At 31.7% G+C, this 57,224-nt stretch overlaps 3 protein-coding genes and 1 long non-coding RNA gene across 5 annotated transcripts; 3 read left to right on the top strand and 1 right to left on the bottom strand.

Annotated features, from left to right (window-relative positions):
- Positions 1 to 53: 53 nt before the first annotated feature.
- On the top strand, positions 54 to 5,179 carry LOC132737146 (glutamate receptor U1-like; the record flags this gene model as incomplete). The annotated part of the gene is given in 7 exon segments (XM_060724400.1): positions 54 to 150; positions 804 to 981; positions 1,475 to 1,633; positions 2,251 to 2,471; positions 3,218 to 3,353; positions 3,862 to 3,994; positions 4,257 to 5,179. Coding segments are annotated over 7 exon segments (1,234 nt in total), but the record flags the coding sequence as incomplete, so codon positions are not given.
- Positions 5,180 to 11,080: 5,901 nt separating this feature from the next.
- LOC132737145 (tripartite motif-containing protein 5-like) lies at positions 11,081 to 12,315 on the bottom strand. The gene has a single exon (XM_060724399.1). The coding sequence runs from the start codon at positions 12,083 to 12,085 to the stop codon at positions 11,111 to 11,113; it is 975 nt and encodes a 324-aa protein (XP_060580382.1). The 5' UTR covers positions 12,086 to 12,315; the 3' UTR covers positions 11,081 to 11,110.
- A 5,121-nt stretch (positions 12,316 to 17,436) lies between these two features.
- LOC132737144 (phospholipase A and acyltransferase 3-like) lies at positions 17,437 to 25,068 on the top strand. 2 transcript variants are annotated; one of them, XM_060724398.1, is made up of 5 exons: positions 17,437 to 17,515; positions 22,177 to 22,299; positions 23,863 to 24,028; positions 24,283 to 24,412; positions 24,732 to 25,068. In XM_060724398.1, the coding sequence occupies exons 2-5, from the start codon at positions 22,197 to 22,199 to the stop codon at positions 24,888 to 24,890; spliced, it is 558 nt and encodes a 185-aa protein (XP_060580381.1). In that variant the 5' UTR covers positions 17,437 to 17,515; positions 22,177 to 22,196; the 3' UTR covers positions 24,891 to 25,068. The 2 variants fall into 2 exon arrangements, with proteins under 2 accessions (XP_060580381.1, XP_060580380.1); XM_060724397.1 differs by lacking the exon at positions 17,437 to 17,515 and having other exon boundaries at positions 22,078 to 22,299.
- An 18,317-nt stretch (positions 25,069 to 43,385) lies between these two features.
- Positions 43,386 to 46,212, top strand: LOC132737143 (uncharacterized). Its single transcript, XR_009626686.1, has 4 exons — positions 43,386 to 43,523; positions 45,036 to 45,194; positions 45,420 to 45,549; positions 45,754 to 46,212. It is a non-coding gene; the product is annotated as an uncharacterized LOC132737143 (long non-coding RNA).
- The last annotated feature ends 11,012 nt before the right edge of the window (positions 46,213 to 57,224 follow it).

The raw sequence follows: 57,224 nt of genomic DNA, 5'->3' as shown, positions 1-57,224 counted from the left end.
AAAAATGCACATAAGATAAGGACAACAAGTATACTAATTACGAAATAAAACAGGTATACTTTGACTGAACCTGAAGACAGAAATTGGGGAACTTTTACTGACGAAGCTAAGACAACGTTCAATGGATTGGTCGGACAATTGCAAAGGAAGGTATGCCTGAAATGTTTTCAATATCAAACAACGTTATTTTATTCATTAATCTAATTTGATTTTTTCAACGTTTGCGGTCATAAAAACTCTAGGAAATGTTGTTGTTGTGTTGTTGTTTTTGTTTGTCTGATAACTCTTAAAATTGTCCTATCTTATCGATAATGATTTGATTTTTCACCAATATGGATAACATTTAGTTAAGATTGGGTCTTAATAAAACGTTCTTTCCTACGTACAATTGTTATATATGGATACTAGAGAGGATTAAGATAGTGAGAGTGATAAGCAGTGTTTGTTGCTGGATAGTACCTGTTTGTTGTCTTTTTTAAGTGTAAAACTATCCATTCTTCTGGTTAGAATTGCATTCGTGAGTTTAACATTAGTTTAACTTAAGCATGTATGTGTTATGTTTTCATACAAATTTCCGTATAAAATTTGTAGCCTTTAAAATATTTTTTATTTGACCCAACAATAAAATTGAAAATTCAGTCAGATTGTTTTTTTGTTACATATGATGCTTATAAAGGTCATGTAATTAAAAACAGCCAGCAACATATATATGTTTTCATATGGATGCAAATGATTTAAACCGATTCTGATATATCTTTTGTGTAAATATGTAATATTAATGCATGATAACCATTAATCAACAGGAAGTTGACATTGTGGCGGCACCCATTACCCGACAAGCGCAAAGAAGCCCTGCTATGGATTTCAGCTATTCCTATTTTTATGAATATACAACTGTTCTAATTAAGAAACCCGACGTTAACGCAGGAAAATGGAAAACATTGATAGATCCATTACGTTGGGAAGTGTTGGGGACAGTAGGTTGGTCCGATTTATCTATTCTCACTCCAATATTGATATGCTTGAGTGGCAACGTAAACTGAAAATGTTATCCATTAATTGATCTATCGGCTCAAAGATTTAATGTTGTGTTCAGTTTATGTAATTTGTGATCATATTTTTTGAATACCGCACACACCTTGATTTTTTGTCTTTTGCATTGTTTTACCATGAGCTTATCGTAAGATAATTTCGAGAAAGAGTCTCGGACCACATTTATTCTAACTTCTGAAGCAATACAATGCTTTGTTTCATTTAATATCTTCCGATCTCTGAATGTCAAAAGTTCACGTTAAAAATCCATATATTAACCGTACCAACCCATTTTTGGAGCTGTAAACATATTTTTCTTTACATTTGAAATTGGTAACATATTTGAACAAAACAAACTGATACACGTTCATGTTGTGTCAGTATAGTGAAACATCCTTTTATTACTGGATCATACACGTTTTTTTTGTTTTTGTTTTTTCAGGGTCATTATTGATTACTGTCACATTTCTAGTGTATATACTAGAGAAAAATAACCCATTCTATAGCAATCCACAAAACGCGCAAATGAGAATAGCTCAAGGCGGTCTTCACGAAATACATAGTTCATTCTGGTATGTGTTCGGAGCATTACTTTGTCAAGGTAATGTATATTTCTTTTTTTTAAAGTTAGGTATGCATGCTCGTCTTTGTTAATGCACGATCTAAGGTGTTATTTTCCGAGATTCTTTATGTCGCCTCTACATTTGTCGCCTCTACAAAGTAGTAGCGACGTATAGGCATCACGTCTCCGTAGTCGGTCCGCCCATCTGTCCGTCGGTCACAAAATTTGTCAGGACCATTTCTCAAAAACTACCTGTGCAGTATCATCCAAACTTTACAGGAATGACTAAGTTAATGTACCAAGTCTAGTTGTACAGATCGTCGACATTTTCCGGTTCAATGATTGTTCTCAGATTTATAGCCCTTTTTATTTTTAAAGTTTCGGACTACTCCTCTTATACTACTAATGCAATACAGTTTACACATCTACAGTCAAATCTGTAATGAGCAAACGTAAATTGATGGCATACCATTTTAAATACTTTTTAGAACATTTCATAGTAAGTTGGAAATATAACATTTTTTTTGTCGTGGGCGATATTTTACACATTTTAACCCTTTTTCATACAATCTTTATATAAATAGTATTCTGTAACTTGCTTGTCGTGGTTGATGCTTAGATATATAGCAGACGAATTAAGACTCATTTTTTTACAGGTGGTGTTCATCTCCCATTGTCAACTTCCGGTAGAACATTGATAAGTTGTTGGTGGTTAACTTGTATAATCATTGTGGGAACATACTGCGGCAACCTTATTGCATTCCTCACGATAACAAAAGAACAGCCTCCTTTCAACACAATAGCGGAGATGCTTGAACTCAAAGGCACTTACAAATGGGGAACAGTTGGTGGCACTAACTGGGAAATGGTATTTCCGGTAAGTTGAATAATTTAGTTAACACAGGAATATTATACCATTTTCACCATAGTTACTTTTAGTATCAATAAGATTTGTTTATTTAAATTGACTCTTTGTATAATCACGGAACTTGATATAGTTACGTCATCAATAAAAGATGAAACATCTGATTTTTAGAAAAAAAATTCTGTGTAAGAATTTCCAAATGCCTTATAAAGTTAAGCTTAAATAATTCACACAAATCTAATAAACTACGCAAAGAAGTCTGTTTTTTTTCAGTGTTGCTCTGTCGAATTGATTCAGAAAAAGTTCCATTCATTCTTGTGCTGAACTTTTTCGAAAAGTAGCAATAAAATTATTCAATAAATCCCTTACCCTTCCCAGATCCTTAGATGCGCTTTCACCTTTAGAACAATTTTCAAAAGGATAACCCCAGTAATTTTACCAAAAACTGATAATTTCTTAAAATGATCATAAGTAATGAAGCAACAAATCAACAACAAACAAACTATTCTACATTTTCATATTTTTACCTGTCTCCCTCTAAAAGACAGATTAAAGAACACATATCATTTTTTTTAGTTTTCGTCGCCCATGCAAAATTTTATATTTTATTTGCTTTATTTCCCTTTTTTATTAAAGAAACATAGCAAAATTATATTGAATAGATTTGTTTAAGAATTTGAATAATGGTTTTGCATAAAGATAAATAATACAATAATAAAATTAAATAACAAAAAATAAATTTAAAATTCAATTTGCAGACCTCGAGCAATCCTACATTCAAAGAAGTTGGCGAAGCATTTCTTGAATTCAACAAAGCAGACCCTACTATTCTACATCAAGTTCCAGAGTTCCATATAAACCGTGTACTTAACGACAATAACTATGCCTGGATAGGTTTGCTTTGACAATATTATTAATTCATGTTTACCGGTTTTGATAAAGTTTTCGTCTTGCAATAATATCATTGTGTATTTATTTAATTAATAAACAAAGAAAGCAAATTTTTACAATCTCTGATTAAACTTTAGTTGTAACAATATAAAAAATCAGTTAGACTTGACATGAATCATAGAATAGCATTGTATAAAAACGTGTTGTTTTCAGTGGTGTTCTATTAAAAACACATAGAAAAACAAAATCATTAATCTGCATTTTATTTATATTTTCGCTGTCAGTTGATTTCTATTTAGTTTCATAATAATGGTGAATCTCTTCCAGAAATCTAAATATTACTACCTGAGTATTAAGTGTCTTCTCATTGATATTATGGCTTGCCCCTGTCGGGGGTTTAATCCCGCGACTATGCAACAATCTGTAGAATATATCGTAAGCTTTCAGCATTGCCACTAGATAAAATTAAAATTATTATATAAGTTGACGATGACGAGTTTTATTATTTTAGGTGACAAAACCTACATGGAAATTTACATGGCTAGAGAATGCAGCCTTCTTTCGATAAAGGAAGAGTTTATGCCGATGATCTATGTTTTTGGCTTTACGAAGAATTCGCCACATACCGCCATTTTCTCAGAACAGTAAGATACTGGAAATACAATTTGCATTTTTAAGACTCTTTTCTGTCACGTTCATTTAAGCTGTATAAAGAATACGTTGAGAGATGTTTCCATTTTTGTCAAACATTGTAATATCTTATATCATATACGAGTTTTTCACCACTTAGTTATTCACACTTATGCTAATTATTAACATTATTGATATTGAACGAAGAATATGTATGTGCATTAGCCGATGGCATTTTATACAATACACTTAATACTTAATAATGTTTTCCTTTAGAATGCTGAAAATACACGAAGGTGGATTGTTCCAAATTTGGAAAAGGAAATGGTGGCCCAAATCAAATTTTTGCGAGGGAAATCAAATTCCAGAAGCAAAGCCTATTTCTTTAATGGATGTGCAAAGTGCCTTTTATGTATGTGTCATCGGAATTTTCGTAGGTTTTGTTGCCTTTACTATCGAACTTGTTGTGCATAAATATAGACCACATACTACATCAACCAATGTAGCATCAAATGAAGATTTACCCAACTCGAGTGATAATGGCAAAACTAATCCAAAGTCAGAGGAAGCTGTAGGTGATAAGTGATTCGTCGATCTGGTTTTATTTTCAGTATTAGAAATCTTGCTCAATCAATACAAAAACCCAATTTCGGAAAAAATTTATGTGTAACTTATATGCTCATTCTTAAATGGTATAATCTGCTGTTGTAAAGTATGATTATGGAGTTATTTTTTGTTAAATATCAAGGTCAAATTGAGCAAAAAAAATAAATTTGAATAATTATCTAGAGCGGTTAGTCTTTTGTTTTGAAGTTTATTCCTTCATTACTTCAATTATGTTTTTCTTTGTGAGTTTTTGTTTGTTTGTTTCTTGCTTTGCTTTTAAGAATACGAGTACTTTTTGTGCAAACACGGTTAGTGATTCGAACCGAACATTCCATGATTTAGTTCTTTACAGATAGCCGTATTGCTGATTATAGATAATGTGTAGGCTCAAGAAGCTTAGAAAGGTGCATGCTTACAATAAACTACATTAAATGTTAAATGGCCATCCGATATCAATGGTTTCAGACTTATTCGTAGACGATCAAGCCATGACGGAAATATAATATGAATGCCTATTCAAGTGAGAATGAGCAAGTTCAATGATATAAATTAAACAGTGACAGAGTGTCTGTTGTGAACACGTCATGTATGACTTATACAGTTGAGTTCACACTAAACTTCCCACCCTTGTGCACTTCTAGTGCACTAGAGCTGAACTAGAAGTGCACACCGTGTGCACTTCTAGTGCACTAGACCATATGAACAAGCTGGCCAGGGAAGGTGACAACTAAATGGTTTATTGGATAATTGCATATCAAGTGACAGGGGGCATCATTTGTTAAGCTGCTGTTAGAAAAAAAAACTTTGGGAATATATGGTCTATTCATGAATATTAATAAGTAAATTTTAAAATCAGTAGTTTTAACATTTTTAGGTGATATCATGTTAAAGCTTAAAATTTTTTTTTAATTTATTGTAACATATTTTTATTAACTAGTATTTAACTGTAGGTGTAAAATAACACCCCTTAAAATTAAATTTATAGAATTAATAAAGTTAAATTTAAATATGCTCCATAATGGATAATTAAATAAGTGTTTTTAATTTTTAATTTTTCAAGTGTACAAATGGGAAAATCATTCTGGCCCAAATAATTTAGTTTGTAACAACATAAACTTTTTTTCCATAAGCTCAAATAAATCAAGGAAAAGTTTATATTTAAGCTAAAGTGTTATTCTTATAATATATAACTTACAGACAATTCCTCATGTACAATATTAAAAGAGAATATTAATACATTGATGCTAAAACAATCAATATACTGTGAAAATTTAGTATTCAACTGTGTAATGCTTGCATATGTTTTAAAGATATAAAAAAATTAAAATATTATCCATAAAATAAATAAATTTGATAACTTTATTCATGATTTCAATATTAAAAATAATGTATAAAAGGAATACTTTTATTGAAGAGGAAAATCACAAGTCATGCTGTGTATTGGTATTTTCTGAGAGGAACTAACAGTTTTCGTTATACCACTCTCCTGCTGATAAGAGGGCCTCAGGGTAAATGACAAAGAACAGTCAATTTTGCAGATTATAAGTATGCATTGAAATTCCGTGGTTTTCTCAAAATGCATGTTAGACATAAGCCTGGAATGCCTTGGCACTCAGGCTTGTTAGTCATATAGATAAATGACCATAATTTTTGTATAATCAAATATACAAAAAAAATCATAACGGCATAAATGCGTATAGATATTATTGTCTCTAAAGCAGAATTTTCTATATTTATCCAAATTTCTTGCCATTCTGCATAATCGTATATAACTTAAGAGGCAATTCCTCATGTTCAAGATTGAAAGAAGATATTAATTCATTGATATTAAAACAATCTATACACTGTGATAGTATGTTTTGCAACCATGAATTGCTTGCATACTTTTTAAAGATATAAATAATTAAAAGTTTTCCATGAAATTATTAAATTGATAACTTTATTCAAGATTTCTATATTAAAAATTTAATGTATAAAGGGAATGCTTTTATACAAGAAAAAAGTCTCAAGTCATGCTGTGTATTGGTATTTTTCTGAGAGCAACTGTTTTCATTATACTGGTCTCCTGCGGTCGTCTCCTGCTGACAACAGGGCCTCAGGGTAAATAACAAAAATGCAGATGTATGCAATAGTTATTTAAAATTTCCTGTTTTTTTTTCCCCAAAGATACATGTAAGACATATATAAATGACTATAATTTTTGTTATAAATAATCAAATATGAAAAGTAATCTTAATGGCATAAACGAGTGTTACATATTATTGTCATTATTGTCTTTGAAGTGGAATTTTCTAATCTTTTCATAAAAAAACTGGTTTAAAAGTGTTAACCATTTTAGAAAGACCTCATATCAATATTTATCCACATTTCTTGCAATTCTACAAATAATAAATCTGCAGCATCTTTTAGGTTTTGAATTGGTGAATGTTAATTTTTTCTATTATAGATTTGACAAATTTGCCTTAGTGTCAGTATAAACACATTTATAGAAGATAATTTATTTTAAAGAAAATATTTAAATATATGATTATAAAACTTTTTCAACTTCCTTTCTACATTAATGCAGATCTGGTTATTTTTTTTTTTTTTTTTAAATAAAATATCACACATGGGCAGAAAACAGTTACAGAAGATTAAAGTGTCAAAAGTCATGCTGTGTATTGGTGTTTTAATATAGTACCCTGCTGATAATAGAGCCCCTCAGGGTAAATAACAAAAGGCAGATGATAAATATAAGTAGCAATGTAAATTCTGTATTCTCTGGATGTTGGTGCAAATAAATTTCATATCAAGTAGTACAAAAAGAAAACTGAATTATTTTTGCATTTTATAATAAACTATTTTCAGAATAATATATATTAACTATATTAATCTTAGGTAAATCTCAGTTTGAGAAGGTAAGAGAGATTATAAATGGGATAAAATTGACAAAATCTAGGCCAATTATAAACATATTAATTCTTTAATGTATTAAAGGCTATTAATGCTTGAAATCATTACCTCTAACTAAAGCAACCATAAGTTAAAATCAAAAATAACTTATTGGTATAATTCCCCCCCCCCCCACCAAAAAAAACAACAACAAAAAAAACAAATCAAAAATGACTGAATTTTGTTTAATTAGCATTTCAATGTTTCACATTTCTTTACCAGATTATATTAAGATAGAATCAAATTAAATATCAATTAATTTTTTTTTATTTATGCACTTATCAACATTAAAGAAATAATTATTTATATGTATATACTAACAATTAAGTTTTAAAGTACAAAATCAGTAAAACTAATGACTTTGAAAAAATATTTTTTTAATATTTTATGCCATATTTTACAAAATCTAATATTCTCAACTTCAAAGTTATTATGAAAAGCTATTAAACAGATATTTATATTTATCTTTCTTTTTGTAAAAGTCAAATTGCTATTCATTGAAATAAAAGGTAACTGCTTAATCCATATTATAGGTCTGGTGCACTACAAAGTGCACTAATGAAGTGCACTAGTAGTGCACTACTAGTGCACTTTGAAGTGCACTAGTAGTGCACCTCTAGTGCACTCCTAGTGCACTTTGTGTAACCTTTAGTGTGAACTCAACTGTACTTACATTATGAAATTCGGAACATTAGCTTTACATTTAAAAATACAGCTTAATAAATACAAATTTGCCAACAATATTTATTATTCATCGTTGAGCTAACAAAACAAAAATGAAAACAACGAAGGGAATGGTTTTTTTTTCACTGCCATAGGCGTAAATTACACTATATATAAATTATTAAGCATATATCCTTGAATTTTACATTACAATTGCGATAAGTACATAGTCACCTGCTTCTGTATTTGTTTCGTATCGGAGACTTTCAATGTTTTTATAACACAACTTCTGTAATGTTCAATATACATACGATATGCATATATTTTCAATATACTCTTGACGTATTAATGTATCTATTCATAGAACATATAACTTCCCTTGCGCAAAAAAGAAATAAAGGCATGTTGATGAATGTACTTTTTACGAATGGAATTAATTAATCTTTAGTTTGGGTGGAAATTTCAATAAAATAATGTAACTTTAAAAAAAGAAAAACATTAATCATTGAACATTTCTTTTTTGGCAATTATTTGTTCATAAATAAGCTCAATTGGACTGAGCTGGTCTTGTTGATTTGTTTTCTATTTCTTTCTACCGTGCCTACTTAATTTCTTTTCTCGGTGATTAGTATGAACAGTATGAACAGTGAATATAACATTTGCTTAACATGTTACCAGTTAAATTAGAAATGGTAACAATATTCAACAAGCACGATAAACATAATTTAAATTAAAATAGTCAAGCAATCCACTAAAGGATAATTTACTACTGTTGAGCTTCAAGTATACCTGAATTACATGGGATAAGTATGTCAATAGTAACATTTTGCTAGTCTGTTACGAAGGTTATGCCGAACTATTATGAGATCAGCGTCAACGTTGTCACCGTCGTCGCGCAAGAACAGTATTTTAGAATTTATGCTCATTTTAAACTTTATATATACTTTTTTGTCATAATTGTCTGACAATAAGGGAGTTTTTGACATAAGGACTAGTTTTAAACTACGGTCATGATTTTTAAAGCAATATGTAAATGACATAGACAACGTTTTTACGCATGATCAAATTTTAGCATGCTTTCACTTTATTTAAACTTGGTACACTGCAGACAGTTTCACTATCCATTATATTTTATACATGAACAAGAAAACATTGTCTTTACAATTGAAGAAAATGTAAATAAAAAGTTAAAATTTGTCATGACTTGTATATTTATTGACAACTCGCAAAATAAATATTGTCATTTCGTAGTTATTAATGCATATTATCCAAACTCATGTAAATCTCGAGCCAAATAACTGTACACTGATACATTATATACTAATGTTCTTGCGTATCTTTACTTTGTGAGTCTTTTATCCGGAGGTCACAGTCCGTCATTTAGGATCATTTTATTTCGAACGTGTTTTTTTTGCACCGTATATATTATCAAAGATGTTATACTTCCGATCATTGAGGATCGTTCAGGACGACCTTATTGTTATGTTTACATGTTATTATGAGGTGTTTTTAGTTTCCTTCTAGATAACCCTTTTCAACCCAGATGGTTCCAATATTCCTACCTAAATACTTACCCGAAGGATATGTTGCCTGCTTTTATTTTTATTGATTTATTTTTCTGACGTCTTGTATGTGATACGCAAACTTTATATCCTCAGATCCCCTATCAAAGTTCCATTTTATTTATTTTTGCTCAGTGCTTTTTGTTATCTCGTTTATGGCAATTCTCATGGAATGAAACTAACGTATCACATTGAAAATACCATAATAACTGCCGTATGAACACAGCCACAGCTGCGAGTGTTTCTAATTTTGAAAATATATTATTACCGTTACAAAATTTTGAATTTTGCTTCAGCCGGTGATAGGGGCCTGGAATTTACATTGCACTTTCCAGTACCGTCAATGATCAGTCTTAGTCAATCCAAGCATATTTTGTCGTTTTCGGCGGTCTTTAGGGATTCCGTTTTTTTTTCTATTTTTTACATTCATGATTCAAATCGGGCTTTAAATTGTTCAAGGTACGTTCAGGACTTGGTGTTAATAATTTTATTGAGAGAATCTTGAATGTGTTTTACAAAAGAGCATTGTCAATATTAACGTTAAGTTTTGTACCAAAGAAACAATAAACGCCGTTTTTATGTCTTTTTTTGTCGCAATGTGTTATATTTTTGAGAACGGAAGTGCGAAATGTGTGTGTTCAAAACAGATTAAAAAAAAAGACGTGAGCAATACAAAATCCTAACAGTTCATGAAAGCTCTCAAAAAAAAAAAAAAAACATTCTAACCATGTAAGGTAAATGTTAAATATCCATTAATGACAGTTCTTTTTACAAATTACCAAATAAAATACTTAAAGCACACTTAAAATGTTTCGTTTCCATAACGTTTATTAAAAATTCGCTTCTTCCAATGTGTAACGCAATAGTGTGATCAATCTTTCAAACGTTATTCTTTTTGAATAAATAAAGACTTTGATGCTTTAAAGTTGACAAAGTCACTGTTTTATAGAAAAAGTTTTGCTTCTGATAGGTGGCAATACGTTTGTTTTAACTCAAAACTCTCCTGCTTTCAACTTCAACATCAGGGAGGACAGTTGAGTATCATTTTTGTGTTGTTTTCGACAATTTCAGACCTTTTCCGAACATCTTTTGTCAGTCGTGGGCCTACTCGTTCGTACTACAGAGCTCGTGGTTTCAAAACTGTATTTTCCTGTGTCGAATTCGCAGTGCGTACTGGATGACCTTGTTTGGGGCATGTAATGAATATCGAATTTTTTCCGACGAGATCTGTTTATTTTCTTCCATTATCCAATAGACGTGTAGACTGCATCTTTGCTGTTTTGGGCGATTATAAATCGCATTCTGGAGCTTGTATGTATTCAACTTTCAAAACTCATGTGAATATCTTGGACATATTTAGATGATATGTCAAGTTGCTGTTGTATGCCAATATGTGCCATATTGTCGGATAACTGTTCCAGCTTGTTGATGATATGATGTCCTTGGTCGCGTGTCAGATGGTTTTCTTAAGCTAACGTTATTATCATGACTTTCAACAGTTGATTTTTTCTTTCGTAAGCGATTCTTTTTTTGCTCAACAGATGCTTGATGTCTGGAATAACTTTTCTCTAGGTCATCTATAACTGCATCAATATCCTTTTGTTGTTCCTGTCGCCTCTTTTTTAACTCCAACGAACATTGTAAGATTGCATAGATATCCGATGCATTTTTGGTATCTTTCTTAAATTTTTCGATGTCATTTGCACGGTTTTGTTGAAGTTTTGCTAGCCTTAATTTTGCAGTTTGTATGCTAATTATTAAATCATGTTTTTCAATATCCGATTCCTGTTTGCATTGTTCATTTCTACGTAATAAGCTTGCAACATTTCCGATCTGTTCTTCTGTTTCGCTGTCATGTAATTCAATGTCATACTGTACAAGGTCAAGGTATTTGGGTGTATACTCCTCAACACTCTGAACATTTCTACATTCTTTGTGTTCAGTTCGAAGACAATCCCCACATATCAACGATGAATGATTTACGCAAACGTGTTCATTGATTTTGTTTATGTGCAATTTACAATATTCATCTTCAGGTTTTAACTTGCTAATTACTTCATGAACAATTATGTTTTTCGGAAAACATGTTTCCCAACTCTCGCGATCATTTACTCTTTCCGAAAAGAACTGTGTATCTTTATCTATATTTGTTCTGCAGTACGGGCATGTAATATCACTTTCATGATTCGATAAACTCACAGCAACTAAATCTAAAATACATTTCAGGCAAAACATATGCTGGCATGAACCAATCACACGCGGATCTTTTAAGGTTTGTAGACATATCCCACAGTTAAGATCATCCAGCCTAACACTGGTAAAAACAAGCCGCCCTTCTGCCATTTCAAGTCGCTTCAATCGTTGTGTTGCTGTCCGTAATCACTTATTGAATAAGAAAATCCGTTCGATTACAAGGATACTCTACCAGATTTTAATTCTTTTTCTTTCCAAGGAATCTAAAACAGATGGTAGAAAACATTGATATTAGAAAATGTTTTTTCTCTATAATTTCCATGTTCTGAAAAAAGATTTCAAAGCATACGTACCGTCACAATATTATTGGTGTTAATGTGTTTGAGGCCTTAGGCGTTACGGCTGTTTTGTTGTGATAAAGTTTTTTTTAATCAACTGTTTGTTTAATAGGGGTTATACTACATGCACGATCGTAACGATTGAACAACTGTTTTATAAAGTAATGCAACACTTCCTACCCATTAATTTTGTGTAAATATCCTGTTTCCTTTTTTATTTAGTCTATTAATAAAACTCTTAAAAACACAGACATACATATCATTACAGTAACATGGTTTTGACACTTGCATACACTAGCTGTGGTCAAATATTGTTTTATACGCATTATGGTTTGTCACCGTAAACTGAGAAGCACGTTTGTAGGAGAAAAGCGTTCAAAAAATATAAGGAATTAGTTTGAAATGGCGTGTGTTATTTTTAACAATACATTTGTTGACTTCTGACCTTTGAAACATTACTTACATATCTTTCTTTTATGTTTGGCGGCAGTTAGAAACACTCCTTCGGATGATAACGTCGGTCGTAATGCACGGTTTATATATCTTAAATACTTTGTACACCTTTGCTAATGAGTTTAAACGCAAAAATCGGTAATCTGCCTTTTAAAATTCAAATCGCATTCTATAAATGAATACTAATTAATCTAAAGCAAAATGGCATTGTTGAGAAGAGGTCACACACCTGAAACATTATAGTTGTATTATAATATAATTTTTGGTCGCCTTTTTATAATAGGTATCTTATCGAACCGATCTGTTTTGTGCGCTGTAGAAACACGATTCGGTTCTACTCGACTTGACGCATTGACACTTAAACGAAACACGCAATGTTTATCATTGATATCTGTGACAAAAAAGAAAGAATGATTACCAATGTTTAACCATTAAAAAGGGTATCTAAATATTGTAAATTGCCTTTTTCAATTGATGAGTTATTAATAGCATTACATAAGCTTCCTGTTACACAGCTTGAACCCTGAATGAAAGTAAATACATACATGTATAATCATTTTTGTAAAGAAAATTCTAAACATTTCTGTTTGTTCGTTTAATTTTACCCTACTGATGTTTGACAGAATAGCTGTATTTGATTATATGTCTTGTCGCCCAAAAATCTTTATGCAAAAGTACAATATGTATATTTCAATTTAAACATTATTCATCATTAAGTATACATGTAGGTTAGTGTTCATCAGTGAGCACTTACAAAATTAAATTGGTCTAAAGCGGCGCAGAAAATATTGTTTCGATTTATTACATCAGGAAAGGTGTTTAAAGAAAGTTAAGAGACAGGAACTGTTAAACCTCCAAAAAAGGTTGTTTGTTTATATAGATCGATTGGTTACTTTATTTCATGAGCAACTGAAAAGAAAAAAAACCTATATAAAGATTTTTAAATGCACATTTGTTCATTTTACATGTTTATGTCATTAACATGTTTATTTTATGTACATGTATATGCTTACTTGTTACACATTGTAATTATTATTTCATGAAAGAAATCAGACAACACGAATCGAATGTTTTAGCTTGATTTTTGATGATCACTTCTCTCTAAATTTCAAATCTTTTCCCTATTATTCCTGAAGGAAAAAGTCAATCTGAAGGGATAAGTCACTCTGAAAAGAGAATTCATTTCTCCCTAAGATTAAATAAGACTTCCTATAAATTAATATCTTCTTTAGTACATATTTACTTTATTATTGTAAATGTTCCGATTATTCAATCAATGATTGATCAAAAAGGGTTGCCCGATTAATTCCGATGATTGATTTTGATTTTTGTCCGATTAAGAAACCCTACGAAACAGAAAAATATAACTTTGGCTTACTTCAGATATAACAAACTTATATTGGTTTGTATTGGAGTGAAATAAACATTTTATTTTTGTTCTAGGCAGCTGGCGATCGTAAACATTCCAACACAACAGAATCTGACGATGGTCTTTTTTTATTCAAGGACATTTACAAAAATACAGATCTATAAATATTCATTTCTCATTTTAACATTTAATGTGTACAATGACAAAATGGTCAGGATATGATAGTTGCACAGTAATTTAAAGAAGGAAAAGAACACCATATCGTGATATTTTGGGAAAATTTAGTCTGAAAGAGATAAAACAGGCAGGATATACTTTACCTCGATGCAGGGGATTCATACACCTATCGTAACACTGATTTTGACGATGAACTCCCATATTAAGAATAATTGTATTTTCACCAAAATTATTTTTTTCACACTTTTTTTCAAGATAAAATTGTGTTGTTCTTTGAATTATTTAATTTATTAAAAATATATTTTTGTTTGGGTTTTTACGTCATATCGACGCAATAAATTGCGACGTTCAAGCTTTACTGATGGAGGAATATCTCAGTTGCTCGTTCGTGCATTATTTCAGGCAAGAACGAGCACCTGAGTAGAACCATCGACGTTCTGTAAGCAAGCTGGATAACTTCATCACATGAAAGAATCGAAAGTCCCTGTCGGATTTCGAACCCGCAGTGGTAAGGGGCAAATGATTTGAGGTCAACGACCTTAACACCCCGGCCACGGACGCCCCTATTTATTTAACATATACTATATATATTCATATTGCTACACTTGTTAGGTACTAGCCAAAATAAAATGAAAATTAATTCCAATACTGATTTAAATAATAACATTTTATGAGTTATTTTCGATACTTGCTTTAAGTTTTCATAGTTGAAAAGAGATCGTTAAACAAAGAACGAAGATGCGCGTGAGTATAATGTAGCTACCTACAAATGCAAGCGCCTTGCTACAAAGCGTATATACGGAGAGACAGGAGGTAGTCGTTTCAAAATTTCAACAAAACTATATATCTGCCTTATCAAAATATCATTATGTATACGCAATGAAAGGCAATTGATATATATGTATCACTAAAAGAATAACTTAAAAGGTAATAAAAATCAAATTAACCACCGAAGTTTTAAATGTTTAACATAAAAGCTGACAATATGCCATATCATCTGAATTTCATCAATTGCGTTTCAATTAAAAATAACGTGCATGCGTGCATAATTTAGCACATGTCATAAAATAAACAATTTATCTTTAAATGGTAAGCAAATCGTTCGTATTTTTTCATTTTGATCAATGATAAATTTTTTCACGTAAGTATTGCATTTAAGTAGATGACGATTAAAACCAGATTTTCCTATCTCTAAATCATTTGTGTTTATAGTTCATCAAACCAAACCGTCGTTTCAATATATGATAATACGATTACATCTGAATTGAAAGGTTTTCCCGTTATGTCATTATATCCTGAAATTTGTTTGAATGGTTAATGCATTCAGTTGGAGAAATAAAATGTCATTTGATACTTTAGCTTACTAGATAATAGTTTTTCTGCTGCTCTGTTTTTGTTTATATGATTTATTTACATAAGCATTCAGACTGATCAAAAGCAGGCACGGATGCAACAGTATAAACACCGTGACTATATATGACTTTTATATTATATTAATTTTACAATAATTTTTCATGTTCATTAATTTTGACTGAACAAATGCTTACAGTTATCGTATTTTAAACGTCCAATTTAAAATATAAATTATTCCATTTAAAGGCAATTACAATTTAGATCAGGTAAATTTATCTTCAAACTGAAAGAATGGTCTGATAAGTTTTGTATCAGTATCATTTCAAATTCATCAATTCACGATATCAATTTCATGAATTCACGATTTCGCCGTTTGAACTCCGCGATTTTAGGTTCGTGATTTCAATATTGCAGCTGATAAATTTTAATTCATACAGTAAATTCGGGAATTTCAAAAGTTGAAATCGTGAATTTGTGAATTCTTTATGTTGGAATCGTAAATTTATGAAGTTAAAAATTGTTAATTCGTTCAGATGATTTCGAGTATTCAAAAAGTTTAAATGTCATCGCCGGTCGTTCGTTAAATTAAATGGAGGTGAACTTTTTTATTTTCAGACCAATTTATTTCAAGGTCAATATTGTTGCTGCTCATGACTGGCATGCTTATTAGTACACATGTTTGTGCATGTTCTTATAATGAACTAAAGGAGGACGCCACAAATGTATTGTCTATATCAAAGCATAAAATAATTGTGTTAAACACGCGCTTTAATTATTATGTTATTTATCAACGAAATATAAATATATTTGTTATAAGGTCATATGCGTCAAACATTTAAATATTGTTTATATAATCAATTCAGAATTAGATTTTTTTTCTATTTTCTTTCAAAATTGTTTAACTTAAAATGAGGGTTATTATGCCGTATTGATTTAAATAAAATGATCATTGATAAAATTAATATTTATATTGTAATGTTACAATGTGTTTAGTCAAGAAAAAACAACTTTACCACGTCAGACTAGATATTGTAACAAAGCATGGAATGTGTCGATATAATGCTTTCATATTTTGATTTTGTCTTGCTTTGTACTCTTCTTATCGTATTTATGTTTTTTATTTATATTCTTTTTATTTACCTCATACGATAAGGGAATTCGTATTAAGAGGTAAACTTTTAAAGATAGTTTTGCATTTCTCGGCAAGAAGAATACAAATGAGCATGTTCCCTTTGTCTTGTTTTATTTGCAATTATTATGTTATTACCAAATAAAAAAATAGAATAAGAATGAAAGAAATACTAAAATTAAATGAATATGATTCTGCGAACTGTACATAAAATGTCAGATAGATTCGAGCTATGTTTCCTTTATAAATAAGTTAAAATATTGTACAAATAATAGTGTGTCACTACAATATTGATCATAAATTTCAATATTCTTTCTTTATTAACTTATAAAATGGGAACGTTTCTGTGTATCTTAGGCAAAGCATGTAATGTCGCCAGAGTACGTTAGGTAACATTGTCAATTATCTGCTGAAAAACATAAACAGACAAGTAAGAACACATTTCAATAGTCTCGTTAAACTCTATCAAGTCACCGACTTTCAAATCACTTATTGTAATCGCTCATTGGGACGAAACATATCTCTTGGCTAACCTACGTTTTTAAACAAACAAAATGAATGCCATATTCTTTAAAGTAATTCTATACTTTACAATTCTATAGAAAAAGTTTGGAAAGTATTGAACTTATTGAAGGTTAAATTTTCAAGGTGAAATATAATATGTGTTTGACAAGGACAAATATAGCAGCGCCTCGATCGAAGAAATTATTTCTTTATCATTCATTTCATTTCATTATTTAGAGTAAGGAGCATATTTCACGGTAAGTGTTGAAAAAGTTTAGATTTTTTTAAAATTAAAACAGTTCTAAAAATGAAATATATGTTTTTTGTTATGTCAATTTTAGTTTTCACAAGTAGTGTGAACTGATAGATCACTGCTAAACAAAAGCTCGTACAAATAAGTTATAAGGATTGTGCAGCAACGACAAGCAACGGTTAAGGATAACAGGGCTCGGTCATAAGGATTGTACCGGAACGTCTAAGAACGGTTTAGGATAAAAATACTCGGTTAAATTGAATGCGCAGCAACGACATAAAATGGTTTAAGATAAAAAAAGATTATGGAAGATAGGTTATAAGGACTGTACAGAAAAGACATACAACGTTTAAAGCTGAACAAACGCGGTTATAATATTTTGCAGATACGACAACAGTTTAGGATAAAAACCGCTCAGTTGTAAAGATTATGCAGCAACGACATACAACATAAAAACATTATAAGGCCAGATGTATTACAAATTTTACCTTTAGCCCAACATGTAAACCTTCTATTTATTTTCGCCTTGTTTGTTTGTCTGCAATTAAAACACATTAAATTAGATATTGTGAGACGTCTACGTAAACATCTATTTTGGTCTATAAAGAATTTTTGTGAACCTTTGGACACACCATCGTACCATTCTTGAGCGGTTAAAAATATTCAATTTTGTTGTTTTGTACCTTCCATAGATATTCTGTTTTCCCTATTTTACACTTTGTCCAATTTTTTTATACTTCACAACAGCAGGTGTCAAGTGCTGTGTGGCAGCTGCAAAATGTCGCCCTGTACTTCAATTCAGTGTTGTTTTATTTTTATGTTCCTTGGGTTCATTGGTTCCAACATTTTTAATGATGAAAATTGAGTACCGCTCAAGCCAGTGCTAGGGGCGTGTGTGTTGTTACCTTTTTTCATAATCCCGCGTGTCTGTACAGACTCAATCAAACTGAGTCTGGAATTTTCTTGTAATTTTGTAATGATTAATGCTTCAGGGGATCACACAAAGGGAGACTAAGCATTAATGTCATATTTTCCTAACATAAGTACACAGATATTTATTTGATCTGCAACATAAGTCTCTAATAAGTATAAGACTTGTTGCATCTATTTGGCCTGACCAATAAATAACCAGGTTTTTAACGGGAGGGCGGACGTCAACTTTGGTTTCCGCTCAATAACTTATGTATGGTTTTGCCTATTGACACCAAACTTTGTGTTTGTGTTTGGTATTGCTACCCAGATGTCTGTGATCAAGGCCAAGGTCACTCTTACTTAAAATAGAAATTCATTTTCCGCTCAATAAGTTAAGTTTGCTTAGACCTATTGACACCAAACTTGGTGTATAGGAAGCTATATCAAGAGACAGCTTGGGATTGCTACCCAGGTTTCTGTGATCAAAGTCAAGGTCACTGTTACTAAAAAATTGTTTCCGCTCAATATATTTAGTTTACTTAGGCCTATTGACACCAAACTTAGTGTATTGGAAGCTTATATCAAGACATAGCTTGGGATTGCTAGCAAGGTTTGAAAAAAGAGCTACAGTTTCCGGTCAATAAGATAAATTTGCTAAGTAAGCCTAATAACACCAAACTTGGTGTATGAGTAGCTTATATCAAAAGGCATCTAGGGATTGCTACCCAAGGTCATGGTCACTGTTGCTAAAATGGAAATTAAGTTTTCGCTCAATAACATAAGTTTGCTAAGGCCTATTGACATCAAACTTGGTGTATAGGTAGCTTATAACAAGAGGCAGCTTGAGATTGTTACTCAGGTGTATATGATCAAGGTCAAGTCACTGTAACTAAAAGTAAAAATTCAGTTTCCGCTCAATAACTTTAGTTTGCTTAGGCCTATTGACATCCAACTTGGTGTATAGGTAGCTTATAACAAGAAACAGCTTGAGATTGTTACTCAGGTGTATGTGATCAAGGTCAAGTCACTGTTACTAAAATTATAAATTAAGTTTCCGCTCACTAACTTCAGTTTGCTTTGACCTATTGACACAAAACTTAGTATGTGGGTAGCTTATATCAAGAAACTACTTTGGCAGGCGGGCGTCAACTGTTGCTAAAAATAGAAATTACGTCTCCGCCTAATAACTTGAGTTTGCTTAGACCTATTGACACCAAATTTAGTATGTGGGTAGTTTATATCACGAGGCAACTTGGGATTGCTACCAAGGTGTCTGGAACAAGGTCACTATTCATTTAAAAAAAGAAAATCAGTTTCCACATAATAACTAGTTTGCTGTGACCTACTGACACCAAACTTGTTGTGTGGGCAGCTTATATTAAGATGCAGATTGGTATTGCTAATTAAGTATATGGGAGCAAGGTAAAGGTTCAGTACACTTTGACCTTCGATACTTAACTTAACATGTGTGTAGCTTTCATGAAAATACAGCCTGGCATTGATACTGAGGTATCTGGTATATTTTTATTTTGAACTAGTGAACCCAATTTTCTGTGTTGGTACACAAAAAGAAAACAGCATCATTTTTTCTCCACTGCCATATTTCATTATTTATTCCTGTGACATCAATTCTTGGTGGTTGCAAACGTTGTTTTCGTCGCATTGCGGCGCTTCTTGTTTCTCAATATATATTGTTTTAAAGTAAATTTAACACGAGGCTTACATAAAGGAGAATGGCCGAGTATATAACATACCCGAAAAATGATAAAGACGAGGCCCCTTTGGCCTAGTTTTCAATATGTCTCGGGAATCGACAAATACATAGACTTTCTGCTGCTTAGAATATACCAACATATCAAATTATTTAATTGATCAAAATAATTGATAAAGAAAGTGATCATTACTTGAAATTTATTCACTAGACTTGTGAAATAATATAACACGATTTTAGTTATGGCATGTATCTCATAAGATGGTTATTTAAGCGTTTAACCCCAGCTACGTCATTAAATGAAAATGTTTTAAAAAGTTAACTTGAACATAGATTACTCCGAAGATTACCAAATATTTCTCACTTAGTCAAAGTACACACAAACAATCAATATAATGACCATAGATCAAAATTGTGAACATATTTTGGATTCACGTGATGAGGCGTGGGCGTTAACTATAAACCTGTTCTTAGATATATGCAATGACGAGTCACTGCGCGAAACAACTTCCACCATTCCTAGTGAAGCTCCTACTCTTGTGAAGAACTAATTTCTTCTGTCTTAAGCATTGAAGAGCCATCTACTCTTCAGGAAAATGATCCCTCAAGGAGACACCATATGTTTCAGGAGAAAACCGTTTTTGAAAGCTTCTGAGGCAAGTCGATTGTTTGAAGTAGAAGTAGATGAGCAATTAAGTTTTTAAGTGACAGCATATAGATCGAATACAGTGGGAAGCAGTAAAAGACTAAACGATGGCCAAAAGAGAAAGTTGGGTGAAAGTTTGCAAGGACTGCGTTGTAAAAGGCTTGAATTAGAAACACGTCTAAAAGTGTGTTATCTTAAATATAATTCGGACGGCAATATTTCTTCCACAGTCAATATCCTTTGAAAACATAAAATGAGTCAATATGTGATATCATAAACTAAATAGATTTGTAAATAATCTGTTATTTTGAATGTTTCTGTAGGTAAATCCTACATAAAAGTATTACTGTACAGTTACCTACCTACCTAAAACTACTCAATAACATATGCTTGTTTTGTTTAATGTATTCTCGGCAAAAAAGCATGTTATATTAATTTATATTGCCCGTTGAATACTATACTGCTATAATCTGAATATAATTAGGTAAAAACTAAATTGGATAAATCAAATAAACATCGTTACTACATTTCTTGTCATAAATGACGTATCTTACGTTACACAAACACTCACATTTCTGTCATTTAAATGGATAGCTTTTGTTATAAAAGCGTCCCTACCTGAAAATTAATGGGCAATTTTTAAATTTAAAATCCCCTAGGTGTATTTTAAAGAAGCAAAACTGAAACTTTTTCTTTAAATATATGTTCGGATTTTTTCACAGTGTTAAGGCGTTGGAATTTAGTGTAACTAGTCTTGCGCAGCAGTGAAATACCCACTGCGTACTGCAAAATAGTTGTTAACTTCCTATAGAAGATACAAATGTAAGAAAACATCAAGTAGGAAAAGTTTCTCTATATAAAGACCAGTGACACCACCGGAGACAGGAGAGGGTTGATTATTAGACATCCCGTCTGTGTCATCCTTACAGGCGCTTGAGATTTATCTTGTTAACGTTTTGATGATACAGACTTCAATATATTGTTTTTACATCTATTTTTTTATTTTATTCCTTTTTAATTGCACTTTTTTCCTATAACCGCTTGAAACTACCATATGTCCATGAAGAAGTAAACATGTAGTTTATATGGCAAAAAAACTATACAACTTTGATTAACCAATCAAGTACTTGCCATTTTGGATAAAGGAAATGAAATCAATAATGAGCACATTTACAAATAACGCATACAATCAAACAAACTAAAGATTTTACCGATTTAACTTTGAAAGAAGATCTTTCTAGCTATTCAAACTAGCCTTGTCAAATGAATATTGAGTTACCTCTTTTAAATGATTGTGCTGATAAATAAGTTCATAATTTTACATCATTTCGGTAAAAAATTGACTTGTACAGATTGACTTTAAAGTGTTTGAAATTTATTTTGTTTAAACATATAGGTGAGGTTACTGATCAGAAGATGGCATTTTTGTTTGGAACAGAGATTTCAATAAGTGATTTAGAAGAGGGTGACTTGATAGAATTTTACCGGTCGATTTATTGTCATTGGGCTGTATATATTGGTAAATATATATTTTATACAGAAATACGTAAAATCTATATTATTGTTTCTTTTTTTATAATGCACTGGTATGTTTGTCATACGTAGCAGTAATAATGTTATGTTTGAAACGCTCAGATAAATGTTCTTGTATTTAGATTATTATCGGTATCTCTAAACATAATATGAAATTGATATTAATGCTTTTATAGGAACAATAAATTTTAGGAAAAAAAGGAAAGTATTTATTATACTCAACTCCCTTAATTAATTGCTTTTGCAGTATTGATAATGTACGGATAGATGTATTCTATTATTGTTAGCTCGTCGTTTCCTAAAAAAGCTACAAGATTGTGAAATAGTATTAAACATCTTTCAAGAAACTGTCGGAAAAAAATAGAGAATCGTTCCTGGGGAACAAGATGGTACTGAATTAAAATTCATTATTTCACTTCACCAATTTATACTTAGAAATCACATTTAATTAAAGGTGACGTACACAATCAACATAAAATTTGATTTTAATTACATAATAACCGTGAAGATTTTTTAAACTCCCCGAAGGGTGAGCATGTAGTCGCCGTTTTGTCCGTCCGTCCGCCCCTTTTTTGTCCAGGACATTAGTCTGAAACAACTAAAGTAGCAACACGAAACTTTGTATGTTGATAGATCTCATTGAGTAAATGTGCAGTGCACAAAAACTGTTACACCGTTTTTGCCTTATTTTGGTGTTATTGCCCTTCGTTTATTTTATACACTTTGAACTTACTTTGTTAGGGACATATCTGTAATACTATAAGAGATATCAACATGAACATTTCTAGGTAGATAGGTTATATTTGGCAGTAGCGCAGTGCAAAAGAACCCTAACTCTGCTTTGCCTAATTTTTGAGTAATTGTCCTTTGCTGATTTGATTCACTTTGATTGGGGCATTGCTGTTAGACCATGAGAGGTATCAACAAGATTTGAAGGTAGAACGATCTTATTAAATAAAAATACAGTGCAAAAGAACAGTCATACTGTTTTCCTCAATTTTGAAGTCATTACCCTTTGTTCATTGTGACACATTCAACTTTTCTTCATAGCTCTAAAGTATAAGAGATATGAACAGGAAACTCTGTAGGTAGATAGGTCTCATTGGGTAGATGCGCTGCGCAAAAGAATCATAACTATGCCTTGCCTATTATTTGGAGTTATTGGGCTTCGTTATTCTATTTTCTCTTTGATCTTTGTTCCGGACGTAACTCTGAAAGTGTAAGAGATATCAACATGAAACTATGTAGGTAGATAAATCTCATTACTTAGATATGCAATGCAAATAACCGTTACTTTGTCGTGCCTTTTTTGAGTTATTGCCCTTTTTCAATTTTACACCGAACAATGTCCGGGACACTACTATGAAACTACAAGAAGTATCAACAAGAAACTTTGAAGGTAGATAGATCTCATTGAGTAGAAGTGCAGTGCAAAGAACAGTAACTTTGCATTGCTAATCTGAAACTACAAAAGGTATACTTTTCTGTGTCAAAAACCTACTCGGGGTGCATCACTCAGTATCATGCAATTTTCAATATCTGTTTCAAGGTAATGGAAATGTCATTCATTTGCTATCGAATCCTAATGATATTACGGGAAAAAGTAATAACAAAGACAACAAAGGTGGTGGAGGGAATGTTCAAATAGACGACATAAGAAGCGTCGCAGGAGATTCAAAGACTTATAGACACAATGACCTTGACAAACAAATGACGTAAGCATTTTTGTATTGAACATATTTTTATACCATTCACAGTCTACATTTTAAAAAAAGAAAGGGGAAACTCACTTTTAATTATCTTTTAGAAATTTTCTACCTTCAAATACACTTTTTTAAACGGATAAAAAGTTATTGTTAACCAGGATGGTATTATGATAAATTATATAAAAATTATAGAAATTAATTTAGGGTGATTAAGGTTCAACATTTCATTTAATTAAAAAATGTTTATATTGTTTTACATTTAGGCCTTTTAGTAAAACAGAAATCGTTAGGCGCGCAAGGATGAAAGTTGGCAAGCATAAATATGGTTTAATAACCTACAACTGCGAGCACTTTGCTACTGAGTGTAGATATGGAGAGGCTAGGAGTCTACAGGTTTAGTTGGATTTCATTTAAATTCTTTAAATACCAGCATAACAAATGGATTAACGTTAATAAAATAAATCATAATGTATTAGCTGAAAATAATTACAGCTTTTGGTGTTGTTCTGAATGAGAATAAGAAACTTTATTTAAAAATATATATTCTATACACATAGCCACACCGTTCGGTTATATTATTATGATATTATTTCTTTTGTAATGACAGTGACATCAGTATTTTAGAGTAAACAATATAATAATGATGTAACTGTAATAAATTTCATTGTCAATTTGGTCACATGAACCTTTTCAATATTTTTATACCTTGCAGGTCGAAAAGTATTTGTACAGGTTTGGAAAACCTGTCTATCGAGAAATTCAACAAAAAGGTTTGTCTGGAATCCTTACATTACCCGCAATACCAGCAAAGCAGATATATTATACGATGTTCGACAACAGCTGCAATCGTGCTTTGGTGAAGTTAAACTAAAACAATTGCCTAAGATAATGAGAAAAAAACTCTTATTATATGATATATATAGTAATAAAATAAAAGTATATTGAAATTCATTTTCAGCACCGTATTGTAACACTATGGTTTGCACAATGTTGTCAAAGTATTCATAAACGAAACATAGCTTGCAGAAAATAAAAGTAGTTTTAACTTGTGTTATGTTTATCTTAAACAGGGTCTAAGGTATTGAAAAATATAAATCGATATTCCTCTGTTCCATTCTATTAGGATCCTACATATTGTATTAGTACGCAAAATTATGTATTATAGTTTGTCGTCGTTATCCTTGACGTCCTATGACGTTGTCGTCATTTCCTGTAAACAAGTATACCTGATAAAGACTTTTAAGTCGAAACGTTGTGGGTTTTGTTTTACAAAACAAAACATTTTAAAATTGAAACTTGAGTTGATTTCTAAACTCAAACTTACACTTCTAATCTATCTGCCATTGTATATACCTTTTGTGGAATCACATTCATTAAATTATAGCATGTATGTTGATACAAATCGTTATGGCTCTATAATCGTATATGGTAAATATATGAAAATTGTAAACAAAACAAGGCCATTCATGCAGATTAACAAAACAAGAGATGTTCTCATTGTATTTCACTGATTTATGAGAAGTCTTTCTCAATTGTATTTTGGTACAGATTTACCATACTGGTAATTTGATTCATCTTGTCAGACGTTTATTCTAATCGTTCCTACATTGTAACATTTTAATAAACACGCAATGTTGATCAGTTACGTTTTTATCAAAGTAAATATATAGTCAAGTCAATAGGTCAACTTTAAAATATCCATTTTCAATACAACGTATGATGGTTGAATAGAAAGAAATAAGAAAATATTTAATCTGCTCCTTGCAAGGGCGATAGTATTACGGGACCATACGATAGTCATTCCGTCTGAACGTTATATCTATAACAATGCTACGCAATATGTATTACATTGTCGCACGGTATGGGTTGCTTGCACACGTTATAGTATACGTGGCCACGCGATTTGAATGAAGTAAACGTTCGCACGTAAAAATATTGTGACCTCACCTCATGACTTTTGAGCGCGTACATAAAACCTATGGCGTGGCCATGTAATACTGTCCCTATGTGATATCTACCGATCATGTTATTTCCATTGCGTGTGCATTAGGTAAATAAATTACTGACTATATCCTATTTGTACGACCGTTACAATATAACAAATAAACGCCTTATCATATATCTATCCTGATATATATTTATGGTATTTCTATTTTAGATATATGTTTATATGATATATATTCAGATAAATGTTTATAACATATCTATCAAGATATATGATTTTGATATATATATCCGGATATATGTTAATGATCTATTTATCCGAAAAAATGTTTATGATATATCTATCCAGATATATGTTTATGATATATCTATCACGATATATGTTTCTGATATATCTATCACGATATATGTTTATGATATATCTATCACGATATATGTTTATGATATATATATCCAGATATATGTTTATGATATATCTATCCAGATATATGTTTATGATATATCTATCCAGATATATGTTTATGATATATCTATCCAGATATATGTTTATGATATATCCAGATATATATGTTTATGATATATCTATCCAGATATATGTTTATGATATATCTATCCAGATATATGTTTATGATATATCTATCCAGATATATATGTTTATGATATATCTATCCAGATATATGTTTATGATATATCTATCCAGATATGTGTTTATGATATATCTATCACGATATATGTTTATGATATATTTATCCAGATGTATGTATATGATATATCTATCACGATATATGTTTATGATATATTTATCCAGATGTATGTATATGATATATCTATCCGGATATATGTCTATGATATATCTATCACGATATATGTTTATGATATATTTATCCAGATGTATGTATATGATATATCTATCCGGATATATGTCTATGATATATCTATCACGATATATGTTTATGATATATTTATCCAGATGTATGTATATAATATATCAATCCGGATATGTGATTTTGATATATTTATACTGGTATATTTTCATATATTATGTATCCTGATATATATATCTTTTTCATTTTAATATCTTGGTCAAACCACATCCATTTTTGTATCGTGCTATTGAAAGAAAGCAACAATATAGAGTCATAAAGTGAAGTGTTAATGTTCTTAGAATAATATTGTACATGATTTCTGCATATATAAATATTTCCTTTTAGAAAAATGAGCTTTGGAGATAGTATGTGTTTTACTTGGACAGATAAATAACAGATTGAATATAAACACGCATATATGTGTAATGACTTTTTAAATACGGAAACCAATCATAGTATTATTATGGTCCTCGTTGTTATATTAAAAGCATGCGTGCGCATAAAATAATACTTGCTGCATTATGCTCTTGATGTCATATTTTCGATTAAAGTATCATTACTTTTCTATGATAATGTGTATAAATTTGAATTACATTTGATTGTACAGCGTTTGCATAGTCGTTGAATGTCTGACGTCATCTTGTTTACTGATGCTTAATGTGGTATTTCAATGCAAAACATACTAAAGAATTTCAGATATAATAACAACATCTAACATAAATGTACATCATTGTCTCTAAAACAAGTAAATGAAACAGAATAACTTCCTACATCTGTGAAAATGTGTTAAATCTGATACATTTCTTTACAAAAAGTTCAGAGATATCGATACAGTTTTTATTTTATCATAACTCATTTCTGAAACATTGCAAAGAGGAATAACACAATTACACATATACAATGGTTTGGATTGGTATTGTATATAAATTCAAGCATTACTTGTTTGAAACGTTTTCTTTTCTATGGAAATAACTTTAATTTTGTTAAAAATAGCATTATAATTATAGCGTATGTTTGACCCGGTTATCTATCCATTGACATAGACAATTAATTTCGTGGCGCTCCCCATATAAGAACATTGAAGTTCGCATAAATTTGTAATAATAAACATGACGGTCATGTGCAACAACAATATTGACCAAATATTGACGTTTGAACAAAAAAACCTTGAAGGTTCATTCTATTTAACAAACAACCGATGATGACATCTCAACTTTTCAAATACTTGAGTTCATCTTAAGGAATTTACAACTTCAACTTCATGAATTCGCGATTCCAACATACAAAAAATTCACATATTCACGATTTCAACATTACGAATTGTCGATTTATATTTTGCGAATGCGAAATTTTTGGTTTGAACTTCCATGAGTTCAAATTTATTAATTTACGTTTTGAAGATGCAATATTGAACTCACGAACCTGAAATCGCGAAGTTTAAACGGAAATTCATTCATGATGAATTTGTAGAGGTGAAATCGTGGCATGAAGTTGATATTGTGAATTCATGAAGTTGAAATTATGAATGCATTAAGTTGAAATGTATCTACCGGTCTTTCGTGGATTTTTGCTCTAATTATTGGTACTGATAAGGAAGAGCAAGAGAGTTAAACTGCAAATGAAGTCGTAAGTAGGTACAGTTATCACAAAAGACCGGTAGGGCCATTTCAACATCATGATTTCCCAATTTAATCTTCATAGTTCACAATCGGGAATTCATGAAGTTAAAATGCTCCCCACCGGTCTTCCGTACGTTACAGCAACAAACATTTATAGCAAGGAAAAAATATAAGCTGTCTTACACATGCACGCCTATCATATTCAGACCTATACAGACGTTTCCTTTATAAAATGAAAATGCTTTCAGTTTGATTTTTTATCCTGAAAACTTGCTTTAATTGACATTCTCTTATCAAATGTTCAATAGGTTTTATCTCCATTGAACAAAAATTGTACACACAATTTGAATTTTAAAAGATATTTATTTGTTCGGGAAATATGGAATATTGGTTTTAAATGTAGATATATGAGGTCATATTAGATAACGATTTCTTATTCATTTTATTTTCATTAAAATGCTTTTCCATCTATTGGATGTATTTGAATTTTCAATAGTTTTGTATTGATTGGAAGTTGTGTTTTTTCCCATTAGAACATCTTTTTATTCCGATTGAGAAAATGCATTGAAATATTTTCTGTAAGGTTCTTTGGTATAGCTGAGAAAAAAATTGATGATATTTTAATGATATTGTAAAAAATGTTGTGTATAATGATATAGATGTTTTTGCTGTTTTAAATTTATTAAAGGCCTTTTGTTCAAAAATCAAAGAGTTGGTCTAAATAATGCAGGGTCTGTTTAAGGCCATACACTCCATTAAATTGTATTTTTGTTGGACACATAATTTAATCTCAGAAGTGTTTAATATGATATATTATCCAACTTCATTTTGATCTAATATATGCGCAACTATTAAATATTTATTTTATTCCGAGTTTTGAAACATCTTCTAAACTGAGATTACATTTAAAAGTTAATTTCGTAAATCAGCGAAATGGTCATATCATACTCTCAAAAATGCAGGCCAGTTACTATTACTTTCATTTGAAATCAAACACTTTACCCAGCGAGCTTTAAAAGAGATAAAAAAAATGATTTTATTTCTGTTATTTTTAATCGTCCTTAATAGTTTATATTAGTTTCATGCTTATTTTCGTTTGTTGTACATCTTGTTGACATATATTTAAGATTAATACATGTATATTGATCAGGAGTGTTTGAAACAACTTTAAAAAGTTATTAATAATAAGTTAGTCCAATTGTCATAACTACTGTGATTTTTTCGCATTTTTTTAAGTTCATTTTTTTCTCTCTTTAATGTAATAACATATAAAAACCTATGTTTAATTTATGTAATTTATTTATACCTCTACCGGACACACACTATCAACAGGAGGATAATGAAAATATTAATATGGAAATGACGTCCTCGTAAGGAAAAACAAGGGAGAACACTTATGACGCATGTAATAGGAACAGGAAAGACGATTAAAAGTTATGTGAAAAGCTGCTGATGAATGTTCAGATTTTTCTAATCTAGGGAGAGATCCAGACCTTTCTTTTGATAGTAAATCTGTTGCATATAAGTTTGTTTGCCTTTCATACCGACATCATTATTGCACCTCAATAAAATAGAGAAAAACAGAATCCCTTTGGAAACCCCAACAAGTCAAAATTAAAAATGCTGCAGGCTCGGATTGATTGACCCTGCTCGTGGACGGTACTGGAAAGTGCAAATAACAGTCCACGCGCCCTAGCACCGGCTTAATCAGTATTCAACATTAGACATAGAAATGGTGAAAATTTGAATTTAGAAGCATTAACAGATGTGTGTTCAAACGGCGGTCATCAAGGAACTTTCAATGTGACTCGTTAGTGCCATTCCATGAAACGGGGCGTATGGTCACGTATGCGTGTGCCCTAAAAGAGAAAACAATGGGAGGAACTAAAAACAAAAAGCCACGGAAATATCTTCCAACAAACTAAATATAAAGGTTACCTGTATGGCGTTCATAACAGCAACCAATCAAATCTGTAACAGATCAAATACTCTTGAAATATATATCAAACGAAAACAAATTGTACGCGAATTTACAAAAAAAAGATTATGACAAAACCTTCAGCCCTTCCGAAACGTGTACGTAATCACATGTACGTGATATTTTTCTAATCTATCCAGTGATGAATGTGCTTAATTGGGCGGCAATCCACAGTCTTGTCCCATCCAAGCACCAATCTTCTTACGTGTAGATCTGCGTGTCACAAAATGTTCGCCTTCCTGTCGATTTGCTTATCCAATAAAGTAAAAAGCTTTTTTACTTTAAGCTCAGCTTAACAATGAAATCGTCCGTTTAAGCAATAGATTTCACAAACATATCACCATAAAGACTATTCATTATAAATAACAAATACATAGCTATTGAACTGAACTTTCTGCGACTCATAAAATTCTGACTTCGTTGCTATATAAAGTGTTGATTAAAGGTTTTTTTATATCTTAAATGCAATGCCACCGCCATTTGTGTCCAATCACGTGCGCGTTAATGATTTATTAACGGATACAATTTCGATTTTTGCAAGAACATACGCCAGTTTTGGCAATCTATCCTGAAATGTGTTTTATATACAAATGCGTTTAGTTGCATTAAAAAAATGGCAGTGATCATTCCGGGTTAAAAGTATTCCTTTTTTTGCACTGCTATTTTTGTTTATATTATATATGTACACGTACATCTACACGGGGGAGGAAGTGTTACACGAAGGATGGAGTTCTTATGATAACTTGTTTGGAGTTCTTATGATAACTGTCACGGAGTTCCTGGAAAACGTTACGGATTTCTGTGGAAACTTTTCTATACACTTGGAGAACTGACGTGAAAAATGGTCATTTTTACCTTTAGATAGGGAGTTTGAGGTGCTAAATTAAACTTTGATAATTAAGCCTGCCCTACGTATTATATTATGTTTCAGAAAAACATGTTATTCCATTTTTCATCGCCTTTTTTAAAAAAAAATCTGGTTGTTTTGAATAAAATTTCCAAATTACTTGCTTATTCGTACATATTGACCTTTTCATTTGTGATCTCCTTCTTTGCTTTTCTTAATTACCTAATGATAATGGAGAGTTGCAAACATTAAGCCCAGGCTAATAAATTTATACCCGATTTTTCAAATGTCACGGAGTTCTTGCGATAACTCAAAATATGTCCTGGAGTTCTTATGATAACTTTTGTTACTGCCAGTGTGTTTCTTGAGCTTAATTACGGTACGTTTACGCGTATTTTATTATTTATCAAGTGTTTAAATCATCATGAAACTTTATACTCTCAGCCTTAACACAAAAATGGTAAGATAATGTTGGTTTTGAGCGTGTTTTAGTTCAAAGGATATTTTTCTAATCAAAATTGTGCGAATTCATATTTACATTATAGAACCGAACGAATGCACTAAATGTTTCTGTGTATATTGTTCGTCAACTATAGTTTTATGTCATAAGTTTCCTTTGAAATGTCAACGCTGAATTTTACAGCAACTACGGAGAAATATGTAAGTCGCATAATAGACATGCATATCGTTATTTTGATGACATAGTAAAGTTAATATGCGGTACATGTATATAGCTTGGTGTGTAAATAATTTTGTTACCTAAATTTTAGGTAACTGTCATTTTTTCAGGATTTGGCTACAGGAAAACCCCAAATCTTTTAAGAATAGATTGAACATGAAACTGCTTTGGTGTGCAGTCTACAAAGGATAAACAGGTGAATTATAGGCTATCTTCACCTGGAATTATAGGCTATCTTCAGGAAAACCTGAACCATCGGTCACCTGTATTCAGCAGAAACATGGCTTAAACCTCCGAGCAAAAATTGATAAAAACTTACACTTTTTTCTCAGTTACATGTTTTAAGCAAACTCCTTTCTTAAGCATATATAGTTGGGCTTTCCTCAAGAAGCGGCTTAGTAATTTGTATCATTTTATACCATAAACAACAAGTATATATGTGGAATACCCTTCACACCCATGCACCCGAAATGTTTGATCTTTTTTTACATAAAAAATCAACCGATCACTATCGATCTCTTCAACAGATTTACACGTACCCTACGGGTTCGAGCGAAAGAAGTTCGACAATATATTTTTGTTATCAATTACAGCAAAAGTTTCCACAACTAGGATTATATATGGGGAATGCCCTAAGGATTCCCAACTTTGATAAGAAAAATGTATGCAATAATTTTCCGCCATATGGAGATTTCTGTACGTCACGTGATGCTACATTGGATTTAATAGAGAAAGAAACGGCGTGAACCTTATGGTGACTCACATATATTAATTAAGATTTACTATCTATTGTCATATCATTTTCATAGAACTTTATACGTTTCTATGACAAAATTGATACCTTTTATAAATTAAGATATCCATTGAATAAAGATGAAAAGATGAAACTAACCTCTTTAAATTTAGATAAAGGTAGTGCATACTACTTCCTATATTGCTGCAAACCAATTACATGCAATTTGTTTCGGCAGACTAAATGTTTTCTAAAACTGCCAGGAATAATGTATACACGAAGAAATCATGCTTAAATATTAAATTCAAAGCGTATTTTTATCCTGTAAGTAAATGCTCTACATCAAGTATGTTTTCAGTAATTCCAATAAAATGGAAAAAAAAGAATCACAAAAAAAAAACAAAAAAAAAAAAAAACACCAAAAAAACCACAAGAAACGGGGGTAAGAAAAATATCTCTTGAACTGAAATACGCTCAAAACCAACGTTATATAACCAAATGTGTTTGCGAATGATGCGCGTACTAAGCTTCATAATGATTTACACACTTATTGACTAATAAAATACGTTAAACGTGCCGTAATTAAGCACAAGAAAACACACTGGCAGTAACAAAAGTTATCATAAGAACTCCAGGACATATTTTGAGTTATCACAAGAACTCCGTGACATTTGAAAAATCGGGTATAAATTTATTAGCCTGGGCTTAATGTTTGTAACTATGCATTACAATTATGTATTTATGTATAGCAACGAAGAAGATCACAAATGAAAGGTCAATATATACGAATGAGCAAGTAATTTCGAAATTTTACTCAAAACTACCAGATTTTTTTTAAAAAAGCGATGAAAAATGGAATAAAAGGTTTTCCTGAAACATTATACAATATGTAGGGCAAGCTTAATTATCAAAGTTTAATTTAGTACCCCAAACTCCACATTTCAAGGTAAAAATGACCATTTTTTACGTGAGTTCTCCAAGTATATAGAAAAGTTTTTCACAGAAATCCGTAACGTTTTCCAGGAACTCTGTGACAGTTATCATAAGAACACCAAACAAGTTATCATAAGAACTCCATCCTTCGTGTAACACTTCCTCCCCCGTGATCTACACAGGTCTCAACGGTAGCCAGGGATTCCACTAAGGATTTATATTATGAAGTCAGGACTTACATTCAAGGAATTTTGGGTGTCATTAGGAAAATTTTAGATTAAATTTGCAGTATGGTATGATTCAGGTAACGGCAAATATTTTATATTTATCAAGTGTTTCAAAATGTCATCCCTTTAAGATTTTGTTTCAATAGAAGTAAGAGCATTGCTCTGAAGAGGACTGTATTTTAGTTATTTTACGACCTGGGTTTTCATGTTGCGTTCATTGAAAGCCGCCTTTCCTTGTTGATCTTGTTTATCATTTTTCATGTAGACCTGTGAATGAAAACTTTTATTGATAACCCAGGCATTTGTTCATTGGTATAACAAACAAATAAAAATAAGTATATTTAAGATTTTGAATATTGTTAATTATAATAAAAAATATGAATGCATGCAAAGATTCATTATTGATAATAAGAAAATGCAGAATACAAATTGTGGCATCATCCTGTTTGTTTAGTTTACAGACATATGTGCAGGCACACTTGCAAAATCCTACTGAATTATTAGTATTTTGGTTTATATTGTCCAATATATAGAGAAACCAAAACAAGGTTATGAAGACTGTGTTGATATTTAAAAATCATATTTTCGAAAGTATGTACAGGAACATATAAAAAAGGCAGCAACAATATGTTTAAGAAGATCAACAAGGTAAAACGGCGTTCAATTATTGCAACCCCCATACGACCCAGCAACAAGGAGCCCAGGAGGACCCCAAACAAAAGTAGGATAGGGCGCAAGGCAGGACACGGACTGGATAAACACTTAGATTATACTTAAAATGAAATTAGGAAATTAAAGAAAACAGATTATGGATTTGATTAATAGACCCACAAAGTGAAATGGCACAGGGAAATCTAAGTAAATATATTTGATGTTGTTTAATGATCTATTATTGAGAATATTCAATGCATTTATAAGGGGACACGAACAATGACATCATGTGCTTGCTATGAAATGTATAACACTATATCAACAAAATAATCAGCTGAGGCAGCGATCCTTATTGCATAATATGAAGGTACCTTAACACTGTCATAGCTTTTCAAGACTCAGATCATAGTATTTTACAATTTATGTTGTAATTGTAATGTCACTTGCTTTGATTGTAAAGTTGAGTCAATATTCTTTTCTTAACAAGGGACCAGTGCTTTGTAGCTTTCTCATAAGGAAAGACATGTGCACTTTGGCCAGATGATAATTTAATAAAAAATATCTAGGGTAAGGGAAGTCTTACCTTTAATTTTGATTTGGTTTTACAGACTAAACTAGTGACTGAAATACACATAGCTATAGTTACCTACAGTGAGGTAAGTAGATATTCTTCTTAATGCCGCCTCAACAACACATCGTGATATTCCCTAGTCAATTGCTTGTTTGAACCACCCATTGTTTTCCAATTCACTATATTTCCATTCAATATGATAAACAAGATCGACAAGGAAAGGCGGCATTCAATGAACGCAGCCCCCATCCGACCCAATTTCACTTATTTTGTAGAACTACGGTGTTCAAGAACACTGAAGCCTTTTAATATCGAAGAAGAGTAATTTGACAGTCTTTGTTCTAGGTGATGGCATAAACTATCAATGTAATATTTTGTTCAATTTTATCCATTTGAGACTTCTCATTTGCAAGAGTAATTTGTATTCCCTGAAGAACAATGTGCTTCCATTACCACTGAAATTGTCTTTAAATTCGCCCTAGAGCTCTATCGCCTAATATGCCTATCTGACTTACATCCAATGATCCACACTGAAGCTGTTTTTTTAATACCAATAACTAACAACACGTCACTAAGTACAGCAGTACAGGCAGGGAACTTAAACTGTGATACATATTTCAGTAACCCTTCTGTGATGGTGTCTCCGATTGGATTCTTTCTCTCATTTGATTGAAGATAGGCAACAACTGAACCAAAGCACTTGTTAACTGTCGTTCTAGCATTTTTGCTAATCCTTTAGTTCAAGTTGAGGTTCCTCCATGATTTATTGAGTTTAAGTTGAGGTTCCTCCATGATGTTTTGCATTGGCTCAAGTTTTCATGTTCTGATACCCGAAACTGACACATGAACATAAGTTTTCAAAGTATCCCTATAATATTTCAAGTACGGAACCTCCTTTGACTCGTTTGAACAGGCTAGTGTAAGTCAATGGGCCATACAATGAACATGAGTCAACAGAGGGGCATAATTTCTTAACAACTGTCCAACACCACCTTTTCTTGTATATCAGACAGGATTATCTACGTTTACACCGGTGCTAGAAAAACCTGTCTAACACAACCCATGTAAGAGAAGTCGCGTGTTTTAAATTATGTCATTGTGACACGATTTTATGAATGAATTGCCTCCTTAGGAAGACGCCATTGTACCGATATGAATGAAGATGTAAATTCTTATATTCTACCAAGAGGCACTATCGCTACAAATATAATTCACCATGTTAAGTCTAAATGATTTCCCTTTATTCAGCAATTCATAGCTATTGTTTGTGCAGTTCAATCAACAATACTTATATCACCAACTAAATGAGTCTTCAAACCACACGTGTTTTTTACACAGCATCTGATGTACATTATCAGTTTCTTGTGAATAGGAAAGTCTGTGCTCTCATCATTATAAATAATTCCTTAGTGTTCAGCACTTCGCAGTTCACGTTAAATTCTTGTGTTCTAGCTAGAGGATAAACACAGAGGTTTTATTATTTTTATTATAAATGACACTGAGTAACCAAATGCCTACATGAAATGTAATGTTCAAATATAAAAAAGTCCCTTAAATATGCAATATCAAGTTAGATCATGTCAATATGTCTTCAAACTGAAAGTTTTTTTTTAAATAAGCCTTATCACATTATATAAAAGATTACTGTAATGGTTATGTGTAGCAAAACATATGCTGTTACACGAGGCAAAGTACTTGTGACTAACACAAGAACTAATAAAATGCTAATAAATTGTCAAATAAATTCACTTAAATTTGCATACATTATGTTTGATTTTGATACTTTTTATGTAAGTATGCTAGTAAATACGGGAGAATTGTCATACTTTTCAAGCAAAATGTCATTTAAAATATATGGTGCAAGTGTAAATGTAAATTAAAATATAGAACAACGAAACTCCCCAAAGAGCGCCAAAACGACACAAATGAAACTATTGCAGGCTCTTGTTGATTGGACATGTTCATAGATGACACTTAATATAAAATTGAACATTATTCAGATAAGTTTAAGTCCTTCTTAATGTAATAGTTGTTCCCTTTACGCATTATTACAGCATGTCAAGCTTACAAAGTAAGTGTGACTGCCTAATGTTATATCAACTTTACTATATTTTGAGCAAATACAGACTATTGCATGTGTTTGCAATACTTGTATGTTTGCAAACATCTGTTCCTGTTCTGGATATACAATGTTATGTCATACATTGCAAACAGACACAAACTCATTTTGAAATAAGAGTAACAAACAAATTTCATTACCTACAGGGTGAAAAAGAGACACAGATCTGACAACTTAAATATCAAACAAGGAGTGTTGGATGAAAGAATCCAAGTTCACTTTTGATTTGTCTCGTATTCCAAAATTGGGCTCAAAAAGCCATAGTCTCTCATTACATGATTTTATCCCTTAATCTGTCAAGGAAATGTAACGCTTGGATGATTTAAAGGTTAATTATCCGTAATTATAATTCTAGCAGAGCAAACTATAATGATATATTAAGAAATACGTTTTTGAAATAATAAATGGTAATGGAAATGAAAGGGCGTCCATGGCCGAGTGGTTATGTTTGTTGACTTGATACACATTGCCACTGTAGGTTCGAATCCTGTGGAAGCTATCCAACTAGCTTACGGTGAGTCAGTGGTTTTACTCTGGTGTCCGTTTGTGCCTGAAATAAAGCTAAAACGTTCTATATGGCCTGCAAAGTGTTGATGCCACGTCAAACCTCAACCTGAAAAATATGAAATGAACATAATTATGCCTTTGTGTATGATTATATTCAGTTATGTTAATGAGATAACATTATGAATATGTTTATATGATATCTAAATACAATTATCTAATACATCTTTACACATTTAACTTAACAAGCTTATCATCGATGCTATATATTTCTTGAATGCAGAATCATTATCATAAGAAATAAAGCATTTGCCTAGATTCAGTGCTCGAATTGCGGACAAAGTACGGCAGATGAAAATATTTCTTAACAAAAAAAAAAAAAAAGAAAAGAAAAGAAAAGAAACTCATTGCCAACAATCGCAAAATCAATTCATTGCAAATGCGTAAATATAATAAATTTTATTCGTTGCAAAGAAAAATATTTCGTAAAAACCCTTACCTGTTATCATAAAACATTGTTCAGAGACGAGTAGTGATACACAACACGCAGTCAAGTCATGGAACCATGATATGACATTATGGCAGTATTGTGACCTTAAGATTAATTAGCTCCTGGTTCGGTGTAGTCGGCTGATATTATCCATGGTGATCTAATAAAGCAAGGCAGTAAAACTAAAGTTCATAATGAAGTGGAAGACTTAATAATGTACAGCATTAATTTCGAGTAACAAGAAAATTACAAAACTGTCATGCATATGCAAGACCCTATTAATGAAAAGACAATGGCATTGTCCTAATAATATCTGCAATGTATAAGATGTAGCATTCATACTAATGCCAAACTAACACTTGGAATTCTAAATTGCATTTGAATAGACTAAGAAACACATAATGTTAACATAAAACAAAAAACTTTATTGATAGTCCTCTTTATGTTGCAACTGTACATGTTTGCTGTAATTAAGGTTCTAACATACTGTTAAGTGAAATTTTATAAATGTATATAGTATTACGTACATTTTCTTCCAAAATAATTTCCAAACGTCCACGAATAATTTAAATATGTACAACAAATGCTATATTTTGAAATATAGAAATTAATGCATTCATTTTTATTGGATGAAAGAAATAGCTTAAACTTTATTGGAAATAAATTTCTAATTACCCCCCTGTATTTAGCTTATACATGGAATGCTACATTCGGTAATACAATAGTTTTCAATGGATTAACAAGCATGCGCCATTATGTTGAAAACCGATTATAAATGATCATCATCATTTTACTCGAGCAAACCTATTAAAGAAAAGAAATAATACAATAAAAGGAATTACCATTTTATCTTGGTGACAAGAACTCATGCTTAAAATATCCGAAGTAGAAAACTATTACGTACTGCTATACAAATTCGTTTTCATAGCTGTATTGAAGTACGTACAACAATAAACGGTGCATTTGGGTGAGTTTTTTTATTCATACCTATGCAAAAGAAAGTTGAGATATATTTACGGATAGCCGATATTTTGGAATTCGCTATAAAAGTGTAATTTTCTATACTTTTAACTGAATTGGGACTTAGAAATGAGTTCGTTATAAGCGATTATTCCTTATAACCGCGTTCGTTATAACCGTATATTTTTGTATTAGATAAAGAAGGGCAAAATTCGGGCCAAAATTAATTGTTCCTTTTAACCGGAAGTTCGCTATAACAATGTTCGCTATAAGTGAAGTTTACTGTATACACTTTTTTTTTAAAAAAGATGCTTTTTGAACCTTACAATATTGATATATTCTCATTTGAGCATTCGATTTATTAAATAAAGCAATAAAAATTACAGGGTCTTTAATCGATGCATAGCTTATAATATAACTTATTGTTTTGCCTTGACAAAGGGGTTACTTTTGTCGTGGGCATCGGCCAAGGTTGTTGTTTATGAACCAAGTAAAAAATGACAAAAGTGATTAAGATGCTGAATTGTAACTATTGTTAGTGATTTTGATGTAATTCTTTCCAGTGTTTCTTTTCTTTTTCTTAAAAAAAATCAATGTTATTCCTTGTAGAAATATTTCAAACTTCAAATAACCTAAGCTGTTGTGAAAAGAAATTAAAATCAAACACGGGGTAACTTTTCCCCTAACGAAGTGAGCGACAATTTATTGAACATTGCATCAAGATTTGGCTCCACATCTTGCCCTATTGCTAACTACTTTCGAAAAACAGCGATTTACAAATTTAAGAAATCGACCAGGAGTATTTAAATCTGCAGGAAAGACAAGTTTTTGCTACGGGTGGATATTTTCTTTCTAATAAAATTATTTCCAGCAATCAGAAGTGTATAACATTTTAAGGTTTGGAAGTGGAATGTTCAACAGATCGCAGAATTGAAGACATTACAAAGCAAAAACATAAACAATACGTACAATTCATCATCTAAATCGGCATTCGCTTTAACTCGTCCGCTCGTTTTCCATACACCAAAATTTTGAAGTGGAGCGACATTTTACCGGGCTTGTTATAAGAAAGCTTAAGCCGTGTATTTCTATTTTCTGTTCGATTAAAATTGATTTCAATACAACATTTATTATAGATAGGTCATTAACTCTGCAGATGCAGAAAACATATTCAAAATCATCTATATGTATATACATGTATATTATAAAGCAAAATAAAATGATTTCAAGACGACATATGAATTAATTCTCAAACATCATCTTTACACATCACATTTGATTTTGTAAACAATCGCTTTCAATGCTTGCATTATTAAATATGTGAGCAGAAATGTCCTATATACGACGCAAGCAATTTCATAGTTTTATTATAAATTCATAAGAATATTCACAGACAGAAATATTTATTTCCCAACAGGCAAATTAGTCATATGGACGGTAATAAGGTTAGCCTTGACTATAGCTATATTTAACAAGATTGTCTTCGAGTTTATTAATCAGCTATGTTATACGCTCAGTAATTGTATACACTATATTACTATTAAGTAAACGGCGGTGGAACGTTCGACCGATTCAATGACAGTAATGCAAAATGACTGTTGCTTCAAATTTGACTTATAACTTTCGAAAATAATTACCTTTCAATTCATAGCATAAATGTTAATTAAATAGTTTCTGATTTTACGTATTTTTTTCAAAATGAAAAAAAAAATGATAACGAATTTCAAAGAAAAAAGGTCCAGCTCTGTCGTTTTCTTAAACAGACTGAAATGCACGAGCACCTAGAAGTGGCTATATAGTGTATGTACTTTAACAGCAGTACTATTAGTTCGATATTCTTTGTTATAACAAACAATTTCGTTAGCAAAGCTACTTAGTTATATTTGCAAGACTAATTAATAAAATAATCATGCAATTACAAGCTATTTAACTTAACAACGATTAACTTTTATCATGCTGATTTACTTCAGCTTCAACATCGAACAGTTCATTTACGTTTAAGGAATTCCAATATAGAACTACTATTGAACTATGAAATAGCAAATGACCTTGCCAGACTACACAGATACAGACTAAACAAGATTGCAAGGATTAATACTGGTGTGACAAAGGCTTAACTCTTGTCTACGTATGTTTGAACAAACTTTCTGAGCAAAACAACATGAAAAGGTGGGTTAACGTCGTATGTTTTACGATCAATGACCTATTTATACAACGTAACTGCGTTGTCATCCGATCGTTTTAAATGATACATGTATGTTTGTGCTATAATCACTGCATTAACATCAAAATTCAATATTGATTCAGCGAGATAAAATAATTTTAGTCTAGAACAATTTAAATCAGCGTTCGTCCAATCAAATATTTTAAAAGAGATGCAAAACATCTATAATTAAATCTTCTAAAGCTTCTAACAACTTCATAAATTGTTACCATCATTAAGCTAATTGAATTGCTAGCAAACGCTAAAAGTCATTAACCTTTTGAGAAAATATTTCAATGGCATAAACTTGAATCACGTTCCAGCGTTAAAAACGTTTTACATAATCATTATTATATTGATTAAATGTAATGTAGAAGAAATCTGAGTACTCTTATTAAATCAAACTTTGTACACAATTTGAAGGTCAAAGTAAGAAAAAATTCATTTATAAGTATGTCTTACTGTTTGAAATATATAAAAGAAAAATCGTTCAATAGTGATACAGTCCAATTTAACAAATATAAATGGCAGCTGCAATAGACACAGAACAACAACAGGATTGATTTTTGAATGTTTATGTAAATCTAAATAACGATATGGGAAGCTTTATGTACTGAATGTGTCTTTACTTTCGAACGGTGTATAAAAACACTATTTTTAATTATAACATAAACAGACTATAAGTGCCGACGAGAATATCCGAAGACTTAAGTTTAACTGTTTCTTAATGTTAAACAGCTTCCAAAATGGCAGATATCTCCATCTGTATCGACAACTTTTTCTATTATATTACTAAAAGGTTTTGTTTAGAAAGGAAAAAGCGAGAAAAAAATGGATTCTTCATTTTTATATTAGTTACTATGGCTTATGTATTCACAACTGTATTCAAAATGGTTGAATCGAAAGCAAGCCTAAAAATAAAAATGCTATGTATGCCAGACCCGAGAAAATACTAGAATTTGTCTAGTATGCTAGAAGATATAAACATGATTCTTTCTTTCAAGGTAATTGAGGAGTGATTTATCTATCTCTAAATCTAGATGCTAAATGACAATTAAAATTGCAAGACATTAAAAGTGGTGCACGTGTGTCCAGAATGTTTTCCAGGATGTTGATACACTTACTGAAGCAATGAATGTGTCATGGGAGAAATAAAAAACTCTTTAGATGGCATATTAACATTCCACCCTCCACCCGGTAAGTAAATATTATCATTAGACTAAGAATGAAGAGTCTTTTTAACAGATAATTACCAAACAAAATTTGCTATACATGTGTAATTATTTACGAATGATTGTATGTAACTTAATGATTTCATTTATATAATGGATGAACATCATAAAAATGTATTTTATTTTTTCTCATTGACGTATCGTTCTTTGTAATAGCCCTTTAATATGATGCAGGTGGGGATCAATTAAACTTTCGCTATATGAATCAGTTGCACTATCTAATAATCCATCAAGTTTTGAGTCATGTTCCTGACTACTTTGAATCATTTTAAATCACCTTTGCAGTGTCATGATAGCACAATTAGAAGGAAAATATAAACTAAACGTATACAAATCATTGCATAAAAGATTATGTGGAGTGCTCGCTTGAAACAATCATTTTCATTTACAATTATGGCAGTTGCTTTAAATAAATAAGGGAAATCTTTTATTTGCTACTTGCATACGCGAAAGTATAAATTTGGCCATATGATTTGTATTACATAAGCACCTGGTAGTATTACGCGGCCATGCAATTTGTTTTCCCTATACGTTCGCACCTAGAGACAAATGATGTAACTTTATATGGTAAAATCGTTACACACTTCCCCTGAAAAATTTATCCTTAAACTTAATACTTTGTAGCTTGAAGTAAACTAAAACGTGCGTTTTTTTTTTATTCGAACGAGTCGCTTCAAACTATATCCTTTATCAACTTAAGATTAAACTTCCTTATTTAAATTGAGCCTTTCAATGAATTATTACGTTTTAATCTTTTTGTAGAGTATTGATTTGCGTAGATTTATTGTAAAGTATATTACATGTACATTAACTTTGTTACAACAGATAGATGAGGAGAGATGGCCTTTTCGTCTAAAAGAAAGATTACAATAAGGGATTTGGAAGAAGGTGATTTAATTGAGTTTTACCGTGCAATGGGGACGTTTTCTCACTGGGCTGTTTATGTTGGTAAGTATCCATCTAATAAAAAAACACGTGAACTGTATATTATTGTTTATTCTTTTTTCTTTCTTTCGTCATTATTTACTTTTTTTCGGCTATAGTCTACTCTTGTTTACACGCTAAGATATATTTAAGAAATAATATATCCCAAACTGTGATTTTATCGCTCAATAACATAACTGTTTGGAGTTCGGATGCGAGGAATTATATCACGAGGGCGTAGCCCGAGTGATATAATAATGATGCGCATCCGAACGACAAACAGTGATGTTTTCCAGCGATAAGATATATTATTTCGATTCTAACACGACATTAACAAATAAATGCTGCCGTACCTGATATTAAGCAAAATTAGGCATACTTATTGTCAGCGCGTCGAATTTTATAGTGGTTACGTCACGTGTATAATGATTACGTCACATGTCTACATATAGAACGCCAAACAGTGACTTTATAGCATAATAACACACACTTTCGGTTCTTCTATGTTCAATAGGGAAAAATGCGGGTCGTGTTAGAATTTGTTGTAATTACATTGATATCGATATCTGTAAATACAAAATGATATAAAATAAGCTGTTATCAGTGCAATAAATTTTAGCAAAATCGGTATGATTTTGTTTCTCACGAACAAAAAAAAAACAGTCTTTAATCACTACATTATACGCGACTCCCCTAAGCGATTGTTTATATAGTACTGATAACGTATGAGAAGACATATTTTTTTAATAAACATCTTACAACTAACTGCCGGTACAGACTAGTATATCGTGCTTGAGGAGCAGTAATATTTTAATACTAAACTGTGTTCACAATTTCAAATTCACCAATTCTTATTGTGATCTCGCATTAGATTAAGATAACACACATAACAGTGATTTGATATTAGATACACTGTTAACTTGAGTACACTTTCGATTTGATTAAGGTTTTTAAATTTGAAAATCGCAAAATGACTAGATGTTTTACAAGGAGTGAGACTAAAAAAAGGATTGGAGAACCACACTAAATACCGTATTCCGGTATATACCGGGCAAGGGGCTTGAATCATAAAATGCTAAAATCTTGCCTTTTTACCTAACGGAATGAACTTTAATAGGTCTAATTCATCTTTTTACACCGATTTATGTATGATAATGTATGAAAAATATAAAAATTGACGAAAAAAACGATATTTGTCTATTTTGTGATCATGATTTATGCAAGCGTCTACAGGTACTGCTCCAATCCTGTATTGAGTTAAATCCTTTTACAATATGCATTTGGTTCGGATTTTCAGGGTGCAGGTAAATTGATAAGATTGGATCAAATTATGATTAGTATAACAACATCACGTGCCGTTATATGGTCTGAAATAAAAATGATTTTACATAGATAACACAGATTATAGCTAGTTACAAACCTAGAATGATCAGTTCGGATGGTGACAAACGTCCCCTATCCAGCAAATATAAGCCTAACCTGATAAAACTGACATAAAATTAAAAGAAGCAAGCAATTATCAATATTTATTTTAAGGTAATGAAGAAGTCATTCATTTATCACCGGATCCTGATGTTGCTACGGGAAAATTTAATCTGACAAACATCAAAAGTGGCACTAGCGAAGAGACAACATAAAAATAGTTGCAGAAGGGTCAAAGACATACCGAAACAATGAGTTTGACGATGAACTTAGGTAAGTATCAGTGTCTCTAGAACATTTTACGTTGCATACAAAAGCATTTGCATTATATTTTTGGAAAAATATAAATGTTTTAGAAAAAAACATGTTTGGATGTTGACGTCTGTCCAATAACTATTTTATCTTAACAAAATGTTACATTCAAAATACATATTCATGAATGCGATTGTATAAGTTTTCTTTATTCCATTTAAATAGTGTTGGTATATTTATATTCAGGCCCTTTAATAAAGCAGAAATCGTTAAGCGAGCAAAAAAGAGACTTGGTAGGCGTGGGTATAATTTAGCGACCAACAATTGTGAACACTTTGCCACAGAGTGTAGATATGGACAGGCTAAAAGCAAACAGGTTTAGCTCGACTTAAAATCATATAGATATTAGCATAAACGTAGCATCTTCGTTTTTAATATGTCATAATATAAACGCAGATAATATTTACAGCTTTTGATTTTCTAATCTAGACATTTTTATTTCAAACATAAATACAAAACAATATTTTTATTATAATAGCCTAAAATGACCCACGTTTTCAATATGTTTTATACCAAACAGGTGAAAGCTATCGAAGAAAGAACATATGACTGGATCACACCGTCTTTTTATCGAGCTTGGCAAACAGGAGACGTGACTAAATTTCTAGCACCGCCTGTCCACCAGATTATTGGCAAAGTTTTCTACTCCCCACCTGGTGACTTGGTGATCTGGTGAAAAAATAAATAATGCAGTTGCATAAGATAATCAGAACAAAACAGCCTTCTTTCACTTTCATATTTTGTAAAAAATGAAAGTATAATCAATTGATTTATCTTGTTTGAAGTGGAAAATCTGTGTGCAACTTTGACTTAACACTTTGTAACTTGAATATCAATACACATTATTTAAACCGTTTTCTCCTTATCAAAATAAATACATGAAAGTTATAAATTTACTGTTGATCTGTTTTAACGTTACCTTTATTCAATCACATAAGGAGGCCGTTTTGAAATATGGCACGCTCATCTAATTCCATACTATAAATTTAATCTATCGTGTTATTTACAGGGGATATTTACGGAGCCCCTAAGGTGACATTTTCCACACTTTTTTCCCCGGAATTTAATTCGTTTTTACGAAATAATAATTCGTAATTACGAAATAATAATTCGTTTTTACGAAATATTAATTCGTTTTTACGAAATATTAATTCGTTTTTACGAAATATTATTTCGTTTTTACGAAATATTAATTCGTAATTACGAAATATTATTTCGTATTTACGAAATATTAATTCGTTTTTACGAAATAATATTTCGTATTTACGAAATATTATTTCGTAATTACGAAATATTAATTCGTAATTACGAAATATTATTTCGTATTTACGAAATATTAATTCGTAATTACGAAATATTAATTCGTTTTTACGAAATATTATTTCGTAATTACGAAATATTATTTCGTAATTACGAAATATTAATTCGTAAAAACGAAATGTTATTTCGTAATTACGAAATAATAATTCGTAAATACGAAATAATATTTCGTAAAAACGAATTAAATTTTTTCTAGCGTTTCAAAGAGTTTTGGTAATAGTTATAAATAAGGCCTCAAAACTAAGTTCCTGACTTAATATAAGGCATGTACATGCAATATAAATAGTGATTTTTGTTCTCCCCAAGTTTTTTAACTTTACACTATTGTACATAAATTAAAATAATCGCATGTTAATAGCGTTGAGCCACAGCCGTGATGGTACGCGCGCTAGGAAAATTTACTTAAAATGGGGGTCCCTTGCTTCAAATCGTAACACGGACATTTCTTATAATAAATTGTGAGGAAATATTTATTTTAAATTGATTAGATTAGTGAAAGTCTGGACCAACCCCCCCCCCCCGTCCCATTAGTTTTACTAATGTATATGATAAAAGAACGGAATAATATGGCATGTTTCTGTTTTAAAGATACATGTCGTAAAAGATTGTCTCAAACATTAAAACATTGCTGATAGGAACATGTATTTGACAATGGGGAAAAAAGACCATTTTGGATAGAGAATGACTTCTCACTCAAAAACCCTGTTCACATAAATATAATAACTTGAGAACCATTCGGCTCATAATCGCAAAGTTGATCAAGGCATGTAAATGACCCATTTGTGAGATTAATAGGTTCTTTATCAAGCTCAAAATGACCTTAAATAAGATTTCGTAAAAACGAATTAATATTTCGTAATTACGAAATAACATTTCGTTTTTACGAATTAATATTTCGTAATAACGAAATAATATTTCGTAATTACGAAATAATATTTCGTAATTACGAAATAACATTTCGTAAAAACGAATTAATATTTCGTAAATACGAATTAATATTTCGTAATTACGAAATAATATTTCGTAAAAACGAATTAATATTTCGTAAAAACGAATTGATATTTCGTAAATACGAATTAATATTTCGTAAAAACGAATTAAATGCCGGGGGAAAAGTGTCGAGAATGTCACCTTAGGGGCTCCGTAGATATTCGATTTCATTTAGCAATATATATTTTAACGTTTTAACCTGTCAGAAACATGATATTTAAGTGATACCGCACACCAATTCAAATTTTAAGCAACCATAGAAAGACAATAATGCACACGCACGATTTCCCAACAAGAGATTTCATTTATAACACAACGCGGATGTATGGAAATATATTTAATTTAGATAATTTTTGAAATATTATTTTTGAATATGCGCTTGTCAAAATAAGCAATGACAAAACCGAAGAAGTTTTCATTGCTTTGCTGAGTTTTGTTTTTAATGCAAATGTGTATAAATTAAATTACGGTGTATTAGTAATAACATTTTTCACGTTAAATATGAAATAAGAAACAGACAAATCCTTTTTATATACTTAATCTAAGCGCCTTTATTTTTAATACAAAATGAATTGCATGTAGTAATGATATATGGCAGGAAGTGTATCGTTAGTATAGTTGTATATCAAGGTAACGAAAGTTAAGAAGGAGCTTCGATCACAGTAGAAAGTTCAATCTTAAAAACGCATAAATTATATAAAAAGATGATCGAAATCATAACATAAGATGAGAGATTTTCAAAATTTAGCTCGTTTGTTAAAACAGATATGTCGAACTGCATGTATTATACTCTCAGTGGCATCGCCATCGTCGTTGTCGTGCAAAATGTTGGTGATATAAATCCACTGACCCTAGCATCATTAGTAAAAAAAGTATCATTTTCAACCTTTCTCTATGGGGCTGAACAATGGCATAACATTTCAAATACTGACATTGTAAAGATCCAACGATTTGAACGATTGGCAGCGAAACAAATACAACATCTCCCACAGTCAACTAGAACGGACATGGCTCTGAGCACACTGGGATGGTTTACTATTGAAGCTGACATAGACCAGAGAAAGCTAACTTTCCTACAAAAACTGTGTACTATACCAACACACTATCTGTCAAGAAAACTATTTAATTACAGACTTAACTTATTTGTTATGAAAGGTTATTGTAATCAACGCGGCTTTGTTCCCGAAATATGCAGACTATTGTACAAATACGGATTATTCCATTTCATTTCTGACTACATGAAACATGCACATTTTCCATGCAAATACTCGTGGAAAAATACTATTAAAAAGGCAATTACACATACACAAAACAACATGTGGCAACAAAGAATTAACAGTGATAGAGATTTTGACAGATTTATAGCAGTTCATCAATCAGTAACGCCTTTACATTTATGGCTGTTTTCAAATACAAACAGTGAGATTAAACATGCTATAAGTGCAACGAAAATACTTCTATATCGACAGTTTTATACAAGTTATTCCTGTACAAAATGTCTACAAGAAACTAGTGATATAAACAGACATATCTTAGCTGAATGTGATACATATACACGTGAACGGACACGCTTTACACATTCAATTGATCAGAAATTTAGCTCTGAAGTTTGCAGCTATTTTCTTAGAATTAACTCGGAAGCATTCTTGCGAGGACTCTTTGATTCCAATTTATTGGCTGTCTTTGGTATTAATCCAGAACTCCAAAAAGGCTTCACCAACCTATGTTGTAAATACGTTCACGACCTAACGATGGAATATAAAAAGTAATCTCTAGAACATTCTAATAACATTCTCCATGAGAGGATGTTTATCTTAGACTTCTAAGGTTAAATGCAATATAATAAATCCATACTAAATGTTCCTTTACATGACACTTATATTTCGTGTTTTCGATAAGTTATAAATGTAATCGGGAAAATATTTAGTAAAAGTGCATAAAAATATTCAGTAAATACCATTATGTCGAACATTGACAATATATCATGTGCTTATTAATAAGTTAACATTGTGTATGCAGGTTGTTATAATTCTATATAATGTAACTCTATATTTAATGTATGACATTGTGTATGACATGCTTTTCGTGTATATAATCAGTAATCGTATGTTATTATGTTATGTTCTCATGTAAATGTGTTAATTAATTGTTATATCAGTCACTGAAAAGTGGAATAAAAGATTATATATATGCAAAATTATTAGATTAGGTGCATGGTTCTAAAATCTTTATTTTCGGCGTAATGTCCCTTTTAAACTTAGAATTGTTTGTCAAAATTTTGTTTTAAGTACAATGATTTTAAGACTATGGATGGTATCAAAATTAAAGTTAGAATAAAATTGTTTTATCATTTTAAGCTATTTATTAGACGGTGACATGCCTTTGTTATGATACGCAATTCTTGTATAATTAGTGTATCTTGCATAATACGGAAGAATTTTTGTTAGCTTCTAGCCACAAGTCATTTATGTGTTAATATTGAGTTGTATTAGATATTTGTTATCAGAGTTCTCCATTATTTGACATTATATTACAATGAGTGGATGATATCATAACTTAGTTAGTTTACTTTCCTGTTTTAAAAACATTTTTACAAGATTGCTTGGCAAACTTAAGAATATAAGAGGTCTTTAAAGCAAAACTTTTTCCATAGCCGTACAAGTCATATTATTCAGCTTGAAATGCTCAAAGTTATAGTTTCTTCCTTTGAAACTTTTTTTTTGTGTCAGATTATAATATTTTTGTAAATTAATTGTATTACATTGATGTAAGTCTCTGTATTTGCTGTAAGAAAAATCTATATGGAACTATCTTTATGAACATGAATTTTATTTTAAATATGAAATCTTTGATGATAAAAAGTGAAAACATGTGCATTTGCATGCACTATTTCTATATAAATTCATTTCGTAACGAAAACGTCTAGTTTCTTTGTATTTTTTTTTTCAATTTTACATTTTTCAGTCGGGTCAGTTTTTGCATCACTGGTTCACAAATATGTATTATTCAATTTTAAATCCCATTCATCTGTTCTGATATTTCAAGAATACTGTCATATGTTATAATCAATTTCCGAGAAACACTTTCATCACTACTAAATCAATTCCATTTCTTTCCATTAGATTTTACACTTTCCGTGCTGCTCTTATTAGACGAATGAATTGTGTCTGTGTCACTAAAGTGAATTCTTTCTTTATGAAGTTTTTTTATATTTCAAATATTAAATTAAATATGTACATATTATTACAAATGGGAACACTGAATAAGGCTAGAAAAAAGTTGTCTGAAATATTACTGCATTCATGTTTTATGAATATTTGGAAGCGATGACTTCGACAATAAATTGTAATCTATTCGAACGTACTTTATTGAAAAACAATGATGGCCGCCGCTGCGGTTGGCATGTCGAAAATGTAACGGTCAAATGAAAGCATTAATATGTTTCGGGACTGACAAGTCACATCGATAATCGGTTATTTTAAGTATCACTACAAGCGGTTTGAATTTATATATTAAAGAAATTTAATATTAAAAAGATGAACAGGCTCGACGTTTATGATGGAATATTTTGAATGTCCTTAAAATCAAGTGTATTCCAGGTCATTTTATACTGTATTATAATATAATATAATTGTATTTTCAAAGATATTCTCAAAATAAAGACATTTTATTTATAATTTAAGTTGGACATTTAAACTGACAAGAAGTTAGCATACATCTTTATTGTATCATATCAACACATTGCTTCAACAAATCTTTCTCAGAGTTATCGGGAAAAAACCTGTATTCAAAACATAACGTCTACACTTCGCAATTAGTGGCACGGCTATTTCAAACTGAATATATTTCTAACAGTTGATCGATATATATTAATTTATTAATAGCTGCCGGTTTCTTTTTGCCGCGCCAGTTTTTGGCAAATTCAACCCCTATTTTTACGCGCTTTAAAAAAATGAAAACTATCTTAAATTGTCATATTTACTAAAAGGTTTAAAAGTTAATATGTTTTGTTTTTCTATCTTTAATACTTTTTTGTAAAAATGCATTGAAAGTTTGCATTTGCCATGGCAAAGTGTGTTTTGCCATGGCATTTCGGCATTTTGCCATGGCAAATAATTTGCCATGGCAAATTAGAATTGCCATGGCAAGATTTTTCCTACTTTTGCCATGGCAAATTTGCCATGGCAATTATTTTTTTAAAACATCACAAAACATTCTTAAACTTATCCTATGACATGTTATTGGTGCTATTGTTATGTTTTTATTGCAATCTCTATTTTTTTTCATTTTGCCATGGCAAATTTTTGCCATAGAAATGCCATGGCAAATTTCTGCCATGGCAAATTTGCCATGGCAATTCCATGGCAAAAATTTGCCATGGCAATTCAATGGCAAAAATTTGCCATGGCAAGTCCATGGCAATTACATAAAAGTTTGCCATGGCAAAATATTATCAATAAAAAAAACATTTTTCTTTGAATTTTTTTTTTATAAATTTATACATGGCAAATGACATATTAAGGGCTATAATATTTAAAATTTTAAAGTTTACGCAAAGAATATCTTTTCAACCACGGGTCCTATTAATTAGAATAGATTGTATATGACATTTTAAAATGACAATAATTATGAGATCAAGGATCAAATATAATCATTTATGCTAAATAATAATAATAAAGCTTGAGTGGTAGTTATATAACAGAGAAAAATAAGAATCCCTAGAGAAAGCCCAACACTGCAAATTTGAAAATTTGAGCCTGTTCATGGACGGTACTGGTAGTCCAGTGGTATGACGCGCGCTTAGGGATCGAGAGGTCCTGAGTTCGAACCCCACCAGGGGCACTGCTAATTTCCTTGAGCAAGAAATTTTACCTGCGATTGCTTCACTTCACCCAGGTGTAAATGGATACCTGCGAGGGTGGTATAATTCCGTTGCGCCAAAGTGTCGGCTGCACTAAGCGGAGTTAAAAGACTCCCTAGGGAGATTGAAAGATAGATATCAGTAGCCCGATGACCAGGGGAATACTAGTAGCTGTAAAGTCGATGAACGTGCGTAAGCATGAAACTTAGACTATAAAATGCAATTACTTTACTTTTACTGGTAAGTGCAAATTACCGCCAACGTCCCCTAGCACCGGCTTAAGCAGTATATAACATTTTAACATAAACTGGTAAAATTTAGAATTTTGAAACATCCGCATATATGTTCATATGGTGGTTATCATGGAACCTTTTAATGTGACACGTTTAGTACCATTCCATGAAAAAGCGGCATATTACAATATACTTATAATAACAAAATAACAGACTTTACTTGTTAACTATATATAACTTTTAAACACCATAATTTTGTATAAATATGTGCAATTACATTTTTAGTTTCCGGTTTCTTCTAGTATTCTGCAGTCTGCGTGATAAAGGACTGCTAAGGAAAGACAAGGAAATGATAGGAGAGATGCATTGGTACAAATGTTATGGAGGGCACCCTTATAACATTGTTATTTTGTAAAATATTCCGTTAACGCAACAAGATCATCTCGAGCAAACAGGACGTTTCGCCCCTAACCAAATCGGCCCTTAACAACTGCTAGTTCCCAAAAATGCGTAAATTCTTGGTATAATGAGTAATGGGTGTATTAATTTGCTATCCAAAGGAAAATATAGTCAATCTTTGTAAAATATTTTAGTATCATTTATAAAGTGGTCTGTGGAATGTTTTAATTTTCAATTTTATTCTGATGGTACTATATTTACCAGGATTGGCAGGAGTGTAAGAATTAAGTGGCCAATCATCAAATCATACAGAATCAATCCTGCGCGAAATTATCATTCTTTTAGGATAGTAACCTCAATTTAATTGAAGCGAAAATTGAAAAGTTACCGCCCCCTTAAAAGAGTACTCATCATTTGCATTAAATCAAAACACATATTTCCCGTCGATAATTTGTATAAACTTTTACTGTAAAATATGATAAACAAGACCAACAAGGAAAGGAAGTATGTTTGCGGTGGTTCCCCCGTCATGTAATTTCGTTAATTCGTTATGCATATTGAAAATGTAAACAACGATTGATTAGGGCCGGGAAATATATTTGAATATTCGAAACACTACAGAATATTCGAACATTTAAAAACGAATAAGAACATTCGAAAAACAGAAGAAATGTTCTAACCTCTGCCGATGGGGACTAATCACAGACCCAACATGCAGTCTGTGCAAGAAACCAGGCACTCTGGAACATGTTTTATCTTCCTGCTCCACAGCACTGACGCAGGACAGATATCGCTGGCGACACGACAACGTCCTCAGAGAGGTTGCCGATTGGCTGGAAGGGGAGAAGAAGAAGCCACGCAGAAGTTAACTCACAGGCAGGCCACATCAACTTTGTGAGGACCGGTGAAACTGCGAAGACAGAAGCTTCACAGAAGAAATCGATCCTTGACGGCGCCACAGGATGGAATATGTCAGTCGATCTAGGAAGAAGCTTGTGTTCCCGGGTATCGTCCAGACCACACTTGAGACCAGACATTGTACTGTGGTCCGGGACAGGGAAGAAGCTCGTTGTCATTCGAGTTGACAGTACCTTGGGAGACGAGATGTGAAGAGGCCTATGAGAGGAAGAAGGGCCAAGTACACTGAACTACTTGAGCAGTGCCGACACCGAGGTTGGCGGACTTGGCTATTCCCCATCGAAGTAGGCGCTAGAGGGTTCTGTGCACAATCTGTATGTAGATTGATGACAGCTGTTGGCACCACTGGCAGAGACAGGCGACGGGCAATCCAGAAGCTGAGCCAGGCTGCTGAGCGGGCGTCTAGCTGGCTGTGGCTACGACGCGAGGAGACAAGCTGGATGCGATCAACCTCCACACCGTAAGACGGTGGGCCCACCCGCCATTACAGATGTACTTGGATAAGGGCCGAAACATCTGGCGGGCACCAAGCTGACGATGGAGGAAGATCCGCAGTCGAGAACCAGACCTCAGAAAGGTGCGTTTAAGACTGTATTATCCACATTGTATTTTTTGTACTTTCAAATTTCAATCAAGATCGTAAATTAAACCCTTGACCTTTACTTGTCCCGGTGTTCATATGTTTGTATAACGCGTGACATCGACTGTCGCCAATTAACTGTGAAAAGTTGTGAGTATAGTTTATCAAAAGGGCACCCGTTTCACAGTTTGTAATTAACCTGTTAAAAGTATATAATGTAAATTTTTCCGATTTTAATTATCGTATTTTATTGTTTTCTGTGCTATAATATCTAGGGGGCGTGAGGGATGTTGCACTTATTTATTATCCTCATGTATAGACTCAATCAAACCGAGTCTGCAATGTTTCATGTAATTTTGTTGTGATTAATGCTTCCGGTGGATCACTTTGTTACCAGATTTTTTTCGATCAATCAATAATTGTCTTCAATTGTGTAAAGAAAAATGAATTTGCACGTATTAATCGGCGCGTTATGAAGGCACGGAAAGTGTCATCCATAAAGACCAAACACGTCAAACTTGAAAATATTGCAGGCTCGGTTTGATTGACCCTGTTTATGGACGGTAATGTCAAGTGCAAACTACCGTCTACGCCCCTTGTACCGTCTTTAGCAGAATTCAACATTTTTAACATGGAATGGTGAAACTTTGAATTTAGAAACATCCGCTGATGTATTCAAACGGCGGGAATCATGGAACCTTTCATTGTGACACAGAAGTGCCATTCCATGAAAGGCGGCGTATTGTCCCCTAGTAATAATCAAAGGGCTGCAAGCTCTGTGATATTTTCTGATCTTTGCAATTTCAATCGTACTGTATATCTGTATGTATTTTCCTGTATATCCTGACATCGCTAAAAATAGCATTTTAATTGATTAAAATCATATTCATCCGCGTGCATGTATTGACAATTCTATAAGACAACGCTACTTTTAAACTTTGAATGCGTTGTAATTTGTTTGATACTTGTAACAAAAAAAATATTTCTTCCTTTTACATCGCAAGTTTTAAGCTGTTTTGAGAACTACATTGGTATATATATAAAACATGAGACACAGAATCTAGTATAGCAATGTTTGTTTATCTCATCATATTTATTTACTGTCTTTTAGAAATAGTTCGGGCGTTTTGGTTTACCAAGTACCAAAAAATGCCCCATCGTATATATTGATAAAAATAAAATTAAAGGTTTATAGTACACGGAGCGTAAAATTGGTAGGTATTGGTAGTTGGATATTCGATTTAATGGATATATAGCAAGATAGATGTGCTCTTCAATATTGATTCATGTTCGTCATGCGAAAAACTGCTGACCAGTTAAACTACTGAAAATTGCGGACCTCTTATTTTAGATAATTATATAGATAAAATTATGACTGGATGTAAATTTTCTAGAACCATCGCACTATCGTATTGTCGCCATTGCATTATCGCACTGTCGGCATCGCATTATCGGCATCACACAATCGCATTATTGCACTGTCGGCATAGCATTGTCGCCATCGCACTGTTGTATTGTCGTCCTTGTTCTATCGCACTGTCTTATTGTTGCCCTCTGGATTATAAAGTATAACTACGATGGCCCTCACGGTATTCCATAGTAATATGCATATGTCACAGTCTGTACGTTGTTACCACTTCATCGACGTTTTCTTCGGAAACACACAAGCATCTGTCGCTGTACGTAGTACAAAGTCGATAGCATCATGCCTATGATCTTATTTTGTATGGAGGGTATTCGTTGCCAAAAATCCAGCCTTGTTGATCTGAGTTGAACAGTTTGTTAATGGAAAAAATACAATTGTATTTCTTTGTATGTAAACTCCAATGTTGCATACTTGGATTGAGTTTGCCGATTTAACATTGTAAACATGCATTTTCAAACAAAATACAAATTTTAAAAACGACAAACATTAAACTGATTAGTTAAGCAATACCAAGTTGTTCGAATTACTCAAAACAGAAGTTAACATTATTTAGCTTTACATTGGTCGAACCATTCATTGATTCCCAGACAGCAATAATCCAGCTTTACAACGTTTTTCAATAGGAATAAAATAAGGCCCGCCCATTTTCCCGCCCACTAAATCATTCGTAAAAAAACGTAAATTTTTCCTCTCATTTTCGGGTATTTTTACCGTCGGGCGAACAAGAAGCGGGCCTAGTTTTCCCTGTTTATCATACCTTTGAGGTGTTTAGTTACTTAACATTATTTTACTTGCATATTGCCTACAATCAACATCAGCGGACTTTAAAGGGGATATAGGCTATAAGGTGTTTTAAATCGTTGTAGACACCACATTTCCTGGAAAAAGAAACTTAAAAAAACCCAAAAAACACCAGGTTACATACTGTCTGAGGTTAAATATTTTTCAAGGAAGTGAAAACTATTGAAAAGACTATATTCAACGACAAATAAAAATTTTACTGATGGTATCCCAATTTGCCATAGGAATGAGTAACATTTACAGTTAAGCTGCTATCTTACCACTTTCAAATTTTTTCCAAGTCAACATCTGATAGAGATTTTGATACGACTAATTACTAATACAGACCAAATTCTGGCTGTTGTCTTTCCTAGTAGTACTATTATATTAGTAACCTTAATTCTAGCGTATGACTTGACAAGTAAAACAACTTTTAACAATAGTAAAATTATAACCAAAGTTGTATGTACCCTTTCGTACATAA

The sequence above is a fragment of the Ruditapes philippinarum genome, unplaced genomic scaffold (genome assembly GCF_026571515.1).
Source record: "Ruditapes philippinarum isolate M1 unplaced genomic scaffold, ASM2657151v2 ctg5556_1_1_1_1, whole genome shotgun sequence".
Lineage (NCBI taxonomy): Eukaryota > Metazoa > Mollusca > Bivalvia > Venerida > Veneridae > Ruditapes > Ruditapes philippinarum.
The sequence above is the reverse complement of the archived record's forward strand: the minus strand, read 5'-3'. Positions and strand labels throughout refer to the sequence as shown.

What these genes read in the sequence shown, in the direction of transcription:
- LOC132737145 (XM_060724399.1), bottom strand. Translation starts at nt 12,085, where the DNA reads ATGGCAGAAGGGCGGCTTGTTTTTACCAGTGTTAGGCTGGATGATCTT.
- LOC132737144 (XM_060724398.1), top strand. Translation starts at nt 22,197, where the DNA reads ATGGCATTTTTGTTTGGAACAGAGATTTCAATAAGTGATTTAGAAGAG. An exon ending in TCATTGGGCTGTATATATTG is followed by an intron (nt 22,300 to 23,862) that starts GTAAATATATAT and finishes ATCTGTTTCAAG; the next exon opens with GTAATGGAAATGTCATTCAT. An exon ending in GACCTTGACAAACAAATGAC is followed by an intron (nt 24,029 to 24,282) that starts GTAAGCATTTTT and finishes TTTTACATTTAG; the next exon opens with GCCTTTTAGTAAAACAGAAA.